General features: G+C 46.6%; 1 protein-coding gene and 1 long non-coding RNA gene across 2 annotated transcripts; one reads left to right on the top strand and one right to left on the bottom strand.

Moving 5' to 3' along the window:
• Positions 1-28,223: 28,223 nt before the first annotated feature.
• Positions 28,224-43,944, bottom strand: LOC123078734 (uncharacterized). Its single transcript, XM_044501330.1, has 10 exons — positions 43,497-43,944; positions 35,443-35,486; positions 34,999-35,122; positions 34,848-34,926; positions 34,116-34,756; positions 33,084-33,363; positions 32,739-33,009; positions 29,846-29,998; positions 28,916-29,395; positions 28,224-28,803 (listed from the first exon to the last, which is right to left on the bottom strand). The coding sequence occupies exons 1-10, from the start codon at positions 43,672-43,674 to the stop codon at positions 28,522-28,524; spliced, it is 2,532 nt and encodes an 843-aa protein (XP_044357265.1). The 5' UTR covers positions 43,675-43,944; the 3' UTR covers positions 28,224-28,521.
• Positions 30,824-31,574, top strand: LOC123078735 (uncharacterized). The gene is made up of 2 exons (XR_006437624.1): positions 30,824-31,189; positions 31,316-31,574. It is a non-coding gene; the product is annotated as an uncharacterized lncRNA (long non-coding RNA).
• Positions 43,945-72,089: the final 28,145 nt, after the last annotated feature.

Here is a 72,089-nt window from a genome sequence, read left to right on the forward strand (position 1 = left end):
GTGACCATCGATATGGCAGTTCACGATGCTGCTTATGCTGCTCTGACACATCTTCGTGGAGAGTATCGGGAGTTGGACACCTCCCCTTTCAGGCACATTGCTATTGCATCCGATGTTGGTGCGGAGGGATACTACACTGCTGCCTACTCCGCTGTCACCCGAGAGCCCTTCTACCATCAGAACTTGGTTCTGCATGCTGATGGGCTGGATCGAGCTAACCGAGCTCTTCGCCACGAGTTGTACACCACCCGTCAGCACCTTTACCGTGCTCTGACGCTGTTGCACCCCCTTGTTCGATCAGATGGTCTGCCGCGTTCTGCGATCTACCCAGCCAGGACCGTGATGCCCCAGGGTGTCGGTTGGCCAGATGTGGGAGGCTACTCTCCCGCACTTGGTCCTCTTCTGCCACTTGAGCGTCGGGTTCTGCACCAGAGTATCCGCGGACCCCAGGTTGCTGACGTGGAGTTCCCGATGCGACACTACCAGCTTTTAGGCTACACCTACCTCCACAGTTCCTCCTGGGACTGATGTAGGCTTGCTTGTTAGTATTAGGTGCCTTTGTCGCGAGCCTGCGTGCCGCCTATGATGTCTTTAGTCTATGTACTGAACTCTGTGTACCGAACTCTATGCATGATCCCTTTTGTAAGATATGCCGACTACTATGTAGTATCTATCGTGCTCCTTTTATTATGCATGTTTCATCATGAATTATTCTTGTCTTTGCAAATTTCCCAATGCTGAACTACCCCTGTTATATATTAGCAGGATGGTTAGACCAGGTGGTCGTGGTCATGGTGGCAACGCCCCACCACCGCCTGAGTACATGGCTGGTATGATCCAACAGCTTGAGATGAATCGCCAGTTCATGGAGAATATGATGGCTCAGTTCCCTCGCCCCAATATGAACCAGCAGCCAGCCCAAATGACTCTGCAGGATTTCATGCACCTCAACCCAACTGTGTACCGCAGCTCAACTCAGCCGTTGGATGCTGATGACTGGCTCCGTGACATCATCTATGAGATGGAGTCTGCTCATGTAGCCCCAGCCAGCTATGTCACCTTTGCTTCCTTCTTCCTGAAAGGACCCGCAGCTCAATGGTGGGATAGCCACAGTCGTACTCTGCCAGCTGGAACAATCATCACCTGGCCAGATTTCCAAGCCGCTTTCCGTGCCCGCTTCATTCCTCAGGGAGTCATGGACCAGAAGAAGCATGAGTTCCGCAACCTCACCCAAGGCAACAAAATTGTTGAAGCTTATCAGCGGGAGTTTCTGGACTTGTCTCGCTATGCTGAAGAGGACATTGCAACTGATGCACGCAGACAGGAGAAGTTCCGTGATGGCCTTCAAGCTGACATCAAGCTCGCACTTCTAGTGCATGACTTTACTGATTTCGCCACCTTGGTGAACAAGGCCACCAATGTCGAAATTGGTCTGCAGGAATACCAGAGCTCTCACAGGCGCAACCGTGAGACGGGCTCATCTTCGAGCCCGCCCTCGCAGAAGCGTAAGATATGGATTCCCAACAGCATGTACCAGCCAACTGCACCTGCCCCAAGGCAGACCTATGCTGCACCTCGTCTGCCTCCTCCTCCATCTAGGCAGCTAAGGCTTCCAGCACCACCACCCCGAGCTCCTGCTCCCGCTCCCAATAATGGTTTGTGCTTCAGGTGTGGTCAACCAGGACACCGTGCTAGAGAATGCAACTAGAACCAGAATAAACTGGCCCTTCCAGCAACTGGTCGTGGAAGCAACCAGCCCCGCAACTCCTCGTTAATTCTGTACCAGCATCCGTTTTATTTGATACAGGAGCATCGCATTCATTCATATCAGCAGAATTTGCATTCATGCATGGCATTAAATACGAAGAGATGAACACTCCGCTAGTGGTACACACCCCCTGCGGGCCAATGTCAAACCTCTATGGTTAGTCACGACGTTCCTGTTGAAATTGAAGGATTGGAATTCCTTGTCTCTCCCATCGTACTGAAGTCCTGTAGCATTGATCTCATTCTGGGAATGGATTGGTTGAAAGTGCATACTGCTTCTATAGTTTGCGCCACCAAGACCGTCCATCTGCTACACCCTTCCGATGAAATAATAAGCTACAATGCTCGTCTGGTTCAGAATGCCGAGGCAAGGCTTTATGCGTTGAATGCATTGAACGCTGCACCACTCGAGGGTATTTAAAACATTCCTGTCGTTCGCGAATTCCAGGACGTCTTTCCTGAAGAACTTCCAGGGATTCCCCCTGCTAGAGCTGTCGAATTCATCATCGACTTGAAACCAGGCACCACTCCTATAGCCAAGCGGCCCTACAAGATGCCGCCGCATGAACTCCTTGAGCTTAAGGAGGAAATCGACAAATCTCTTCGCAAAGGTTTCATTCGCCCAAGTTGCTCTCCTTGGGGAGCACCTTCTCTCTTTGTCAAGAAGAAGGATGGGACAAACCGATTAGTTCAAGACTACCGTCCTATAAACCAAGCTACCATTCAGAATAAATATCCTCTTCCTCGGATCAATGATCTGTATGATCAACTGGCTGGTTCATCAGTGTTCTCTAAACTCGACTTGAGGTTGGGTTACCACCAGATCCGTGTTCGTGAAGAGGATATCCCAAAGACCGCCTTCGTGACTCGATATGGTTCATACGAGTACACCATCATGCCTTTCGGCTTAACCAATGCTCCAGCCACCTTCTCTCCTCTAATGAACTATATATTCATGGATTACCTCGACAAGTTCGTCGTGGTTTATCTGGATGATATCCTGGTATTTTCCAAGAACGAAGAAGAGCATGCTGAGCATCTTCGTCTTGTGCTGGAAAAGCTACGAGAGCATCAACTATATGCCAAGTTCTCCAAATGTGAATTCTGGCTACCCGAAGTAACCTATCTTGGGCATGTCATCTCTAAGGATGGTATTGTCGTCAACCCTGAATGAGTCCAGGCTATTCTTGATTGGACTCCTCCAAGAACGTTAAGCAAGTCAGAAGTTTTCTCGGACTCGCCGGCTATTGCCGTCGATTCGTCGAGAACTTCTCCAAGATCGCCAGGCCTCTGACTAACCTGTTGCATAAGGGCGTCAAGTTCCAATGGACAGACAAATGTCAGGAAAGTTTCCAGGCACTCAAAGACAAGTTGACTTCTGCTCCAGTGCTTGCTCCACCTAATACTAAGGACTTCGTCATTTACTGCGACGCTTCCCGTCAAGGATTAGGCTGTGTCCTAATGCATGACCGCAAAGTGATTGCTTATGCCTCTCGCCAATTGCACCCTCACGAAGAGAACTACCCAATTCACGACCTCGAGCTTGCTGCTGTCATTCATGCACTAAAGCAGTGGCGACATTACCTTCTCGGTAATCGTTGTGAGATCTTCACTGACCACCAAAGTCTGAAGTATCTGTTTACTCAGCCAGACCTGAACCTCCGTCAGCAGAGATGGATGGAGATTGTTGCAGACTTTGACTTGGATATTTCCTATACACCAGGCAAGGCTAATGTAATGGCTGATGCCTTGAGCCACAAGTCTTACTGCAACCACCTCCAGGTTCACAAAGTTCAGCCCTCGCTTGTTGAAGAATTCAGAAAGCTGAACCTCCATATTGTTCCTCCGGGAGCACTCGCTCCCCCTCCCGAAGATTTCCCCAAACTGATCCTCCATGTTGTTCCTGAAGGTTCTCTCAATACCCTGGTTGCGAAACCAGATCTTGTGGACACCATCAAATGGACACAGAAATGTGACGATGAAGTGGAGAGGTGTAACATCCCAAATTTTCAATTTGGAATGTTATACATTAGATCATCATTGCGTATCATATTTTATTTGCATTTTGGTTTGATCCTACAAATTCTACGCAACTCGAGGACCCACGGAGAGAGTTGGGGATTTCATTATTTTCATATTCAAGTTTTTCTCAAAATTTTGAAAAGAGGATCGTTTGATTTTAATTATTTTCTCTTGAATATTTCTTTTATAAAAATAAAAAGAGAGAGAGGATAAAATGACTTCCTCAAAATAAAGAAATATCAAAGATTTAATATTAAAATCAAATAAGAGTTTTATTGGGAGTTTTATCGCTATTTATTTGAATTAGGAAAATATGCGTTTTCCAAAATTGCATTTTAGGCCCAAATAAATGTTCACCTTGTCCGGCCTATTTTTAGAGGACGGAGAAAATTTATTTCGGGATTTTTGGAGTCCGTTTAGTACTTCTTTTCTTTCTTTTTCTGCACGTCGGAATTATTTAAAAAAAGAGAAACCCACTCCGGGTCGTACCCGAGCGGGACTCCGCCCCGGGGGGGCTTTATAAGCCGCCGCCCGAGCTGCCCCAAGGCCCAGCCGCCAGCCCACCCGCGCCCGCGCCCAAACCCTAACCCTAGCCGCCGTCGCGCCACCACCGCCGATGCGCGCCGCCGTCGCCGTTGCCGCCGTCGGAGCCGCCCCGCCTCGCCGGACCGCCGTCGGAGGTAGCCGCCGCCGCCATTCGTCGCTGTTTTATTTTTGGGATTATCCCATCTGTGCCCCCAATTCCTTAGTTGTGCTTAGTTTTCCCCATTTGCGAAATTTGGGTCCTTTTTGAGCAATTTTTCGGGGGAAAAAAGTGAGGAAAATCTGAAAGCAGAAAACCCGACACATGGGGAAAAGTGAGGAAAAAGTTAACGAATGGGGAAAAGTGAGCACAACTAAGGAACCAGGGGCATAGAATTAATAATCCCTTTATTTTTTCCGGTTAACCGTTCGTTTTTTTAGAAACCTAGATTTGTTTTTTTTAGATTAGATCGGTTCGTTTTTTTCGGTTTAGTTATTTAGCGAACGCCCGTTCGTACGTTCGTTTTAACGAACGGTTTTCACCGTTTAGCCGCAGACAGCGAACGTTCGTTCGTTAGCCTGTTCGTCAGTTTTTCTTTTTCTCGGATTTTCCGTGATTATTTTTTATCGCGATTTCTGATCCGATTTTCGTTTTAGTTTAACTTTTCGCTCGTTTATCGGAATCAGGCGATTCAAGCGCCTAGAGTTTTGTCTCGAAGCCCTCTTTCTGTTTAACCAACTTGAACAAGATTTTGCTACTGTAAAATTTGACTTTAGTCCAGATTAGTAAACGAAGCTTGTTTCTTTCGCCGTTTGAGTTTTGTTGTTTCGTTTGATTTGATTCTTTTTGCAAACCGGAGTTCTTAAGTTGAACTTTCTGGTAGATCTCTTATTTGAGTTTTACCCGTGCCCTTGCTTGATTGCTTATTGTATGCTTGTTTGCTTGCGATAGAGTACCCGGAGTGTGAAGCGTGCTACTACGAGTCTAGGTTTCGCGGATCATCAGCAAGGCAAGTAACACTTTGATCATACCTCTTTACTACCCAGTTTTATTGCATTAGATCAATCCTCAAACAATTGCATGGTTAGGATCTGATTTAAATTGTGGGTTTGGGAAGTAGATGAGGTAGTACCTATTCACCTGTTTATTATCAAACCTTGGGAGTTACTTCTACATTGCTTATATTGCTATGCTATGCTCGTAGACGTGGATTGGGTTTTTGAGAGTATTTCATGACAGATGTGAGTATTGTTAATTAATGGTTAACTTAAGGTGGCAACTTTAACACACATCTGGGTGGATTGAGGCACCTGGGGAATTCCAGTGTTGCCTGTATTTTTGGAAATCCCGGGGTACCGTGTGATTCTCCTATGGACTGCCACCTAGGCTCAAAGGGATCATAAGATTATTCATGCTAGAAACTTCCGTGTGCAGCCGCATGCCAATATGGGCTCTGGCATAATTGAGTATGTTGTGGGAAACTTTTCCATGATGGGCTAGCAGATGCAGGGGATTGTAAGTGTACAGGCCTATCTATCGGTTAAAGGGACCTCTTCGGAAAGACCGTGTCTCGGTCATCCGTTTCTCAAACATCATGTAGTGCGAGAAATCAAATGGAGGAGATCGAGTCTTGTGGGGAAAAGTGCACAAACCTCTGCAGAGTGTACAAACTAATCATGATTAGCCGTGTCCCCGGTTATGGACGTCTTGGGTATCTAGTTCTTGGATTATCATGTGGATCTCATCACTCTATTACAAGACTAATTTTGATTGGGTTATTTAAATTACTTTTTAATTGGGATTGAGATGGGGTTTACCATTCTCAATGTTTAACAACCACCATGATAGTTAAATAAAATAAATTCCTTTGTTGTTGGGAAAAATTGGCTTTTCGCAAAACATATTAACCATACAGCCTCCACCAGCCATATATGCATATAGTGATAGCTTTATTCTGTTCATTACTCTCTTGTGTTACATTGCTAGCATATTCCATGTGCTGACCCATTTTCGGGCTGCAATGTATCATGTTGCAGACTTTTCAGACGACGAGTAAGGAGCCTTAGGTCGTGGTCTTTCACTCAGTGATGCCGTTGAAGTTGATGGACTCACTTTATCTTCCAAGCCTTCCGCTGTTATCGTATTAGATGGCCTTAAGCCATATTTATTGTAATAAGTTCTGTTTTGAGACATTCGATGTAATAAGTATGTGATTGCTACTCTATTATAAATCCTTCAAGTACTGTGCGTGTCAGCATTACCAATCCAGGGATGACACTGATGCACAGAGATCAGACTGTTTGAGGTCTGGTCGCTACAAGATGGTATCAGAGCACACGCTGACTGCAGGACACGACCACTAAGCTAAAGCCCTAGATCACTACTCTCTTCTTATTTCTGACTCCTCTCCATTTTCTACTCTTTAGGATGGCGGATGCAAGGATCAAGTTCACACAACCGGATGAAGACACCCCTTTTGGATGCCACTTGAAGGAAGTCACTAGATACCTGAACATCGGAATACCAAGCTTCACCGGGACTTACAACGCCACTTTACCAGAAGAGGAGCGCTGGATGATTCAAGTTCAAGTTCCAGGAAGGACATTCACGCCAGTCACTTAGCCCATAGAGTTTTCCTTTGATGCACCAACCTGGAGTCTAGGAAAGAGTATGGTAGCTCACATTACCATGGGACGCATTGGAGAAATTTACCACAAGGATCTCAAGGATACTATCTACCAGATTTGTGGGCGCCGAGATGAGCAATGGGAGATGATCAGCACCAGGAAGGATAGATCGATTGCCGCTTTCAACCAGGAGTTAAACCAACACATCCGACGCCAGGAGAACCAGATGTGCGCAGGCATGACGGATTTGAAGAAGGCGATGACAAGGATCACGGAACTGGAGGAAGAACTCAAGGCTACACGCGAAGATTATATGGAGGAAATCGTCGTATTAGTGGAGAAGAATGACGACCTGACAAGGAAGCTAGGAGTTTTCATGGGAGACCCCGCACCAGGAGGAGAAGATGACAGTTCCACTTGCCCGGAGAACTACATCATCATCGAAGACACTGACTCGGACCCTGACGATGGCGATGATGACTATGTTGATGAAGCTGGAGCACATATCATGGAGTCCTCGACCGATCAATTTTTCTAGTAGACCACCATATCAGTAGTAGTATTCCACCATGTATATAGTATAGTCCAAGCACTTTTGTAACGATAGTTCTAGACCAATTGTATGCCCTTGTTTGATTTGATTGAGTGATATGTTTGTGTTTGTCTCATGTGCATATGGGTAGTGTTTTCCCCCTAGACCTCATTCTACTTTGTTTTATCATCTTTTCTAAACCCAGCAGATGCCTCCGAGACGCGACAATGGATTTGCTTTCCCACCGGAGCTCACTCAGTTGATCCAGCAGCAGAATGCATTGATGCAGATACTTGTCCAGAATCAGAACCAGGGGAACAACAACAACAACAACAACCCACCACCACCAGGATCACTTAGCCCGTTTTCTTAGGCTGAATCCGTCGGTGTTCTCCAGTAGCACCGAGCTGATTGTTGCAGATGATTGGCTCCGCAATATTGAAAGGGACTTGACTACTGCAGGATGCACAGATGCGGAGAGAGTGCGTTTTGCCGCACATCAGCTTGATGGACCCGCAGCATCATGGTGGGAGAATTTCATAGTCACTTACCCCATTGACACTGTGACATGGGACCAGTTCCAGCAAGCTTTTCGCACTGCGCACTGTTGGCCAGTATGTGGATGACTTTAGTAAGCTAGCACGTTATGCCCCGGATGACGTCGCTACAGATGCTGCTAAGAAGGAGAAGTTTCTGGAAGGACTGAATGATGAGCTGAGCATGCAGTTGATGGTGGCAAATTTCAATAACTACCAGGAGTTGGTGGATAGAGCTCTCATGCTTGAAGGGAAGCAGCAGCAGATTGACAGCCGCAAGAGGAAGTATGGACAAGGGAAGTATAATTCTGGAGCTCAGCAGAGACCCCGTTTCACCCCGAATTCGGGAGGACTTGTTCATAACCATGGAGGCTACACTCATAATGGAGGAAGTTCGCACAATTATAGTGGCCCCAAGATTGGGAATGGTAATGGAGGAAGTAGCGGACAGAACCGTTCTAACCCGGCAACACCCGCCAAGAAAGACCTAAGCCACGTTACTTGCTACAAGTGCCAGAAGACCGGACATTACGCCAATGAATGTCCTGAAGCTAAGAATGGACGGCAATGCAAGCTCTGGGAAGAAGCCCAACCCTTTCAACAGGGGACAAGTGAACCACGATAACGTGGAGGAGGTTGAAGCCCAACCCGATGCAGTAATAGTAAGTTTTTGGTTAAGTCATTTACTGCAGTCGTACTTTTTGATACTGGTGCATCGCATTCATACATATCAAGGGAGTTTGTGGATAAGTATAAACTGCCCACCAAAGTTCTTAGTACACCTTTGTTAGTAAGCTCGCCAGGAGCAGAGTATATGGCAAGGCAAGGATGTTTTCAGATGCCATTGACCATAGGTAGGCATGTTTTCCCCTCAGATCTGATAATTTTGGAATCGCAAGGTTTGGATGTGATTTTGGGTATGGATTGGCTATCGATGTATGGAGGAAACATCGACTGTGCCAGTAAGTCGATCTTACTCACCACCCCAGAAGGAAGAAGGATCAAGTATGTATCCCGGCATGTGCCGAATAGGACTCAAGTAAATTCCTTATCAGGAGTTGTACAGGAGGAAGACCAGTGGTGAAGGATTTTCTGGATGTATTTCCAGAAGAGTTGCCAGGCATGCCACCGGATAGAGACATTGAGTTTTTAATTGAGCTTTTGCCAGGCACAGGGCCAATATCTAAGAGACCGTACAGAATGCCCGCAAAGGATTTGGAGGAAATTAAGAAGCAGATTAAGGAGTTACTGGATAAAGGTTATATTCACCCAAGTTCGTCACCTTGGGGATCCCCAGTACTTCTAGTGGAGAAGAAGGATGGATCGTTAAGGATGGTTGTTGATTATCGAGGATTGAATGAAGTAACGATCAAGAACAAGTACCCACTCCGATGATCAATGATTTGTTTGACCAGCTGCAAGGAGCTAAGGTGTTTTCCAAGATCGATCTGCGATCAGGGTATCACCAGCTGAAGATTCGAGAGTGGGATATACCTAAGACAGCTTTTACCACAAGGTACGGGCTATACGAGTATACCGTTATGTCATTTGGTCTGACTAACGCACCTGCCTATTTTATGAACATGATGAACAAGGTGTTTATGGAGTTTTTGGATAAGTTCGTCGTGGTGTTCATTAATGATATTTTGGTCTACTCGAAGAATGAAGAACATAAAGAGCACTTGCGTTTGGTACTTGGGAAGCTCAGAGAACATCAGTTATATGCCAAGTTCAGCAAGTGTGAGTTTTGGCTGAAGGAAGTTGGATTTCTTGGACATGTTATATCCAGAGAAGGAATAGCGGTAGACCCCACCAAGGTTGTCACTGTGACAAATTGGGAGTCACCTACGACAGTTGGAGAGATCCGGAGTTTCCTTGGACTCGCAGGATACTATCGGAGGTTCATTGAGAATTTCTCAAAGATTGCAAAGCCCATGATAGAGTTGTTGAAGAAGGACACCAAATTCAAATGGACTGAGGAATGTGAGGCCAGTTTTCATGTGTTGAAGAGATGCTTGGTTACATCACCAGTGTTGATTCTGCCAGATCAACGCAAGGATTATGAAGTGTATTGCGACGCTTCTCGTCGAGGACTTGGAGCCGTACTTATGCAGGAGGGAAGAGTTGTTTCATATGCCTCACGACAGCTTAAACCCCATGAGTTAAATTATGCTACGCATGATTTGGAGTTAGCAGCCGTAGTGCATGCGTTGAAGACATGGAGACATTTTCTCATCGGAAACCATTGTGAGGTATACACGGATCACAAGAGTTTGAAGTATATCTTCATGCAGAAGGAGTTGAATCTCAGGCAGAGGAGATGGTTGGAGCTCATTAAGGATTATGATATGAGATTACATTATCATCCCGGAAAGGCTAACGTAGTAGCCGATGCGTTGAGCCGAAAAAGTCATGTCAATACACTCATGACCGGAGAATTACCCAAGGAGTTAGCAGAAGACCTTCGTGAGCTATGTTTGGAGATAGTTCTGAGAGGCTATGTAGCAGCTTTGGAGATTCAATCTACATTGATGGATAAGATCAGAGAAGCTCAGAAGACGGACAAGGAGATAGCCAAAATAAAGGAACGAATGAGTAAAGGAAAGGCTAAAGGATTTCATGAGGATGAGCACGATACCTTATGGTTTGAGGACCGCGTATATGTGCCAAATGATCAGGAGATCAGGAAGTTGATTCTGCAAGAGGCCCATGATTCGCCATATTCGATTCACCCAGGAAATACCAAGATGTATCTGGATTTGAAGGATAGTTTCTGGTGGACCAGAATGAAGAAGGATATTGCAGAGTATGTAGCAGTTTGTGATGTATGTCAGAGAGTGAAGGCAGAACATCAGAAGCCAGCGGGATTGCTACAGCCATTGCCTATACCCGAATGGAAGTGGGATAAACTAGGCATGGACTTTATCACGGGATTACCCAGGACTCGTTCAGGCTATGACTCAATATGGGTTGTAGTCGATCGTTTGACGAAAGTAGCTCATTTCATCCCAGTAAAGACCACTTACACCAGTGCTAAGTTGGCAAAGATATACATGACCAGGATCGTATGTCTGCATGGAGTTCCGAGGACCATTGTATCAGATAGAGGAACCCAGTTTACTTCAAAGTTTTGGAATCAGTTGCATGAAACTTTGGGAACCAGGCTAGAGTTCAGTACAGCTTTTCACCCGCAGACAGATGGACAGACTGAAAGAGTCAATCAGATTCTGGAAGACATGTTGAGACGATAATTTGCCGTATGCAGAGTTCTCTTATAACAATAGTTATCAAGCCAGTTTGAAGATGGCTTCTTTCGAAGCACTGTACGGAACGAGGTGCAGAACACCATTGTTGTGGGACGAAGTTGGAGACCGACAGTTGTTTGGACCAGATTTGATTAAAGAGTCTGAAGAGAAGGTTAAGCTAATTCGCGATAGACTCAAGGTAGCCCAGTCCAGGCAGAAGAGTTATGCGGATTCTAAACGCAGGGAGACAGTTTACGAAGTTGGAGACAGAGTGTATCTTCGTGTATCCCCACTTCGAGGAGTGAAGCGCTTTGGAGTTAAGGGAAAATTCGCACCGCGTTTTGTGGGACCATACAAAGTTTTGGAACGTATGGGAGAAGTTGCTTACAAGTTGGAATTACCTGAAGGATTGTCAGGAGTTCACGATGTGTTCCACGTTTCTCAGTTGAAGAAGTGCCACGCAGAGATGGCTGATATTCCTCTGAGAGATGCAGTGCCGCTGGAGCGATACAATTGGATAGTGATTTTACATATGAGGAGAAACCAGTCAAGATACTCGAGTTTTCCAGCTGAGTTACGCGCAGCAAAGTAATCAAGTTCTGCAAAGTTCAGTGGAGTCACCATACTGAAGATGAAGCCACCTGGGAATGAGAGGAAGACCTACGGAAGGATCACTCTCACCTATTTTCTAGCCAACCCGAATCTCGAGGGCGAGATTCATCTTAAGGGGGGTAGGTTTGTAACATCCCAAATTTTTAATTTGGAATGTTATACATTAGGTCATCATTGCATATCATATTTTATTTGCATTTTGGTTTGATCCTAGAAATTCTATGCAACTCAAGGACCCACGGAGAGAGTTGGGGATTTCATTATTTTCATATTCAAGTTTTTCTCGAAATTTTGAAAAGAGGATCATTTGATTTTAATTATTTTCTCTTGAATATTTCTTTTATAAAAATAAAAAGAGAGAGGATAAAATGACTTCCTCAAAATAAAGAAATATCGGAGATTTAATATTAAAATCAAATAAGAGTTTTATTCGGAGTTTTATCGCTATTTTATTTGAATTAGAAAAAATATGCGTTTTTCAAAATTGCATTTTGGGCCCAAATAAATGTTCGCCTTGTCCGGCATATTTTTAGAGGACGGGGAAAATTTATTTCGGAATTTTTGGAGTCCGTTTAGTACTTCTTTTCTTTCTTTTTCTGCACGTCGGAATTATTTAAAAAAATGAGAAACCGACTCCGGGCCGTACCCGAGCGGGACTCCGCCGGGGGGGGGGGCTTTATAAGCCGCCCCAAGGCCCAGCCGCCAGCCCACCCGCGCCCACGCCCAAACCCTAACCCTAGCCGCTGTCGCGCCGCCGCCGCCGTTGCGGTCGCCCGCCGCCGGAGCCGCCCCGCCTCGCTGGACCGCCGCCGCCGCCGTTCGTCGCCCTTTTTTTTCGGTTAACCGTTCGTTTTTTTAGAAACCTAGATTTGTTTTGTTAGCTTAGATCGGTTCGGTTTTTTCGGTTTAGTTATTTAGCGAACACCCGTTCGTACGTTCGTTTTAACGAACGGTTTTCACCGTTTAGCCACAGACAGCGAATGTTCGTTCGTTAGCCTGTTCGTCAGTTTTTCTTTTTCTCGGATTTTCCGCGATTATTTTTTATCGCGATTTCTGATCCGATTTTCGTTTTAGTTTAACTTTTCGCTCGTTTATCGGAATCAGGCGATTCAAGCGCCTAGAGTTTTGTCTCGAAGCCCTCTTTCTGTTTAACCAACTTGAACAAGATTTTGCTACTGTAAAATTTGACTTTAGTCCAGATTAGTAAACGAAGCTTGTTTCTTTCGCCGTTTGAGTTTTGTTGCTTCGTTTGATTTGATTCTTTTTGCAAACCGGAGTTCTTAAGTTGAACTTTCTGGTAGATCTCTTATTTGAGTTTTACCCGTGCCCTTGCTTGATTGCTTATTGTATGCTTGTTTGCTTGCGATAGAGTACCCGGAGTGTGAAGCGTGCTACTACGAGTCTAGGTTTCGCGGATCATCAGCAAGGCAAGTAACACTTTGATCATACCTCTTTACTACCCAGTTTTATTGCATTAGATCAATCCTCAAACAATTGCATGGTTAGGATCTGATTTAAATTGTGGGTTTGGGAAGTAGATGAGGTAGTACCTATTCACCTGTTTATTATCAAACCTTGGGAGTTACTTCTACATTGCTTATATTGCTATGCTATGCTCGTAGACGTGGATTGGGTTTTGAGAGTATTTCATGACAGATGTGAGTATTGTTAATTAATGGTTAACTTAAGGTGGCAACTTTAACACACATCTGGGTGGATTGAGGCACCTGGGGAATTCCAGTGTTGCCTGTATTTTTGGAAATCCCGGGGTACCGTGTGATTCTCCTATGGACTGCCACCTAGGCTCAAAGGGATCATAAGATTATTCATGCTAGAAACTTCCGTGTGCAGCCACATGCCAATATGGGCTCTGGCATAATTGAGTATGTTGTGGGAAACTTTTCCATGATGGGCTAGCAGATGCAGGGGATTGTAAGTGTACAGGCCTATCTATCGGTTAAAGGGACCTCTTCGGAAAGACCGTGTCTCGGTCATCCGTTTCTCAAACATCATGTAGTGCGAGAAATCAAATGGAGGAGATCGAGTCTTGTGGGGAAAAGTGCACAAACCTCTGCAGAGTGTACAAACTAATCATGATTAGCCGTGTCCCCGGTTATGGACGTCTTGGGTATCTAGTTCTTGGATTATCATGTGGATCTCATCACTCTATTACAAGACTAATTTTGATTGGGTTATTTAATTACTTTTAATTGGGATTGAGATGGGGTTTACCATTCTCAATGTTTAACAACCACCATGATAGTTAAATAAAATAATTCCTTTGTTGTAGGGAAAAATTGGCTTTTCGCAAAACATATTAACCATACAGCCTCCACCAGCCATATATGCATATAGTGATAGCTTTATTCTGTTCATTACTCTCTTGTGTTACATTGCCAGCATATTCCATGTGCTGACCCGTTTTCGGGCTGCAACGTATCATGTTGCAGACTTTTCAGACGACGAGTAAGGAGCCTTAGGTCGTGATCTTTCACTCAGTGATGCCGTTGGAGTTGATGGACTCACTGTATCTTCCAAGCCTTCCGCTGTTATCGTATTAGATGGCCTTAAGCCATATTTATTGTAATAAGCTCTCTTTTGAGACATTCGATGTAATAAGTATGTGATTGCTACTCTGTTATAAATCCTTCAAGTACTGTGCGTGTCAGCATTACCGATCCAGGGATGACACTGATGCACAGAGATCAGACTGTTTGAGGTCTGGTCGCTACAAGAGGATTAAACGTTATCTCACAGAAGGAAAGCCCTCATTCTTCACTGTTGCTGATGATGGCACTTTATTCTTCAAAGGTCGCCTAGTGGTTCCGAGTAAGAAGGAAAACCTGGATATGACTCAGAAAGTTATGAAAGAAGCTCATGATACGCCTCTGTCTATCCATCCTGGTAGTACAAAGATGTACCAAGACATTCGTCAGAGATTCTGGTGGTCTAATATGAAGCAAGACATTGCTTGTTATGTTGCCGAGTGTGACGTTTGCCGTCGTATCAAAGCAGAACATCAAAGGCCTGCTGGAACTCTCCAACCTATCTCTATTCCTTAATGGAAATGGGACCATGTCGAGATGGACTTCGTCACTGGATTTCCCAAATCGCAGAAAGGTAATGATGCAATTCTTGTCGTCATTGACTGGCTTTCTAAAGTTGCACATTTTCTGGCGGTCAAAGAAACGATCACTGCTAGTCAGCTTGCAACTCTCTATATGTCCAGGATTGTTTCACTCCACGGTATTCCATTGGTTATCAACTCAGACCGTGGCAGCTTATTCACTTCAAGATTCTGGGCAAGTTTCCAAGAAGCTATGGGAACTCATCTGTCATTCAGTACTGCGTTTCATCCGCAATTGCAAGGGCAAGTTGAACGTGTCAACCAAGTTCTCGAAGACATGCTTCGAGCTTGTGTTATTTCCTTCGGCAAGAAATGGGAGGAATCTCTCCCGTATGCTGAGTTCTCTTATAATAATAGCTATCAAGCTAGTCTGAAGATGGCCCCCCTTCGAAGTGTTATATGGACGAAAGTGCCGAACCCCTCTGAACTGGTCAGAAACTGGGGAACGTCCACTCTTTGGTCCGGATATTATCCAACATGCCGAAGAACAAGTCCGCATTATTCGCGAGAATCTCACGACTGCTCAGTCGCGTCAGAAGAGTCAGTATGACTGTAAACATAAAGACATGGTCTATCAACCTGGTGAAAAGGCTTATCTTTGAGTTACACCAATGAAGGGTGCTCACCGCTTCGGGATCAAGGGCAAGCTAGCTCCTCGCTATATTGGCCCATTCACTATTTTGGAAAGGCGTGGAAAAGTGGCATATCAACAGGAACTTTCGCCGAACCTTTCTCAGGTTCACGATGTGTTCCACGTGTCACAGCTCCACCGTTGCTTCAAGGACCCAATCCGAGCAGTGGATCATGAAGTGCTCGAATTGCAACAGGACCTCTCCTATAAAGAGCATCCAGTCCGCATTCTCGAGCAAGCTGAACGCCGCACACGTCAGAAGGCGATCAAGTTCCTCAAAGTCCAGTGGTCGCACCATTCTGAAGATGAAGCCACTTGGGAACGCGAGGATCGCCTATGTGATGGATACCCCGCGCCATTTCCTTCTACCTCCTAAATCTCGGGACGAGATTTCTTGTAGTGGAGGAGATTTGTAACGCCCGGATAATTAAGCTACAGTGAAGCTCTGCTAATGATGCCACGTCACCTTCATTACTGTTGCTAATCTCTCGTTAGTTCAAAAACCGATTCAAAAATCAAATTCAAAATATGTCAAACAACAAAAGTTTTCAAACCTTGAAACAAAAATGTTCGGTGGGTGCCAAATATTGCATTGGTAATTATTGTGGAGAAAATATTTTTTTATAAAGTGCCTAAATATTTTAAAGGAAATACAGCAAATAAATGAAAGAATTAAATCAAAAAAAGGAAACAAACCCCCCGGGCCACGGCCTAGCAGGCCACTAGGCCGCCCGACCGGCCCACCTGGCCCAACCAACCGGCCGGCCCACTCCCTCTCCATAACCCCCCCCCCCCCGAAACCCTAGCCGTTCTCCCCCCGTCGCCCCACTCGCTCCCCCTCGATTGGATCTGGATCGGGAGGAGCCTGATACCCTCGCCCCTCCACCCCTGACGCCGACGCCGGCGCCCGGAGCTTCCCCGCCGGACTGCCTCCTCCTCACCGGCCTGCCTCCTCGTTGCCGGTCGTCTCCGTCCTCCTCCTCGCCTCCCGTTGCCACGAACCCTATGACCCCCGTGAGTGACCCTGATCCTCCTCTCTTCCTTCCCCGCGCACGCGCTCGAACCCGTGCCGTGCACCGCACCCCCGCGGTGAGTGCCTCGTGCCCCCCTCCTGCAGTCCTACCGCGCGACCGCCCACGCGGGGCCACGCCCGCTGCCGCTCGCGGCTCCGGCCGGCCTGTGCTGGCCTCACCCCGCCTCGTCTGCGCGCGCGCCTGCCGTGGCCGCGTTCGGCCACCGCCAACCCCGCGCTGCACCGCCACGGCCGCCGCTGCTCCCAGCCGTGCCCGTGCCCGCGTGCTTGCTGTTGCTGCTCCCGCACCGGATGCTGCTGCTCTGCATCACTGCACCCGCGACGCGCCCGCCTCGCCATGCCGCTGCGGCCCTCCAACCGCACGCACGCGCGCCCCCTCGTCACTGCTCGCCGGAGGCTACCCGCCGCGCCGCGCCATACATCCCGCCATCGGCGCGCCACCGCCCTGCTGCTCGCTGCCGCAGCCACCTCCGCCGCATCCCCTGGCTCTGGCCGACCCCGGCGTGCGTCGGGCCTGCTCAGTGCCCCTCGGGCACCCGTCCGTTTGGGCGTCCGCACCACCGCCCGTTTACATCGTGCCCGCTAAGGCCCGCTGGCCCTATGACAGCTGGGCCCCGCCCCCCCTGTGACAATGACTGGTGGGCCAAGCCCCAGAACGTTTTAAAATAAAAATGAAAATAAAAATGAATTAATAAAATTAATTAATTAATTAGTGAATTAATTAAGGTAATTAATCCTATTTAATTAATCTGATTAACTTGTTAGTTTAATTAAACGGTAATTAGTTTAACTAAACCCTAATTAACCTAAACAGAGTATGACAGGTGGGTCCCACTGGACCCACATGTCAGTTTGACCAGTCAACACCTCTGTTGACTACTGACGTCATGCTGAGGTCATGATGACGTCAGCATGCACTATTCTGGATAATGTTGAATTAAACTAAGGGAAATTTTTGTTTTTGCCACTCTAGATTTTGCCAATTTTCCTTATGCCACTCAAGATTTTGACAATTCACTTTTGCCACTCATAGTTTTTGATAATTATCACAATTGTCATTCAGTGGCAAAAGCAAAATAATTTTATTTTGTTTTTGCCACTCTTAGCTTTTGACAATTATCACAATTGCCACTCTAAATTTTTTGCTTTTGCCATGGGAATGGCAATTGTGATAATTGTCCAAAACTAAGAGTGGCAAAAATGAAATGTCAAAATCTAGAGTGGCATAAGGAAAATAGGCAAAATCTAGAATGGCAAAAACAAAATTTTCCCTTAAATTAATTAAATAAATTCTAAAAATGATTTAAAACTTTAGAAAATCATATAAAATAAACCGTAGCTCAGATGAAAATACTTTCTACATGAAAGTTGCTCAGAACGACGAGACGAATTCGGATACGCAGCCCGTTCGTCCGCCACACATCCCTAGCATAGCAAACTCGCAATTTTCACCCTCCGGTTCATTTGTCCGAAAGCGCGAAACACCGGGAATACTTTCCCGGATGTTTCCCCCCTTTGTTGGTATCACCTACTACCGCGTTAGGACACACCTAGCATCACGCTTTGTCATGTCATGCATCGTCATGCATTTGTTTGCATTGTATTTATTGTTTCTTCCCCCTCTCCTCTCTCTAGACACCGAGACCGACGCCGCTGCTACCCAGTACGACTACGGTGTTGACGACCCCTCCTTCTCGGCTGAGCTTCCAGGTAAGCCCCCCCCCCTTGATCACCAGATATCGCCTATTCTACTCTCTACTGCTTTCATTAGAGTAGTGTAGCATGTTACTGCTTTCCGTTAATACTATTCTGCTGCATAGCCTGACCTTGCTAGTACTGTTGTTACCTTTACCTGCAATCCTACATGCTTAGTATAGGATGCTAGTATTCCATCTGTGGCCCTACATTCTTGTCCGTCTGCCTTGCTATACTATCGGGCCATGATCACTCGGGAGGTGATCACGGGTATATACTTATATAATTTACATGATACCTGTGGTGACTAAAGTCGGGTCGGCTCGTAGAGTGCCCGTGAGTGGATCTTTGTGGCGGAGCGACAGGGGAGGTTGAGACCACCTAGGAGAGAGGTGGGCCTGGCCCTGGTCGGCGTCCGCGGTTACTTCATAATAACATGCTTAACAAGATCTTGGTATTTGATCTGAGTTGGGTCGTTGACCTTATACGCACTAACCGCCACGTGGGACAAGATATGGGCAATCGGCGTCGTGGTATCAGCCGAGGCCTTCGTGGCGTCAGCGACTGAGCGGCGCGTGCCGGATTGGACTGAAACGCCTACTCTTGTATAAGGTAGGCTAGGTCTGCTTCCGGCCGCGTTCGCAACATGCAGGTGTGCAATGGGCGATGGGCCCAGACCCCTGCGTGCATAGGATTTAGACCGGCGTGCTGATCTCTCTGTTGTGCCTAGGTAGGGCTGTGACGTGTTGATCTTCCGAGGCCGGGCATGACCCAGGAAAGTGTGTCCGGCCAAAGGGGATCGAGCGTGTCGGGTAATGTGGTGCACCCTTGCAAGGAAGTTTATCTATTCGAATAGCCGTGATCTTCGGTAACAGGACGACTTGGAGTTGTACCTTGACCTTATGACAACTAGAACCGGATACTTAATAAAACACACCCTTCCAAGTGCCAGATACAACCCGGTGGTCGCTCTCTAACAGGGCGACGAGGAGAGGATCGCCGAGTAGGAGTATGCTATACGATGCTACTTGGTGAACTTACCATCTACTCTCTTCTACATGCTGCAAGATGGAGGCTGCCAGAATCGTAGTCTTCGACATGATTAGCTATCCCCCTCTTATTCTGGCATTCTGCAGTTCAGTCCACCGATATAGCCCCTTTACACAGATACCCATGCATATGTAGTGTAGATCCTTGCTTGCGAGTACTTTGGATGAGTACTCATGGTTGCTTTGCTCCCCCTTTTCCCCCTTTTCCTTTCTTCCTGGTTGTCGCAGCCAGATGCTGGAGCCCAGGAGCCAGACGCCACCGTCGACGACGACTCCTGCTACACCGGAGGTGCCTACTACTAAGTGCAGGCCGCTGACGACGACCAGGAGTAGTTTAGGAGGATCCAAGGCAGGAGGCCTGCGCCTCTTTCGATCTGTATCCCAGTTTGTGCTAGCCATCTTATGGCACCTTGTTTAACTTATGTCTGTACTCAGATATTGTTGCTTCCGCTGACTCATCTATGATCGAGCACTTGTATTCGAGCCCTCGAGGCCCCTAGCTTGTATTATGATGCTTGTATGACTTATTTATGTTTTTAGAGTTGTGTTGTGATATCTTCCCGTGAGTCCCTCATCTTGATCCTACATGTTTGCGTGCATGATTAGTGTACGATTGAATCGAGGGCATCACAAAAACCACCATGGTCTTTCCTTGTTCAAGAACAGATCGGGTGGAATGGAATTGAGGTTGCCACCTTCGCTAATGTCGCCCGGGTCAGGTGGTGCAAGAAGAATTGGTGTGTAGTGTTACTGTGTTCACTGTCGCTGAAGGTGGTCGCATAACCATGGCTGCGACCTTCGCAAGTGGAGCTCTGTGCCAGGGGAGTTGGCCAGCCGTCATGGCCGCCACCACAAACATGCGCGGTGTTGTTGCTATCAGGGAATGATCCTATTTTGCCACTGATTGAGCTGAAACCATGGCCGGATCCATGGACGAGTGAAAGCAGTGGAGGTGTAATGAACAAACTAGAACATGATGGATTTTGGATGTCTAACCTGCTTCATGTGTTTGTTGGGAGGAGGAAGGATGGCACCAACAATCTCTTGAACAATTACACTGAAAAGCAATTGATGGTGGATGTCCTCGAGTTTCATAGAGTAGCAATTGAGTGTTATTTACATGGTGTAAACTTGGAACTGGAGAGCCTGAAGCTGTATAAAATGGTAAGTGTCAATCCGAACATGACACCAAGAACATGGGATCCAGGAATTCTACTTTTTAGTTCTGTGATTAGCATGCACCTACCCTTCCTGGGTGTGTGTGTTGACGGGCAGAATTTCTTATTTTTGGATCGAAGCTGCTTCCCTCACTTGTTGACTATCAGTTCCCGAGTGCCCTTCATGTGGTTTTGTACATGAGTGAGGTGATGCTTGATTTTGCACAAGGTTGGCCGTGTTTGCACTTCTTGGAGTCAAATACCAGATGGTTATCACTGGTTACAACCACTCTACCTCATGTTGACATAAAAGTTCAGCAAAGAGAAATACATTCAATTGTTGGAGTCAAATCGCTGGATATAAAAGGAAATGAATTTCTTACTGGGGGACCTCTAAACATTATCCACTTTCAGTGCCTTGTATTTCTTCGGACCTGCAAAATTGAGATATGTTCCCTTGGGATCCGATGCTCACTGTATAGGTGGTGGTTCCCATCTAATGCAAGGTCAATTCGTGAGTGGACACCTCGTATCACAATGTATAAGCATGTGCGGATGTTCAGAGGATGGCTTAATTATGAGATGAATCATCAAGACAGCATAGGAATTGCAGTCAGGCTGATGCAACATCTCCAACGTACTTACCAGCTGCTTATTTCTTGGTGGTCATGGCCGCAAGCAAGAAAAAAGGTGCGACACTGCAGAGTGTACTGGCCACCATGGGATAAGTCAATGTCAATGGATTTTGTTGAGACAAAGGGCAGTTTGAATTATTTCACGTACGCATATGATTCTTCAGTCAGCCATGTGCAGGAATTGTTTGACGCCGCTGAATCAGCCAATGACCTCAATGCTATTGCTATTATATTAGAGAAATATCCCTACCGTCCAGACTCACTATTAACATTTGCTGATAAGTTCAAATATTCTGGAGAACATCACTCGTCAGAGCAAATAGACACTTCTCAGCAGTACAAATGGATACTTCTTAGTGCAAATAGACACTTCTCAACAGTACAAATGGTTGGAAAAGTTTGCTGAAAAGCACCACTCTGATAACTCTCTTTGGCTGTTCCCCAATTTCTTATTTTCTCTAGCCATTGCATGGTTCTATCTTGAATCTGAGGTGGCATCTGAAGATGTTTTTGATCATGCTAACAAGTCAACAGTTGTTGAGCTCTTGAAGCAAGCATTGATGCTTCACCCTCTGGTGCTTTCTAAGATGGTTGACAACCCTCCTTTGAAGGACTCTTCATCGAACCAAATACTCAAGAATGTGTTCTGCTCTGGCCAACATGGTCGTTTCCCTGGTGGTGCGATAGAAAATAATTAGAAAATTGGCATTGAGTTGGGAGGACAGAACACAACCAAGCACACTTATGAAGAGCATTGCAATTTCCTTCATCAGCTTGTGATTAGCAATACGATCGTCACCAAGCACATACTTCGACCATATGATCCAGGTGGCTTAGTTCTTCGGTTAGGCGAGTGTGGCGGCATTCCTGATTCAAGGATTTTACTCATCGGCTTGAGGGCAAGCCGAATTTCAAGGGAGGAAGAGTGTAACACCCCACCCATGGGCTATCACCCTATACTTCGTAACCGGGCCTGGGCTAAGAGATGGGCCGTCCATTGGAGGTTTGTTCCCACACGGCATAGCCTACATATGCAACCGGGAGAGCACATGGAACGGCAGTGAATGAATGAATCGTCTTCAACCTTCTCTTCCTCTGCTCTCGTTCCTCTTCCCCTGCTGCTATTGTATCTCACCTCCTCTTTGCTAATTTCTCACCCCAAATTCCTCTGTATCCTTTGAATTTGTATCGAATATTGGTGTTGAATTATCTATCTGTTCGATCTCTGTACTTGGGTTGTGACAATTTGGTAATCAGAGCCGGTTGATCCAACCAAAATTTTCGCTGCCCCATGATTTGTTCGTCCCCTCGACAGTAACATCCATCAAGTTCGGTGCGACTTCTTCCGAGAGGCCGCCTGAAATCCGCCACGGGATTCGATCTTCGGCAACAGTCGCAACGACGCCATCCCAACCACTCGCTCACACTCATCACCTCCTATCCCCCATGGAAGAGAGCACGGGAAGCCTCACCAAGCTCATGGAACAGTTGCTGAACCGCTTCGATGACTAGCAGGCCGTCGCGGACAAGCTATTCGAGCTCGCGTTCAACAAGCAGGTGTCGCAGGATCTCAGGAGTTTGGGAAACCAGATCGGGCTCACCCAGGCTGATCTGGCCAACGCGCTCTGAGCTGCCTCACCGGGCGCGACCTCCGCCGCAGAGCCATGGAGTGCGGCTGCCACGGGCTTGGCCGCTTCTCTCACCATCGAGGTGCGGCCAACTCAAGACCAGCAAGTTCGCCCGCCTTTGCCGCCACCGGTTAGGCCATCACCGCCGGTGACCATGCCCACCCCGTTGGTGCGCCTCATCAACGACGGACCACCCCTGCTCACCAACCGCCCACCCCAACTGCAGCAACACCTGCCAATCACGCCATCGCTGCCACGGTCGACCACCAACAACTGGGCATAGCTCCGGGCGAGTTTGGAGGAGGCTCTCACAAGGATGGAGGCCTTGTCCACCACCGCTGCATCTACCGGAGCATCGCCACCGTCAGACTCCGCATCAGTGAGCACCGAGAATGTTGGCAAGAGGCAGCGGGCAGCCGTCGTAGCTCCACACACACAGGCCAACGACCACAAGGCCAACAACACCCGAATCACAAGCGAATTCCCACCTTCTACAGGCATGTTTCCGGATGTTGCAGCACCCGCGGAGACTATGCCAGTCTCTGAGATGGAAACACTGACGCCCAACAGGTGTTCGACGGAATGCCCCAGTGACGAGGCCAACAAGGGGACACATGTTGTCACGCTGGGTGCATCTACCTCAACCACCCCACTGCTCGGCAACATCCACTCTGTCCCTTCAACACTTTTGGTGCGTGTGGATGCCGATGAGGTCACTACAGATCATATTCATGATGAGAAGCCGCAGCATATTGATATTAGCTCCGAAGCCTGGCTGCAGCTCAATGGAGAGGGCTATGCATACCTGCACCCCCACGCCATGCTTTCACGACTGTTGTTCGGCGACCACCAAGGCAACGCCCCACCAAAACCACCATGGTCTTTCCTTGTTCGAGAACAGATCGACTGGAATGGAATTGAGGTTGCCACCTTCGTCAATGTCGCCCGGGTCAGGTGGTGCAAGAAGAATTGGTGTGCAGTGTTACTGGGTTCACTGTCGCTGAAGGTGGTCGCATCCCAACCATAGCTGCGACCTCCGCAAGTAGAGCTCTGTGCAAGGGGAGTTGGCCAGCCGTCATGGCCGCCACCACAAACATGCCGGTGTTGTTGCTATCAGGGAATGATCCTATTCTGCCACTGATTGAGCTAAAACCATGTTCGGATCCATGGACGAGTGAAAGCAGTGGAGGTGTGATGAACAAACTAGAACATGATGGATTCTGGATGTCTAACCTGCTTCATGTGTTTGTTGGGAGGAGGAAGGCTGGCACCAACAATCTCTTGAACAATTACACTGAAAAGCAATTGATGGTGGATGTCCTCGAGTTTCAGAGAGTAGCAGTTGAGTGTTATTTACATGGTGTAAACTTGGAACTGGAGAGCCTGAAGCTGTATAAAATGGTAAGTGTCAATCCGAACATGACACCAAGAACATGGGATTAAGGAATTCTACTTTTTAGTTCTCTGATTAGCATGCACCTACCCTTCCTGGGTGTGTGTGTTGACGGGACATAATTTCTTCTTTTTGGATCGAAGCTGCTTCCCTCACTTGTTGACTATCAGTTCCCGAGTGCCCTTCATGTGGTTCTGTACATGAGTGAGGTGATGCTTGATTTTGCACAAGGTTGGTCGTGCTTACACTTCTTGGAGTCAAATACAGGATGGTTATCACTGGTTACAACCACTCTACCTCATGTTGACATAAAAGTTTAGCAAAGAGAAATACATTCAATTGTTGGAGTCAAATCGCTGGATACAAAAGGAAATGAATTTCTTACTGGGGGACCTCTAAACATTATCCACTTTCAGTGCCTTGTATTTCTTCGGACCTGCAAAATTGAGATATGTTCCCTTGGGATCCGATGCTCACTTATAGGTGGTGGTTCCCATCTAATGCAAGGTAAATTCATGAGTGGACACCTCGTATCACAATGTATAAGCATGTGCGGATGTTCAGAGGATGGCTTAATTATGAGATGAATCATCAAGACAGCATAGGAACTGCAGTCAGGCTGATGCAACATCTCCAACGTACTTACCAGCTGCTTATTTCTTGGTGGTCATGGCCGCAAGGAAGAAAAAAGGTGCGACTGTAGAGTGTACTGGCCACCATGGGATAAGTCAATGTCAATGGATTTTGTTGAGACAAAGGGCAGTTTGAATTATTTCAGGTACGCATATGATTCTTCAGTCAGCCATGTGCAGGAATTGTTTGACGCCGCCGAATCAGCCAATGACCTCAATGCTATTGCTATTATATTAGAGAAATATCCCTACTGTCCAGACTCAGTATAAATATTTGCTGATAAGTTCAAATATTCTGGAGAATATCACTCGTCAGTGCAAATAGCACTTCTCAGCAGTACAAATGGACACTTCTCAGTGCAAATAGACACTTTCCAGTGCAAATAGACACTTCTCAGCAGTACAAATGGTTGGAGAAGTTTGTCGAAGAGTGCCAGTCTGATAACTCTCTTTGGCTGTTCCCCAATTTGTTATTTTCTCTAGCCATTGCATGGTTCTATCTTGAACGTGAGGTGGCATCTGAAGATGTTTTTGATCATGCTAACAAGTCAACAGTTGTTGAGCTCTTGAAGCAAGCATTGATGCTTCACCCTCTGGTGCTTTCTAAGATGGTTGACAATGCTCCTTTGAAGGACTCTTCGTCGAACCAAATACTCAAGACTGTGTTCTGCTCTGGCCAGCATGGTCGTTTCCCTGGTGGTGCGATAGAAAATAATCAGAAAATTGGCATTGAGTTGGGAGGACTGAACACTACCAAGCACACTTATGAAGAGCATTGCAATTTCCTTCATCAGCTTGTGATTCGCAGTACGATCGTCACCAAGCACATGCTTCGACCATATGATCCAGGTGGCTTAGTTCTTCGGTTAGGCGAGTGTGGCGGCATTCCTGATTCAAGGATGTTACTCATCGGCTTGAGGGCAAGCCGAATTTCAAGGGAGGAAGAGCGTAACACCCCACCCATGGGCTGTTACCCTATACTTCGTAACCGGGCCTGGGCTACGAGATGGGCCGTCCATTGGAGGTTTGTTCCCACACGGCATAGCCTACATATACAACCGGGAGAGCACATGGAACGGCAGCGAATGAATGAATCGTCTTTAACCTTCTCTTCCTCTGCTCTCGTTCCTCTTCCCCTGCTGCTACTGTATCTCACCCCCTCTTTGCTAATTTCTCACCCCAAATTCCTCTGTACCCTCTGAATTTGTATCGAATATTGGTGTTGAATTATCTATCTGTTCGATCTCTATACTTGGGTCGTGACACTCTGTTTTGCATTGTGGTAGCTTTTCATAAGTTTGGTGGAAGCACATTCTTTTGTGGTGTAACCCAAAAATATCACTAAAACTAGTAAAGATCCTCCTAATTAACTAAATTTCATAAATAAGCTAGGCCATCGTTGATCCATCCTATTACCAATGAAAGGGCTGCCCAATTTATTTATTTTTATTTTTTTATTTTTTGCAATTAAGGCAGCTGTTGGAGATGTTTTTTTTCGTCTAGAAGCCCTAGAAAGCGAAATCACTAATTGAGTAGTACTCCTTAGAAAGATCACTTCCATCTTCCCAGGTTGCGACATGTGGCGCCCTGCATGTGCATCACTTGTTGCAACGTTTTCTTTTCTTTTCGTAGATTTGTTTATTCAAAATATTTTATCTCTTAAATGGTGCGTTCAAATCTCGAACCGTTTTCACCGTTGTATTCCTCGCGTCGAGATCTTCAAACCTAGATTCAACCTAGATTCCATGTTGATAGGTTTTGACGAACTTTTTCTTTCACGAAAAAAATCGGACGAAAAAACCGAACCGAGCAATGTTTTTTCCCCTTTTCGAAAGCCGTTTCCAACAGGCACGATCGTGCCTCTCACAGAAGCAAAAAGAAAAAATAAAACATGTTTTTTTCGTTTTCGAGAGGCACGGCCATGCCTTTCGCGGAAGCAAAATTGTGCCCCCCACGGGAGCAAAACAAAAAAAATCTCGTTTCCGAGAGGCACGACCGTGCCTCTCACATAAGCAAATCCATGCCACTCGTAGAAACTAAACCATGCCTTTCGCAGAAGGAAAAAAAAAGCATGTTTTTTTCGTTTCCGAGAGGCACGGCCATGCTTCTCATGGAAGCAAACCCATGCCATTCGTGGAAGGTAAACCATGCTCTCCCGGAAAAAAACATATTTTTTCGCATAAAAAGAAATTTGACTTTTTTCTTGAAAAGCTAAGAAAGACCGGTGAAAAAACGAAAAGTCAAAAAAACCCAAAAAAACATCTAAAAAAAGCTAAAAACGCATGCGAAAAAATGAAATAAAAAATAAATTTCGGAGGAAATGCCCAAAGCTCAACACATGGTGGCGCGCTCTCAATCCGCATGAAGTGATTGTTAGGAGGCTCCCAAAGGAGCGCTCCTCAATTAGTAGCTCCACATAAAATGCAGTTAAGTCCTGTTATAGGGCTGCTGTTGGAGATGCTCCTGCCCGTGAAGAGGCTACAATAACAAATTTCTTTGTTGAGAAATAGGTTTTCGAGATGATTATTCTATTCCTTGGTTTTTCACCCCGACTACAAGTCAAGCAGCGACGTGACCCGGTACTGCTAAATTCTCACCACACCGCCGAGGCACGGGCATGTCCGACGAAAAACTACAACTGAACACAATTAGCCCGGCAACTGAAAAACTATAACTGAACACAAGTAGTCTGCCCGTGAAAAAACTACAGACAGTAAAGCAAACAACCCAGCAAGAATAAACAAGGTTTCAACAAATAAATTACTCCACCAGCACTGATCGGGACGCCAAAATTGTAGCCTATGCCATTGCGTTGTCTTGTGAACCAGTTAAGAGTAGCACTGTTGATTTGTTCAGCGCCATCCCGCGTGATGGAGCTGGCCACAAATGGTTCTAATACTCTGCTTTGATCTACTTATCTTTAGTGGGATGTTACAAAAAAAAAAGGGTCTACGAACTTGGCCTGTCATACCCTGCTGTAGATTAAGACGTCATCAACAAAAACAAGTACACGAACCCTAGTGAGCTCAGCCAGAATTGTGTTCATGGCACTGAAGATGAAAGAAAATATAGCAACGCAGGAAGGGTTCCAACTGCATCGGGAAGCGACCTGACACAACTCCACATAAATCTGGCAAAGAGCATCTCTAGTCTAGATAAAATGTGGTCAACTTCTTCAAACTCTGACAAAGAGGGCATTTCACGTCCGTCAGGCCATGACGTTAGAGGATTTAGTCAAAGAAAAAAAATGATCTTCAAAGCCGAAGCTGCCTTCCAGACATCCCTGAAATGCAAAAAGTTCACCAATAATCATCCCGACGCCTCCAGCGCCCAGGAGACGAGCTCAAGACTAGCAGGAGGCAGCAAAATGCAGAATGAGTGAGGCATCAACAGAAAGTGGTATAAGAAGCAGCTCCTGTTAGATGAGTTAGGTCTTACTGTTACAAGAAAGCAGCTCACTATCGAGTAGAACTCACGACGATCTGAAACTAGTCCCGACTCCCGAGACACACAACAAGTGAGGAAGAAGAGTGAGAGAAAAAAGGAAAACCAACATACTTCGAAACTATAGAAGCGCATCGACCTCCCCTTCTTGGCGCTCAAGAAGGCAGCTCAGCTGGTCTGTTTGCTTCACGGCGCATGCCAAGGTGCTTCTTCCACAGAAGCAGACCTACATCTTAGTAGCTGTGCTGCCACATCTGGTGTGATGGCTGAGACGGGGCAGTCTGGGAGCTGTTCAGGCTTCCCTCCGCAGGGTTCTGCGGGTGCTCCTGCTGCATACCATTCTGCGACTGGTAGAAGCTCGGGTGCCCAAGGCCACCATACTGAGAGGGCTGTTGCACCTCGCGGAAGCCACCCTGCGCGCTCTGGCCCTGGAAGCCGTAAAAGTTACCAGGTGGAACAGCTGAAACAGCTCTTGAACCAGCAGCTCCATGAAGCCACATCGCTGAGTTGTCGCTCTGAAAAGAGCCACAGATGAACACCCCAGAATGAAATGAGCAAATCCTCAGTAGTACAAAACAAGTATGCCAGAATTTCAAAAGCTAGACGAAAGAATGTAGCACCCTTTACCTGCTGTAGGGCCATATAGTGATTGGCCTCTTTGAACTGTGAACTTAAAGCTTCATCAATCCCCATAGTCGTGGCAGGGGAGGCACTCTGGTTTTGGCCAAAATTCGGTATATTACTTGAGCTTCCAAAGCCTCCATAACCAGAGACTGCTGATGAATGCTGTGGTGGGCTTGTGACAGGAAGGCCACTCTTGTACTGTGGCATCGAATATTTCATAGCAGATCCAGGCACAGCAGCACCACCAGATTGATGGAAAGGTCCATTACTTGAATACGCTTGCTGGAAGGCTGCTGGTGGTACATAGTAGTTTTGAGGCAAGTATGGATAGCCGACTAAACTGGCAAAAGACCCTAGGGGTAGAGTTGGCTGAGAGTACGGATGTAAAGATAATTGCTGAGGTTGAGGTAGCCCTGACGGAATGCTCGTACTGGGAGGATTTTGTGTAGATTGAGTGTTGGAGAAACCCCCTTGGTTTAAATTCTGCAAGAATATTCAGAAAAAACTGAAACTCAGAAGAACAGAAGTTCAAACAGCAGCACCTAAATGTTAATGACACACGCCATGATAGTGTTATTTCTCTTTTCTCTTCTTGACCACTTCTCTTCACTTCACACTGGAGTTGCTCCTTCATATTGCAGAAGATTAGAAGAACATCCAAAACAATATAGGAGAACCTTCCAGTTGGAAATTTGGTACCCACGAGATATTATGCTTATGCCTACCAAAATATTTTATGAAGTCGCTAGTACATTCACTGTCCAAAATAAGTTCCACACATAAAAGATGCATCTTGGCACACTACTACATTCATTGCCCAAAATAGAGGGTGTGACTTCTTTCTAAACTTCTGAACTAAAACTATTACATCTGACTTACTTCAGAACAAGCGCACCAACATAAAAGAGGAAACAATGCAAAGATTGTAATTACCTCTTGCATGGAGATTGGGTAACTGGTTGTTGGCACAGCTGGGTTATATTTCATTGCTGACTGTGCTGATAAAAACGGTGAGAAGTCAAAATCCCGGTGCTGGGTAAGATTTGACCCCAAGAAGTTGCTTTGCAGAGTGTTAGCTTGCTGTGCCTGTAAGTGTAAAACAGAAGGAAAATTAGGAGAAAGGCAATACAACAAAGAAGTACAATCCCATCCCACTCACTACTGTAAGAAATTCGTTGCTGAGTATGAGAGGATTGATTTAATTTCAGACACCTTCATATATTAACAGTCACATTGTCCAGGAACCAGCACAATTAAGGTAAAGAGAAGTAGTAGTGTAGTACATAAATATAACCAGAGCAGCATGCAACAAAAAAGAAACATTTTCGCCATTCACCAAGCAGACACAGATTCTACTCCATCCGTTCCAAAATAATTGAAGTTCTATGATCTTTCATTTTTCTAAGTCATTAAAGTTTGACTAAAGTCTAGAAAAATCCGCAACTATCTACAATATCACATATATATAATATGAAAATATATTTCATAACGAATTTAATGAAGTAAATTTGGTTTTGTAGATGTTGATGTATTTTTATATAGACTTGGTCAAACTTAATGAAATTTGACTTAGGACAATCCTAGAACTTCAATTATTTTGGAACGGAGGGAATACATCATTATATATCTTTTGCTAACTTATAAGTTGGAGTTGGTGGTTGCAGTGTCATAACTCCTACCTCTCCACTGTGCAACGCCCCTACTAACCTTACAAATCAAACTGGGCTCACATCTGATTGTGATTAACCAACAAATAAAGCTTCACAATATTCTCAACCTAAAAGACTAGCTCAAGTACGTATGTAGCACCATCCCCTCAGTTATCCATGCCAGAACACCGAAATCCTCTTCTTTGGTCCTTCACTGTGCAACGCCCCTACTAACCTCACAAATCAAACTGGGCTCACATCTGATTGTGATTAACCAACAAATAAAGCTTCACAATATTCTCAACCTAAAAGACTAGCTCGAGTACGTATGTAGCACCATCCCCTCAGTTATCCATGCCACAACACCGAAATCCTCTTCTTTGGTCCTTCACTGACCCCACAGAGTGCAATCAACAGCTCTCTCGGCCCTTTGTCGAGCACTAGAGCAGCATTGATCTGGGCGAGGATGCATGCCAGAGAGAAGGCAGATGAGACACTCCCCTACTTTGAGCCATCGCTACTAACAGATCTGCAAATGTATGTATATATCAATAGTGCAAGAACCTCCTGGCGGAGTGGAAGTGAAGGAAGAAGCCTGGGTATGTTGCTTGTTCCAAACATCAGCAAGGTATCTCAAATCACTAATTCGCATGGCCCTGCATTACTATTTCTTGCACAAGCATCGATCTCTAAAGAAGAGAATAACATATATCTCGAATTCTTGATAATTTGGTTGTCGATTGATGGATTTTAGGCCGATTGCAAACTGATTCTCAGGAGAGCGGCGGACTAGATTGCTGGTCTGCGGAACAAGGTGACCAAGCACTGCAGGATGATCTGCAGTAATCCCACCTTCTGGCGAGCCTGCACTCTAGTGATGATGTGGTTTCAGTCCCCTCGAAATGATCAGAGATAACCCCAGGAATTTTCTTTAATGATTTTCGGTGAGTTTTAAATTCAGTATGGATTTGACTTTCAATTTTGAGACAAATAAATTGGTATTCCTCGGATCATCAAAAGTTTGAACATCTCAGTTAGAATTTTGAAAAGAATGTAAACCCTGGCAATGTCCCCAAGGCAAGCCCCAGAGGCTCTCATCAAGCACTCGCATCTGTGTCTTCACAACAGCTAGTAGATCGCCGTTGTAAGAGGAGGGGCACCACATACAACATGGAGCACAGGTGGAGAGGGACAAGTTCATCCTATAGGAGCTGTGCTTGCCACAAACCTAACTGCATTGTTCATCTCATGGAAGAAGTGAACACACTCAAGTGATACGCTTAGTGTGCTGCCATATTGCTAGAGCAAAGAAAACTGCAGTACAGACTCACCAGAGCTAGGAACGTGCACATGTAACATCGAAGGTGTGTATAGCTAAAGCATGATGATGGCGCAGCCACGATAGAGCTGGAGCCAGAACCTAGAGGTAGCAAACAGGGAGGAAGGCAACAATTAATCGCCTTCTCACGATTTGGGGGTAAAGAAGAGGACGGGTGGCAGAGAGAATGGTTCCCAAGTGAGAAAAGGATGTTGTGCCTCTCGTGACCCTTCCCAGAACAGCATGATCTTCGTGCTTGCGGGCACGTACAAAATAGAACCACTCTTGCACAGGTATATTTCCCATTAGTGATCCAGCGGCTCTACCATTTCAGTACTAGATAAAGCTAACCTTACATCAATAAACGTGTAAAAACTTGAAACCAATCTAGCTTTTTTAGATTATATATTAGTATGGTCTACGATTTACATTGATTGTTATACCTATGCAGTTCTAAATGCACTGCATATTTTTCATGCATAAGCTACAGACCAACCTTATATGTAGCACATTTGTCTAGGAATAACAAAGACCCTTTTGTAACAGTTACAGCTTACATATGCACTCTAACAAAACTAAATAACAAGCTAAACATGCAGTTCTAAAGCTTCAGCAAGTCCCAACGTCATGAAAGTCTTATATTAGTCCCAGACTCCCACACGGTGCCTATGCTATCATCAAGGTGATAAATCAAAAGTTCAGGTGCTAAACATATGATGAAAAGATAAGTTTTATTGGTTCCCTTTAGAATGAAACTACCCACTATGTTCGTGATGGAAAGATAAGTTTATTGGTTTCCCTTTAGAATCAAACTACCCACTATATATGTGATCCCATATCTTGAAGAAGACAACTATACCAGCAAGCTTGAAAAATGAGAAAGATGTTGTGCTTGAGCGTTTCCTTGTTGGCTCTCCATTATACTTGGCTGTGTTGTGTTCGGATACACATGATCTGAAACTGATGGTGGGTTATACTGAAGACCAGACACATCTAGAGCACCTTGCATCAGTATATCAGGCTGCGAAACTGAAGGGGCATCAATATTCTCAATGTTGGTACCTATTCTGGTTTCAACATCCTCATTTGCTGATGACTGTAGAGCACCATTGTCATAGTAATCTTGATTCCTGTAAGAAATGTGCCATAAGACAAGATGCATTTTGTGTCATGAGTAGGAACATAGCAGGAAATTAGTTTGCACCTGATATCTATTTGATCAACTGCTGGAGTTTCATCTGAGTTGGGCACCTCTTCCATACTATATTTAGGGACCTTGGATGGAAGCAACCCAGAGAAGGCACCAGATTCAAAACTACCAAAGCTCAGATGCGCGCAGTCTGTATTTTCAAGTTGTAGATGATCGGGGATTATAACCGCTGGATTATCATCAGCAGAATTAGCTGCTGCTTGATCTTCCTTTTGCAAGCTTAGATGCTGAAAGTTCGTTGCAGCTGAGTCCACATCAACGTTGGAAACCTCAACTGCAAACGATTGCGTCATCAGATTCCTTATTAGTAATTATATATGTTATAAGTATAAAAGAACAGTGTTTAAGGCAATAAGGACATAGCATATACAAAGAAAAGTTTGTTAGTGAATGAACATAGAAAAAAGGACTAAACAATATTTTCACTTGTATCGGTAGCACATAAAGATGATGTGTAGAACAAATAATAAGCCAGTAAGGCAATCTCCATGCGTAGCAGTTTTGCAAAACTGCAACCACCACAGCCTCCATGAACATGTGTCACTTTACAGCATCAAAGGGCAAAACGGAAAGTGCAAAACTGAGCAATGAGCGGCTACTTGTTTTCGTTTTCGCAAAGGCAATGCCATTAAATATTGAAAGACATCCCTGGGAGCCACTAGACAGTATGCCTGATCCATGTTTATGTGATGTCGTACTACAACAGAAATATGCACTTGATGCTCAACGTACTTAAGGTGGTTGGCTGGTCAGGGGTGAGGGTGCCAAACGCCCAAACATCAGACTAGCCAGTTGGAGGAACGTTTCAACCTCCCCAAGGACAGCTATCACCTATCAGATAACAGAACAGTGTTTCCTCACAAAGAAATACAAAGATCATTCTATTCATTATCCAGCCTCCAAAAAGTATGAGCATCTACTTTGTGACAGAAAAAAATAACACATCGGTAATTGACTTTTAAGACGCATAACCAGAAAAGGAAGTTCCATTGGTCACAAGATTTGCGATTTGAGATCTATACTAACCTTCATCGGCAAATGAATGCATTTGAGATTGGTATGTACTTGAGTTCTGCAATAATTCATCACCGAATTGAACTTTGTCGTGAAGAACTTCCGAGTGTCTCTCAGAAGGTATTGATGTCTGCTTTACAATTGAGGCGTTATCTTCTGTGTGAGACTTCTCATGCAAGTTAACGGCATCAGCAACCAGCACTGATGACTCCAATGATGCCACAAATGATAATGGGCCGCCAGATGGCCCAGGGGCTGTGAATTGATTTTGTGATGGTGGTCCGTCCTGTGTAAACCAAACATTTTCATGTGTTTGGTGGCTGTCTGCCGAAGCGTGATTAGAATTTATAACTTGGGGAATGGGATCTGGAAGAGCTGGAAATCCTTGGTCAAATGTTGTCGGGGCGACTGTGCTTGCGGATTGTTTTGTGTTATGGTTCTTTTCATTTGACAAAGATGGGTTTTGGCCAGCAAATGCTTTGTCTGCCGTAGCCGCAGACTTGCTAGAAGACCTTCCTTGAGGTCTGCCCATTTTAACTATATCAGCCATTGACATCTGACCAGGCACCCCACACCAATTCTGCTGAAATCCTGACGATGATTGTGATGCTCCGCATAATCCATCAGGAACCACATCGTTGTTTGCAAAGGAACTGCAACATAGAAAGCAAAAAGGTCAGTTAATAATAATAAATAAAACACAAATAGACCAGCAGAAACTTCTACATCTTCAGCCTTCATTACCTCGGAACTGTTGGCTTCTGAGCGGAATTGGTTGATGGAACACCAGGTCCCAATATTGATGACCTTGAAGCCACGTTATCTAGTAGGATTGAAATGAACATGAGAAAAAGAAATGTGAAAACTCATGGATACAAACATTATTTTATCTTACCAACTCCGCCGGATACAGACCGAGCTGAACTGCTTCGGTTAGTACGATCTGTGCCAACTCTAGCAGCACGACTGTTTGAGTTATTTGTTCCTCGGGATCTTGGCTCAGGTGTACCTTTATTCACCTGTGTGAAATTTCAATACATGCTTGATGTAAGTTCTCAAGACTAAAGCATGGCATGGTAAATCAATAATTAGGAAATTAGTTGGATATTTAAACTTTCTAACACAAAAGTTTACCAACAGTGAACAAATTAAATGCCTGATATATTGACAAATTATTATTGCTTTCATTCATCCTAGTAACTAAATTTATATGGTCAATACTAGATTAGCTGCAAGCCTTCTTTTCATTTTGAAGAGCTGGAAGACCCTACTAAAAATAATATTAGCTACAAGTTTGCTAAGTGGCACAGATACAAGTTGAGTATCATATTCAACTGACCTCCTTTTTCTTATCGCGCTTGTTCTTTACCTCTTGAAAAGTATCTGGAAAAAGATAGGCAATGTGTGAGCTGCCTTACATAAGAAGACTACTGGGACTATGAAATAACATCAGATCAATCTCAAACTGCTGTTAGTATTAACTTCCTGTCATGCCAGGTAAATCAAAGAAAGACGGTCATGTAATTCAAATAGTAATATAGACGAGGCAATAATTCACTCAGTATATCCACAATGTTCAGTCATAATCTTTGGATTAATAAAAGGTTGATAATACAAATCAAAGAAACTCTGTGGTAGCAATTGGGCTGTTGTAACAAGAATGAAATGGGAGGCACCAAGCCACTAAGGAATTAGGCCCCAGTTCCTTGCATGAAAGTAAGAGACAAGTGGTAGCGATCTTAAGGTATGCAAATGGACAAAGTGCAAAGTCACATAGGCAACTACGAGCATTAAATTAAATAAGATTCCAGCTCCCACACACGCAAGTCTCATCTTTCCTCGCAAATTTAGGTATTTTACAACTTACAAACTCAAGGTACCTCTTACAACAAATGACAAGAGATGCAAATAAGGATCATGAGTGATAAACAATGAGCCAAAGAAAATGCACTACAGTCAATAGTAAACGGTAACCAATGGAAAAAAGAAAGCACTAACCAACAGGAGAAATCAAGTAACTATCTATACCAATATAAAAAGACCCAAAGGGGCAGATCCAATCAATCTGGGCCATTAAACCATGCTAATCCAGTGACCTAGATTGCTCCAATGGTGAGCGCTCAACATGTTTAGCGTGCAATTAATATCATACTAAATTTCAACGTATGTGCTAATCATATAATTAACACGTGATTGATATCCTACCTAATATGAACGTGTAATTAATTTCTTCCCAGATATCAATGTGCATTGCACGCACGCATTTACTAGTTCTGTTAAAGACAAATAAATGAAAAAACAGAGCATGTGAGTCTCAAACCATAAACATCACTTTCAGCCTCTCAGCGGCTACTGCGAAGACAGAAGACCAAACCAGGGAAGCAGCCAAGGCAGTACTATTTCACTGTTTCAGATCTGTCTTGGACAGTTTAAGCTTTTGTATAAGCTTCAATAGCACATATCCAGGGGAGACAGCTTGAACATCTCAACAGAAATCTGAACTTATACTTGTGGGTTATTCAAGAACAAGACTAGTCTCCTTCCAAACAGAAAGATCTGTCTTGGCCAGTTTAAGCTTTTGTATAAGCTTCAATAGCACATATCCAGGGGAGACAGCTTGAATATCTTAACAGAAATCTGAACTTATACTTGTGGGTTATTCAAGAACAAGACTAGTCTCCTTCCAAACAGACCCACAAAGCCCTAAACAAGTTAGGGTAAGCTAGAGCTGAAACCCATAAGATCTCGAAACCAACTCATGGTTCTAGCACGTGGATAGCTAACTTCCACACACCCCTGTCCATGGCTAGTTCTTTGGTGATATTCCAGTCCTTCAGATCTCTTTTTACGGATGCCTCCCATGTCAAGTTTGGTCTACGCTGACCTCTCTTGACATTCTCAGCACGCTTTAACCATCCACTATGCACTGGAGCTTCTGGAGGTCTGCATTGTATATGCCCAAACCATCTTGAACAATGTTGGACAAGCTTCTCTTCAATCGGCGTTGTCCCAACTCTACCACATATATCATCATTCCGGACCCGATCCTTTCTTGTGTGGCCACACATCCATCTAAACATGTCATTTCCGCTACACCCGAGTATTGAATTAAACCTGGGCATCCTCCAGGCCGGGCCTGGTTCGGGCCAGGCTTTGCAAAGCCCAACCTCAAAATCCCAAGCCCGGCCCAGCCTGAAACACATGAACAGTGCATTTTTTGAATTAAAATAATGAATTTTGGGATATTTAAATGATATATGATACCTATATTTCTAATAAATAGTGATTTATGCCATGTTCGGGCTTCTCTTCGGGCTTTCGGGCCAGGCTTTGGGCGGAAAAGCTGAGCCCGAGCCTGGCCCGTATGTCGGGCTTTCAGGCCAGGCTGGCCGGACAGGCTGTCCATGACCGGGTCTATGTTGAATATGTCGCCTTTTAATCAGCCAACACTTAGCACCATGAAACATTGCGGGTCGAATCCCCGTCCTACAGAACCTACCTTTTAGCTTTTGTGGCGCACTCTCTTGTCACAGAGAACGCTAGAAGCTAGGCACCACTTCATCCATCCGGCTTTGATTCCATGGCTCACATCTTTACTGATATCACCATCCTTTTGCAGCATTGACCTCAAATATAGAAAGGTGTCCTTCTAAGGTATCACCTGCCCATCAACACTAACCTCCTCCTCATGCCTAGTAGTACTGAAATTGCACCTCATGTAATCAGTTTTAGTTCTACTAAGCCTAAACCTTTCAATTCCAAAGTTTGTCTTCTAGCTCTAACTTTCTATTAACCCTTGTCTGACTACCATTGACTAGCACCACATCAACCACAAAGAGCATATACCATGGGATATCTCCTTGTATATCCCTTGTGACCTCATCCATCATCAAGGCAAAAGGATAAGGGCTCAAAGCTAACGCTTGGTGCAGTCCTATTTTAATCAGAAAGTCATCCGTGTCGTCATCACTTGTTTGAACACTTGTCAGAACATTATCGTAGATGCCCTTGATAAGGGAAATGTACTTTGTTGGAACTTTGTGTTTCTCCAAGGCCCACCACATGACATTCCACGGTATCTTATCGTAGGCCTTCTCCAAGTCAATGAACACCATATGCAGGTCCTTTTGCTCCCTATATCTCTCCATAAGTTGTCGTACCAAGAAAATGGCTTCTATTGTCGACCTCCCAGGCATGAAACCAAATTGATTGGTCACACTTGTCATTCCTCTTAAGTGGTGCTCAATGGCTCTCTCTCCCATAGCTTCATTGTATGGCTCATTAGCTTAATTCCATGGTAATTAGTACAACTTTAACATCCCACTTGTTCTTGAAGATTGGTACTAATATAGTACGCCTCCATTCTTCTAGCATCTTGTTTGCCCGAAAAATGAGTTGAAAAGCTTAGTCATACTATCATTATGCCTCTGATGCCTCTCCACACCTCAATGGGGATACAATCAAGGCCCATCGCCTTGCCTCCTTTCATCCTTTTTAAAACCTTTCTAACCTCAGACTCCTGGATTCGTTGCACAAAACGCCTTCTGGTATCATCAAAGGAGTCGTCCAGCTCAACGATAGAGCTCTCGTTCTCTCCATTGAACAGTTTGTCAAAGTACTCCTGTCGTCTATACTTGATATCCTCGTCCTTCACCGGGAGTTGAACTGCTTCGTCTTTGATGCATTTGACTTGGTTGACACCCGTCGTCTTCCTCTCCCGGATCTTGGCCATCTTATAGATGTCCCTTTCGCCTGCCTTCGTGTCTAAGCACTAGTAGAGGTCGTCATATGCCCGACCCCTAACTTCACTCACGGCTCGCTTTGCGGCCTTCTTTGCCACGTTGTACGTATGCACTCATATCCAGGTATAGGATATTCGCTTCTACTACCCCCACCCCACCCAGTCAGCCCAAACTCCTCTAAAGCCCCCTTACGAATGCAAGTCACCTCTTCATCCACATATTGTTTGCATCACCCTCTTCTCCCAGTCCCAAGGGCCCTCCTTAATAACCCTCACCTTGAAAGCCTTAGTTTCTCCCCCTTAAGCTTCCACCACTTCGTTCTAGCAATTTTGGCGCGCTTATCCCACTGGACACGAATCCGAAAGCAAAAGTCAACCACCCAGAAGCTTAGGTTGAGGGACAGGACAACTGTTATGACCGGCATAGGGGCTTAGCCAAGTGGGTTATGGCCCAAGTATCTTAATTAGGGGCTTAGCCCAATTATCTTATCGTATTAGGATCGTTTGCTTAGGAGTCAAGTAAACCTCTCTATATAAGGAGAGGAGATGTATCAATCTAATCAAGCAAGAAGCAATCAATATTTGCTCGGCTTCCCTTAGGGAGCCGGGAGACCTAAACCCTAGCCGCCTCCTGCCTTCGCCGCCGCTGCTCCTGTCGCAAGGACGGCGCCACGCCGCCGGCCGCCGCGCACCAGCCCTCGCCCTTCCCCCTCCTTTCCCTACAACCTACGCCCTAGATCCGGTAGGGCCCTAGCTCCTACCAATTTGGTATCCAGAGACTTGGGTCCGACCATGTCTTCATCAACACCCTCGCCGCCGCTGCCCGTCGTCACCTCCGCGCCGATGACCACCGCCCCGGTGACCACCGCCGGGACCCCCTTGCTGCTGGGCCCGGTCACCACCGTGGGATCCCCACCGCCGCCGGCCCCATCACTTCCGCGCCGCCAACGACCGCCATCTTCACGCCGGAACAGGTCACCAATACCTTGCGGGATCTCGTGACGGCCGTCCAGGGACTCATTCTGAACCAGTACCAACCGTACATGGCCGGGCCGTACGCACCTCCGCCGGCTGCGCCGATCGCCGCCTACGGCCACCCCACGCTGCCGTGGCCGTCCCAGGGCGCGCCTGCCTACACGGGCAGCCGCTGCTGCCGTTCCAGGCGCCCCCCTAGCGCTGCCGTGGCCGTCCCAAGGTGCGCCTGCCTACAGCGGGCAGCCGCTGCTGCCGTTCCAGGCGGGGCCCCCCGCACTGCCGTGGCCGGCCCAGGGCGCGCCGGCCTGCACCGGGCTGCCGCTGCTGCCGTTCCAGGCGGGGCACCCCGGCGGGACCACTCCGGCCGCGGCTCCTCTGTGGCATCTGCCGCTGCCGCCAGCTGCAGCTCCCCTCTGGCATCTGCAGCCGCCTTCCCCCGCGGCAACCGACGCACCCGCCCACCCTCCACAGCCGACGCTGCAACCACCGGCGCCACCTCTGCCCAGCTCAGGGGCGTCCTCGCCGGCCGGCCTTCCGATACATCAGGTCCGGTTTCCGGCCTCCCCGTCGCCACTACCAGCTTGGGCGGCTGGGTCTTCGCCATCGCCGGTCTACACCACGGCTCCGGAGCAGCCGACCCCGTTTCCGCAATTCAGCGGGCCATCCAAATTCAGCGGGCCATCCAGCTCCGCGGGTCCTTACCCGGAGTACTCCGACCAGGCGCCACCCGCCTCGCTGCTCCGCACCTCCGAGCCAGCTCGACACGGCGCTCCGACCCAGACACCGCCACGGTTCGCCAAGATCGACTTCGCCACCTATGACGGCACGGAGGACCCCCTCAACTGGCTCAACCAGTGCGACCAGTTCTTTCGCGGGCAGCGCACCCTCGCCTCGGAGCGCACCTGGCTCGCCTCTTACCACCTCCGCGGCGCGGCACAGACCTGGTACTACGCCCTCGAGCAGGACGAGGGCAGCATGCCCCCTTGGGAGCGCTTCCGCGAGCTCTGCCTCCTTCGTTTTGGGGCCCCCGATCCGCGGGAGCCGCCTTCCCTTCACCTCCACGGTTCAGGACTTCGCCGACCGTTTCCAGGCCCTGGCATGCCACGCGTCGGGCGTGACGGCGCAGCAGCGGGCCGACCTCTTTGTCGGTGGACTTCTGGTTCACATCCGCGTGGACGTGGAGCTTCGGGGACCCCAGGATATCCAGACAGCCATGTACTACGCCCGCGCGTTCGAGCGCCGCGCGGTGGCCGTCCAGCAGGAGTCACCGTCCCGGGCCACTGGGTCGCTACCCTGGCCAGATCCGCTCAGGGTCGGCCTGCTCAGGCTTCCGCGGCACCCCTCGCCGCGACCGCGGCGCGCCCGTTCCGCCGGCTCACCTCGGCCGAGCTACTCGAGCGTCGCCGCCAAGGGTTGTGCTTCAACTGCGACGAGCCCTACACGCCCAGCCACGCCTGCCCGCGACTCTTCTACCTGGAGGTTGCAGACTACATTCCGGAGGACGCCGTCGCCGCCGACCTTGCCGCCCCAGCTGTCGCGAAGGTGTTTGACGCTGGTTGATCACCTCGAGGAGTTCAGCAAGCGCTTCCCCACCTTACAGCTCGAGGACGAGCTGTTTGTGCAGGCGGGGAGAAGTGTTATGACCGGCATAGGGGCTTAGCCCAGTGGGTTATGGCCCAAGTATCTTAATTAGGGGCTTAGCCCAATTATCTTATCGTATTAGGATCGTTTGCTTAGGAGTCAAGTAAACCTCTCTATATAAGGAGAGGAGATGTATCAATCTAATCAAGCAAGAAGCAATCAATATTTGCTCGGCTTCCCTTAGGGAGCCGGGAGACCTAAACCCTAGCCGCCTCCTGCCTTCGTCGCCGCTGCTCCCGTCGCAAGGACAGCGCCACGCCGCCGGCCACCGCGCACCAGCCCTCGCCCTTCCCCCTCCTTTCCCTACAACCTACGCCCTAGATCCGGTAGGGCCCTAGCTCCTATCAACAACACTCTCCAAACATCACCTTACAATCTATGAAAGCACACATTTCTTCTCTTGAGAGGACAAAATCAATCTGGCTAGAGTGTTGACCACTACTAAAAGTCACTAGATGGGATTCCCTCTTTTAAAGAGGTGTTAGCTACGATCATGTCGTAGGCTAGAGCAAAGCTTAAGACATCATCTCCTTCTTGATTCTTGATGTCATAGACAAAGTCCCCATACAAACCTTCAAAACCTGTGTTAGATGTACCCACGTGGCCATTGAGATCTCCTCCGATGAAGAGCTTCTTGTGCTCTCATTGTGGCTTGCTTGCGGGGGATATGCGCTGATAACATTCAGAACCAAGTCCCCAACTACCAGCTTGACCAGGATAATCCGGTCCCCTTGCCTCTTGACGTCTACCACTCCATACTTGAGGCTCTTGTTGATCAAGATGTCTACTACATTTTTGTTTGTAGTTGTCCTGTGTACCACAACTTGAAGCCGGTATCCTCCACCTCCTTTGCCTTTTGTCCCCTCTGTTTCTGTTGTAGTAGTCCCATGTACCACAGCTTGAAGCCGGTATCCTCCATCTCCATCACCTTTTGTCCCCTCCATTTGGTTTTTGTCCCCCGTGAAACAGACCTACATTAAGCCTCGTTCCAAAATAAAACCGAGCCAAGTTCATCTAAATTCTGCTCCACACACAAGATATGGAAGGAATAAAAACTATCAAAGGGACAAAACCACATTGCTTTGATCATTTGCTAATTCAAATTGAAGAATGAAGAAACCAACTTTTTAGGACTATCGTCGTTGAAGAAGATCCCAGATGTTATTGACCCATTTTTTATACCACATATCCTCTTATCTTCAATTGCTAATAAAACACAGACTTAGATAGTTAGGCCCTAAATCCAGTTCAATAGAACTTGGATACGACGAAGGAACTTACGATCCAAAACCAACCTAGGTTTTGGGTCCTCCATGGCATTTGATCGAAGGCTTTGCTTTTTCATCTTCTCCTTCCCTTACCCTAAAGGGTCAACTACGATCTCCCCATCAAGGTAGGCTGTGCTTAGCTTTTCAAAAGCCCTTAATTGTTTCTCTTTGGGGGCATTATAGCTATTGACAGACTTCTACATTTGGATGCAACACCAAAATCTTGCTTGAATTAGTAAGCATCCCTTAACTAACTATATTCTACATTTCAGCATAGCATAGTTCAACAACCGCAGGCTAGTCCCAAGTTCAAAATATTATTTCATCCACCGTCAAACACAAAACGGAACATAGCCTTACGACAAGAAAAAAATTCCAAATTATTCCATCCATGTGCTACTGCTCCTCTCATCAAAACCAGAAGGTTAATGCTGACGTACTCGGAAATATAAAAACACCACTAAAAATAGCACAAAAAGAAAACGAGCAAATAACGTACAACCCCATCCTAAACAAGAGGCCTAATAAACGCAAAAAAGAAAAACTCTACAGAGGAACAAATCTTCGTAACAGCCCGGGACTGGGGAGTCCATCAGCACAGTACCAAATCAGCATAAATCCCTGAGGTGGAATGAAACGGGCACGTTTGTTCCAATCCATTGGCCACAAACACAGCCCAAAGGCTAACCAACGCAGCCAAAACTTGAGCAAAGACCTTAAGGGGTGCAGGGAAAGAGGGGGGGCGGGGTGCTGCAGAGTAGATGGGACCTTGGGAGAGGAGGCGGCTGACCGCCTCGTCAGGGTCCATGCCGCAGTCGCGCAGCGCCGCGTAGATCTCTGAGTCGGAGCGGCTCACGATCTCCTTGAGCCCCTGCACCAGCTTCCTCGCGGACGCCGGCACCGGTCCCGCGGCCGGCCCCCTCCCTCCCCCTCCTCCGCCGCTCATCCTCGCCGCCGGGAACCGCCGCCAAAACAGCTCCTCCTCCTCCGCTTCCGCTGTGTGTGTTAAGAGGGCCGGGCTCGCAGCAGCAGCAGCGTCTCCTCCGCTTCCGCTGGGTCTCGGTTCTCAGCTCACGCGCGGTTAACGGCGGCCAAATTCCAAAACCCTCCCTCCGCGCTTCCCTCTCGCCTACCTTTATATAGCTCGATGCGATGCGGAGGAAGAAATGGGGTTAAAATCTAATTTCCCACTTCTGTCCGCGCCTAACCTCTGCTCCCTCCTCCCTAATCTCTATCCGTCGCCGCGTACACTTGTCGCGGAGATGTGGATGATGGGAAGTGCGAACGAATATCTAAAGCTGACAGGCCGGGACACATCTCGAAGGGGCCCGCGTGCAGCCTCTGCGTCTAAGAGGGCGCGTCACGGTGTTACGTGGCTATGGTGTGCACGCCCCCGAGGCTAGCATGTGGGGCAACATTGTCGGTATCCCTACGTGTCGCCCAACCGTGTGACTAGCGTGGATGCAGGGTTATCCCTGAGCAGATGATGATCGGACCACATTGTCAGTGTCAGATATGCGTACGAAACTGACGGAACATTTGGGCTCTTTTCGGGTACAAGACGGGGGCACCTTTCGTTTTTGGGGCATTTTTACGAGAAAGAATTTTGCAGGGCAGTAAGCGTAGATCTGCACGCCCCCGTAGTGGAAGTTAGTTGGGTTCCTTTCCAAATTTGGTTAGATTCCTTCTCCCTCCTTTGGGCAGGCTACTTTCATGTTTTCCCCAGGAAAAAAAAGGTTTTCCGTACTTGCTGCCTTCTAATTGCAGCAACTTTTGAAATTTTGTGCACAAGGAAAAATACTGTTAGAAATTTTGCGTTGATCTTTTGATCTTTTGTGTGGTGCATTTTGATGGGGAAGCTATATGTGCAATAGTCTCTAGGCATGTCTTGCCAACAAAAATTAAAAAGTTCCATGTCTCTAAGGGCATGTACAATGATGACATATGGATACAGATGCCCCATGAGAAAAAGTAGCTTAAGGCAATTACATTGATTTTTTTCTCCCCAACGCAAGCTGCTACCTTTTACCTCGCGAATATGCAAAGCTTGCGTATCTTTTATTGATAGGTAGAAGAGAAATAACAGGGGCATACATGAGAAAATGAGAGGAGCACCACCCAAGGTGTGGGAAAAACAAAGAGATACACAAAGCACAAAGCTCTCCTAGCTCGAACTCCAGCCGACAGGGCAAAGAGACGAGATACAAGGCATCTAGACCGCGTCGCGACTGACGCCGAGCACCATCATCGCACGACCACAACTCCAGGCCGCACAGGGTCGACGTACCTCCCACCTATGCGCCTAGAGGATCGACAAGTGGGGTGCAAGACCAGGCCGGATTGGAAGGAGAAGCCATGGAAAGAGCGTCGTCGAGGCCGTACATTGCGCCCAGTGCCCACGCCGCGAGGAGCAACCCTGACAAACAAAGCGTCCACAATCTTCGAATCCAACACCGAACATATCACGAGCAACAAGACGACACCTTCAAGAAGGGTACAACGTCAAGCCGCCGCCGCCGTCCAATCTAGTGAACTAGATCTAGGGTTTCCCCTGATACTCAAGTAGGGGCACGGAGAAAAAGGCCATGGTTGCGCCTCCAAGAAGGAAACGGCACCCGCAGGTGTCGACGCCGCCAACATCGGCAAGCCGGTCAGGGCTTTCGCCCCGGCCAAAGTCCGCGCGGTCCCAAAGGTTGCGGATCAAGAATCGAAGATGTGGAAACCATGGCAGGCCAAGACCACAACTGTCGCAAGAAGAGCCGCACCCAGCACCGGGGTAGGTGACGAGGGGCGTCGCCGAACGCTCCACCACCACCGACAACCACGGCGGACCAGATCGAGCCAGGGGAGGCCCAAATCTGCCGCCATCAGCCCACTACGGCCAGCACGAGAAGAGGCATGCCCGGGATGAGGCTCCGCCGCCGGAAGGACGCTGGACGGCCGGATGTAGGAGGGCCCATAGCACCACCACGACCAGTCCGAGAGGAGGCTTGGCCGGGATGAGATCCTACCACTGAGAGGACACCGGAAAGCCAGGGCCCCGGGGGTGGGTGTCCGGGCAAGGTGGAGCGCAGGGGAGGGTGGAAGGAGGGGGCGCACCGCACCGGGCAGCGCCGGCGACGACGGCGAGGAGGAGACACGGAGACGATGCCAGATCCACCACCAGGAGGGGTTCCTGGGAGGAGCACCGCCAAGACGGCCACCAGGAGGCGCGGGAGGGAGCGGAGGCACCGGATCCACCTTCGGGAGGCGCGCCGTCGGCCGCCAGAACGCCGGGAGAGGCGCCAACGGACCAACACGACGCGGGCTGCCAACCGCGGGGAAGCCGCACGAGGAGAGCCACGCAAAGGGAGGAGGCCCCGCCACCGCTACCACAGTGCGAGCTTCACTCGGTGGTGGCTTCCGGCAACGGCGAGGGACTGGCCGGAGGAGGGGGCTGGTGGCAGCGCGGTCAGGGGGCTGCAGCCCGTGTCGCCTAGGCTAGGCGACGTGGGGGCCGTGTCGAAGGTCAGGGGCGTGTACTATTGTCTCGCAAGCTACTACTAGTGAGCCTCATAAGAAATAGAAGTGGATAATTTAATACATATGCATCTCTACTCCTCACTTTAACTTTTTCAGCTTTTTACATCGGACCACAGTTTTTCTTCCCAAGCACCTGCCTCTTGCAAAGGATCCCGCTTCTCTATCCGAACCTACTATTCATAACATCCGATCCTACATGGCACATGGGCATCACCATGAGGCTATGCATTGGCCATGCCCTAAAACCAAGGCGGGTACTTTGGTCTTGTCATTACTTTCCATGAGACCCAAAGCTAATTTGCGCTCTTCTTGCTTACACCCCCACCGAAACTTCCGAATAATCACTAGCGCAGCGGCGTGCTATACAAACGGTTTTTAACCCCTTTTCGTGATAGAGTTTTTAAACCGTCGCCTTGCATGTGTGTGCGATAAGGAGGGTCCATCCAAGATGACCCAGAAACTGACGGCGATAGGTCCTCCGGTCACACATGCGGGGCAAAAAGAGCTCATGTGCGATCGGGCGAGCCATCGTAGACAATTATACATGCACAACCGCTTCCGCTCGTATGTACATTCCAAATAGTGAATCCCAGACAAAAGTTTCTATTCGTATATACATCCCACACAGTGAATCCCGGGCAAATGTTTCCGTTCATATGTACATCCCACACAGAGAATCCCAAACAAACGTTTCCATTTGTATGTATATCACACACAATTTTCCACATCACATCATTTGTGATAGCGTTGCCATTGCAGACTATATTTATAATTTTATCATTTTGCATTATCGAATGCATCACGCACGGTGACTAGAAGAAACTGTGTGGCATAGGCTATCTGTCACACACACTTTTTATGTGGAAAACGTTTGTCCAAGGTGGCCTGACGCAAATAGTTGTCCAGAGAAAATTGTTGGGGAACGCAGCATGCAATTTCAAAAAAAAATCCTACGCTCACGCAAGATCTATCTAGGAGATGCATAGCAACGAGAGGGGGAGAGTGTGTCCACGTACCCTCGTAGACCGAAAGCGGAAGCGTTAGGTTAAAGCGGTTGATGTAGTCGAACGTCTTCACGATCCAACCGATCCAAGTACCGAACGTACGACACCTCCAAGTTCAGCACACGTTCAGCTCGATGGCGTCCCTCGAACTCTTGATCCAGCAGAGGGTCGAGGGAGACTTCCGTCAGCACGACGGCGTGGTGACGGTGACGGTGATGTGATCCGCGCAGGGCTTCGCCTAAGCACTACGACGCTATGACCGGAGGAGTAAACTATGGAGGGGGGCACCGCACACGGCTAAGAGAACAATTGATGTGCCTTTGGGGTGCCCCCGCCCCCGTCTATAAAGGAGGGGAGGAGGAGGTGGCCGACCCTAGGGGTGGCGCACCATGGGGGGGAGTCCTACTAGGACTCCACTCCTAGTAGGATTCGCCCCCCCTTCCTTCCAATGGAGAGGGGAAAGGGGAAAGAGAGGAGAGGGAGAAGGAAAGGGGGGCCGCGCCCCCACCCATTGTCCAATTCGGATTGGGCAGGGGGAGTGATAACCCACAGGTATAGGGGATCACAACAGTTTTTGAGGGTAGAGTATTCAACCCAAATTTATTGATTCGACACAAGGGGAGCCAAAGAATATTCTCAAGTATTAAAAGTTGAGTTGTCAGTTCAACCACACCTGAAAGACTTAATATCTGCAGCAAAATATTTAGTAGCAAAGTAGTATGGAAATAACGGTAACGGTGGCAGAAGTAACAGTAGCAGTTTTTGTAGTAATTGTAACAGTGGCAACGGAAAAGTAACTAAGCAAAGATCAATATGTGAAAAGCTCGTAGGCAATGGATCAGTGATGGATAATTATGTCGGATGCGATTCCTCATGCAACAGTTATAACATAGGGTGACATAGAACTAGCTCTAGTTCATCAATGTAATGTAGGCATGTATTCCGAATATAGTCATACGTGCTTATGGAAAAGAACTTGCATGCCATCTTTTGTAATACCCTCCCGTGGCAGCGGGGTCCTATTGGAAACTAAGGGATATTAAGGCCTCCTTTTAATAGAGTACCAGACCAAAGCATTAACACTTAGTGAATACATGAACTCCTCAAACTACGGTCATCACCGGGAGTGGTCCCGATTATTGTCTTCGGGGTTGCCGGATCATAACACATAGTAGGTGACTATTGACTTGCAAGATAGGATCAAGAACTCACATATATTCAAGAAAACATAATAGGTTCAGATCTGAAATCATGGCACTCGGGCCCTAGTGACAAGCATTAAGCATAGCAAAGTCATAGCAACACCAATCTCAGAACAAAATGGATACTAGGGATCAAACCCTAACAAAACTAACTCGATTACATGATAAATCTCATCCAACCCATCATCGTCGAGCAAGCCTACGATGGGATTACTCACGCACGACGGTGAGCATCATGAAATTGGTGATGGAGGATGGTTGATGATGACGACGGGGACGGATTCCCCTCTCTGGAACCCCGAACGGACTCCAGATCAGCCCTCCCGAGAGAGATTAGGGCTTGGCGGCGGCTCCGTATCGTAAAACACGATGAATCCTTCTCTCTGATTTTTTTCTCCCCGAAAGTGAATATATGGAGTTGGGGTTGAGGTCGGTGGAGTCCCAGGGGGCCCACGAGGCAGGGGCGCGCCCTGCACCCCCGTGGACAGGATGTGGGCCCCCTGATGCTGATTCTTTGCCAGTATTTTTTATTATTTCCAAAACGTGTCTCCGTGGATTTTCAGGTCATTCCGAGAACTTTAATTTCTGCACAAAAATAACACCATGGCAATTCTGCTGAAAACAGCGTCAGTCCGGGTTAGTTCCATTCAAATCATGCAAGTTATAGTCCAAAACAAAGGCAAAAGTGTTTGGAAAAGTATATACGTTGGAGACGTGTCAGGGAGGCACGCGCCACCTCTTGTGGCCTGCCTCCTTCTCTCCACCATGGCCCATGAGGCCTATTAACTTTCCCGGGGGGTTCCGGTAACCTCCCAGTACTCCGAAAAATCCCCGAACCTCTTCGGAGCCATTCCGGTGTCCGTATATAACCTTCCAATATATCAATCTTTACCTCTTGACCATTTCGAGACTCCTCGTCATGTCCGTGATCTCATATGGGACTCCGAACAAACTTCGGTCACCAAAACACATAACTCATAATACAAATCGTCATCGAACATTAAGCGTGCGGACCATACGGGTTCGAGAACTATGTAGACATGACCGAGACACATCTCCGGTCAATAACCAATAGCGGAACCTGGATGCTCATACTGATTAATGCATATTCTACGAAGATCTTTATGGGTCAAACCGCATAACAACATACATCATTCCCTTTGTCATCGGTATGTTACTTGCCCGAGATTCGATCGTCGGTATCATCGTACCTAGTTCAATCTTGTTACCGGCAAGTCCCTTTACTCGTTTTGTAATGCATCATCCAGTAACTACCTTATTAGTCACATTGCTTGCAAGGCTTATAGTGATGTGCATTACCGAGAGGGCCCAGAGATACCTCTCCAATACTCGGAGTGACAAATCCTAATCTTGATCTATGCCAACCCAACAAACACCTTCGGAGACACCTGTAGAGCATCTTTATAATCACCCAGTTACGTTGTGACGTTTGATAGCACACAAGGTGTTTCTCTGGTATTCGGGAGTTGCATAATCTCATAGTCAGAGGAATATGTATAAGTCATGAAGAAAGCAATAGCAATAAAACTTAATGATCATTATGCTAAGCTAATGGATGGGTCTTGCCCATCATATCATTCTCTAATGATGTGATCCCGTTCATTAAATGACAACACATGTCTATGGTCAGGAAACATAACCATCTTTGATCAACGAGCTAGTCAAGTAGAGGCATACTAGGGACACTCTGTTTTGTCTATGTATTCACACATGTACTAAGTTTCCGGTTAATACAATTCTAGCATGAATAATAAACATTTATCATGATATAAGGAAATATAAATAACAACTTTATTATTGCCTCTAGGGCATATTTCCTTCAGTCTCCCACTTGCACTAGAGTCAATAATCTAGTTCACATCGCCATGTGATTAAACATTAATAGTTCACATCATCATGTGATTAACACCCATAGTTCACATTGCCATGTGACAAACACCCAAAGGGTTTACTAGAGTCAATAATCTAGTTCACATCGCCATGTGATTAACACCCAAGAGTACTAAGGTGTGATCATGTTTTTCTTGTGAGAGAAGTTTAGTCAGCGGGTCTGCCACATTCAGATCCGTATGTATTTTGCAAATTTCTATGTCTACAATGCTCTGCATGTAGCTACTTTAGTTAATTGCTCCCACTTTCAATATGTATCCAGATTGAGACTCAGAGTCATCCGGATCAGTGTCAAAGCTTGCATCGACGTAACTCTTTACAGCGATCTCTTTATCACCTCCATAACCGATAAATATTTCCTTAGTCCTCTTAGGTAACTAAGGATAACTTTGACCGTTGTCAAGTGATCCACTCCTGGATCACTATTGTACCTCCTTGCCAAACTCATGGCAAGGCACACAATAGGTCTGGTACACAGCATATCATTCTCTTTCTATTTTCTGCCGTGGTCGGGTTTTGAGTCTTACTCAACTTCACACCTTGCAACACAGACAAGAACCCTTTCTTTGACTGATCTATTTTGAACTTCTTCAAAATTTTGCCAAGGTATATACTTTGTGAAAGTCCTATTAAGTGTCTCGATCTATCCCTATAGATCTTGATGCCCAATATATAAGCAGCTTCACCGAGGTCTTTCATTGAAAAACTCTTATTCAAGTATCCTTTTATGCTATCCAGAAATTCTATATCATTTTCAATCAACAATATGTCATCCACATATAATATTAGAAATGCTACAGAGCTCCCACTCACTTTCTTGTAAATACAGACTTCTCCAAAAGTCTGTATAAAACCTTATACTTTGATAACCTCATCAAAGCGTATATTCCAACTCTGAGATGCTTGCACCAGTCCATAAATGGATCGCTGGAGCTTGCACACTTTGTTAGCACCTTTAGGATCGACAAAACCTTCTGGTTGCATCATATACAACTCTTCTTTAATAAATCCATTAAGAAATGCAGTTTTGACATCCATTTGCCAGATTTCATAAAATGTGGCAATTGCAAACATGATTCGGACAGACTTTAAGCATTGATACGAGTGAGAAAATCTCGTCGTAGTCAACACCTTGAACTTGTCAAAAACCTTTTTCGACAAGTCGAGCTTTGTAGATAGTAACACTACTATCAGCGTTCGTCTTCCTCTTGAAGATCCATTTATTCTCAATGGCTTGCCGATCATCGGGCATGCCACCAAAGTCCACACTTTGTTCTTCTATATGGATCCTATCTCAGATTTCATGGCCTCAAGCCATTTATCAGAATCTGGGCTCATCATCGCTTCCTCATAGTCCGTAGGTTTGTCATGGTCTAGTAACATGACTTCCAGGACAGGATTACCGTACCACTTTGGTGCGGAACGTGCTCTGGTTGACCTACGAGGTTTGGTAGTAACTTGATCTGAAGTTTCATGATCATTATCATTAGCTTCCTCTCTAGGTTGTGTAGGCATCACGGGAACGGTTTTCTGTGATGAGCTACTTTCCAATTCGAGAGAAGGTACAATTACCTCATCAAGTTTTACTTTCCTCCCACTCACTTCTTTTGAGAGAAACTCCTTCTCTAGAAAGGATCCATTCTTAGCAACAAAGATCTTGCCCTCGGATCTGTGATAGAAGGTGTACCCAACAGTTTCTTTTGGGTATCCTATGAAGACACACTTCTTCGATTTGGGTTCGAGCTTATCAGGCTGAAGCTTTTTCACATAAGCATCACAAACCCAAACTTTAAGAAACGACAGCTTAGGTTTCTTGACAAACCATAGTTCATACAGTGTCGTCTCAACGGATTTAGATGGTGCCCTATTTAACGTGAATGCAGCTGTCTCTAATGCATAACCCCAAAATGATAGCGAAAAATCGGTAAGAGACATCATAGACCGCACCATATCTAATAAAGTACGGTTACGACATTCGTACACACCATTACATTGTGGTGTTCCAGGTGGCGTGAGTTGTGAAACTATTCCACATTGTTTTAAATGAAGGCCAAACTCGTAACTCAAATATTCGCCTCCGCGATCAAATCGTAGAAACTTTATTTTCTTGTTATGATGATTCTCCACTTCACTTTGAAATTCTTTGAACTTTTCAAATGTTTCAGACTTGTGTTTCATTAAGTAGATATACCCATATCTGCTCAAATCATCTGTGAAGGTCAGAAAATAATGATACCCGCCGCGAGCCTCAACACTCATCGGACCGCATACATCGGTATGTATTATTTCCAATAAGTCAGTAGCTTGCTCCATTGTTTCGGAGAACGGAGTTTTAGTCATCTTGCCCCTGAGGCATGGTTCGCAAGCATCAAATGATTCATAATCAAGTGATTCCAAAAATCCATCTGCATGGAGTTTCTCCATGCGCTTTACACCAATATGACCTAAACGGCAGTGCCACACGTATGTTGCACTATCATTATTAACTTTGCATATTTTGGCATCAATATTATGAATATGTGTATCACTATGATCGAGATTCAATAAACCATTCACCTTGGGTGTATGACCACAGAAGGTTTTATTCATGTAAACAAAACAAGAATTATTCTCTGACTTAAATGAATAACCATTTTGCAATAAACATGATCTAATTGTATTCATGCTTAACGCAAACACCCAATAACATTTATTTTAGGTTCAACACTAATCCCGAAGGTAGAGGGAGTGCGCGATGGTGATCGTATCAACCTTGGAATCACTTCCAACACATCGTCACCTCACCCTTAACTAGTCTCTGTTCATTCTGCAACTCCTGTTTCAAGTTACCAATCTTAGCAACTGAACCGGTATAAAATACCCAGGGGCTACTACGAACACTAGTAAGGTACACATCAATAATCTGTATATCAAATATACCTTTGTTCACTTTGCCATCCTTCTTATCCGCCATGTATTTGGGGTAGTTCCGCTTCCAGTGACCATTCCCTTTGCAGTCGACGCACTCAGTTTCAGGCTTAGGTCTAGCTTTGGGCTTCTTCATGGGAGTGGCAACTTGCTTGCCATTATTCTTGAAGTTCCCTTTCTTTCCCTTGCCCTTTTACTTGAAACTAGTGGTCTTGTCAACCATCAACACTTGATGCTCTTTCTTGATTTCTACCTTCGTCGATTTCAGCATCGCAAAGAGCTCGGGAATCATTTTCGTCATCTCTTGCATATTATAGTTCACCACGAAGTTCTAGTAGCTTGGTGATAGTGACTAGAGAACTCTGTCAATCACTAACTTATCTGGAAGATTAACTCCCACTTGATTCAAGCGATTGTAGTACTCAGACATTCTGAATACATGCTCACTGGTTGAGCTATTCTCCTCCATCCTGTAGGCAAAGTACTTGTCAGAGGTCTCATACCTCTCGACATGGGCATGAGTCTGAAATACCATTTTCAACTCTTGGAACATCTCATATGATCCGTTGTGTTCAAAACATTTTTGAAGTCCTAGTTCTAAGCCGTAAAGCATGGCGCACTAAACTATCAAGTAGTTATCATATCGAGCTTGCCAAACGTTCATAACGTCTGCATCTGCTCCTGCGATAGGTCTATCACCTAGCGGTGCATCGAGGACATAATTCTTTTGTGCAGCAATGAGGATAATCCTCAGATCACGGACCCAGTCCACATCATTGCTACTATCATCTTTCATCTTAGTTTTCTCTAGGAACATATCAAAAAACATAGGGAGCTATAACACGAGCTATTGATCTACAACATAATTTGCAAATACTATCAGGACTAAGTTCATGATAAATTAAAGTTCAGTTAATCAAATTACTTAAGAACTCCCACTTAGATAGACATCCCTCGAGTCATCTAAATGATCACGTGATCCAAATCAACTAAACCATGTCCGATCATCACGTGAGATGGAGTAGTTTTCAATGGTGAACATCTCTATGTTGATCATATCTACTATATGATTCACGCTCGACTTTTCGGTCTCCAGCGTTCTGAGGCCATGTCTGTGCATGCTAGGCTCGTCAAGTTTAACCCGATTATTCTGCATGCACAAAACTCTCTTCAACCCTTGTATGTGAACGTAGAGCTTATCACACCGGATCATCACGTGGTGTCTCGGCGCGAAGAACTTTCGCAACGGTGCATACTCAGGGAGAACACTTATACTGTCGTGGAATTGTCACGGCAGATGTCCTAGCAGAAGGACTTAGTCGTGGAGCCATCGCAACAGGGTTAGCTTAAAGGGGTTAAATGGGACAAAGGACAGAAGGAGTTTATACTGGTTCGGCTCCTTGCGGTGAAGGTAAAGGCCTAATCCAGTTTGAGGTGGTATTGCTTATGTTTTGATTACCAGGGAGCGAATACGCTTGACCTAGCTTTCAATCTGTTGTTTCTTGCCCTAAGCCGCCGCCGGGTCGTCCCTTTATATACACAGGTTGATGCCCCGCGGCTCACGGAGTCTCGGCCGGCTCATCCACAAACGTGTCCGGCTCGGTGACTAACTGTACATACCTTACAATACAAGTCATACATACATGGCGGATTACACTTATGGGCCTTAAGCCGCCTTTGGGCTTTGGGCCCTTAACAAGTCTGCTTCATGAACCGCCATCATCTATATCTTCATGGGCTTTGTTTTGATGAACCGCCATTGGGATAACCCGGCCTCTCCTGGGAGGGTCATACCCAATAGTTATATCCCCAACATTAGGCCCCAGGTTGATTTGAACTTGTTCATGTCAATCTTCAACACTTAGAAAAAAATCCTTCTTCACTTGTTCTTGCAAGATATTGTAACCCGCCATGACGTCATCTCCTGGAATTACGGAAACCTGCCATGATGTCATCTGTCATTAATTTCGCACAATACCCAGCATATCTTAATAGATCCTTATCTTTAATAACCATCTCGAAGATCGAGGCATCCGAGCGGCTAGATAATCATTCTTTGGCCTCCTCGATTTTCGCGCCCGCCTGTTACCCCTTTTCTTATAAATAGGGTCAGGTAACCTTTTCATTTCCCCCTTCTCCTTCTCATCTTCAACCTCTCTCTTCGCGACGCATCTGCACACCTGGGCACCGCCGCCGCCGAGCTCGTCAGCTTCCTCAACTTCGGCCGCTGCATCGACCTGAACGAATCCAGAGAACTGCGGCGCCTCTCCGTTGCTCAACAGACCTAGTAAAAACATCACTTTTCCCCACTGTCGATCTCCATTAGGGTTTCTGAAGTTCTTAGGAGTTCGTCGTCATTCTTCACCCTACCTCTGTTTAATCTTTATTTTGATCCAAAGATAACTCTTAAAACATGCGGAATCTGTTTCTGTACCTTCCCTTAATCACCAAATACGCTTCTTAGACGCGGAAATCTTGCCAATACGCTAGTTCCTTGGCCGCTGTGATATTAGACTTTGATTTTATCTTTCTTTTCCGAACAGCGTCAGATCCAAAATCGACTGCACCAATGTATAAAACCTGTTTATCCAACACTTAGCAGAATTTGCTCTTGATAGATCTTAAATATTCGTATTGTCATGGCGGCTTACATGACCAGTTATAACTAGTCATATGTCATTAGGCCCCATTTAATCCGCCAATCTAAATATATACTGCAACGTTCACCTCCGGCTTAACGAATCAACTTAAACCGGCCAATTTTCTTTCTTTTAGGCTTCTTCCTTCACAATGCCGAAGACAGTCACTTCATGTAATTGGGTTCCCTCCATTGTTACCGAAGACACGCTCAAAGATTTTGTCAAAATCGGCTATTTACCAGCAAAAAATATCATGCATTGGCGCGCTCCCAAACCAGGCGAAGAAAGACCTCAGCCAAAGGATGGTGAGGTCATTATTTTTACTGATCACATGAATCGGGGGTTCTCCCCACCTGGATCCAAAAATTTCTTAGACGTTCTGCACTTCTTTCAACTTCATCCTCAAGACATCGGACCCAATTCCGTGTCAAACATCTGCAATTTTCAAGTTTTCTGCGAAGTATACCTTCAAGAGGAACCCAGTGTTGAACTCTTCAGGGAATATTTTTATCTGAACCGGCAAAACGAGTTTACTAACGGACCCAGCTTAGAACTTGGTGGGGTCTCAATTCAACGAAGAAGAGATGTTATCTTCCCCTATGCTCGCCTGCCGAGTCACGCCAAAGATTGGAACCAAACATGGTTCTATTGTAAAGATACTTCTCCGGCTGATGAAAATCCACTGCCGGGTTATCGTCTCCAGCGGCTCGACCCAAAGCATCATCTTCCCGAAAAGCTTACCACTGCTGAATGTGCAAAGCTTGCACCCACTATTCCAAAGGTCAATGCCGTGCTGGGAAATGGGTTAACCGGTATTGACTTGGTTCGGTACTGGGTTTCTTGGCGAATCATACCCTTGAGCCGCCGATCCGACTTAATGTGCACTTACACGGGTGGTGCAAAAGATCCACTGCGCCACAACTCTGTGTGCTTAACTGATAATGCAGTCAATGAAATGAAAAGACCCTTCTGAATGAGAGCCTGGAAAGCTGCAGCAAAGTGGGACTGAACCCTTTCTGCAAACTTAACCTGCCACCAGATGTGAGTTTCTAAATCACTTACTTCACCTTATCATTCAAATGTTCTATTAACTCAACTTTGATGATTTTCACAGGCTGAATCCGATTTTTGGAATAAGGAATATGACCATGAAGCTGCCAAGAAAGCGAGGGCCAAATCGAAAGCCGCTAAAAGAGCCGCCAAGAAGAATAAGAAGAAATTAAGCGCTTCCGAGATGTTTGAACTGGACGACAGTTCTGAGTCTGAGGTAGCCCTTGATTCCCTTGGCTCCTTTTTCAACTATCTTATTGACACTGATTATCATCAGGATGACACAAGGGCCAGTCAAGCGGTCGAAGAAGAGGTAACTATTATTTCCTCCGACTCAGCACCTTTGCCAAGATAGAAAATTCGACGGGTAACCTGGAAAGTAAGCTTTTCACACCCCTTAGATCATTTGGATCCTCACTTTCTTTTGAAGCAACAGCAGCATGATAACCGACGACAAACTCGGACCAGCGGAGGTGAAGAGTTATCCTCCGGCTTACCATATACTCCAGCTCCGCGAAAATGTCGAAACGAGGTCCTTCCAAATTTAAACTCTTTTTATCCACTCGCGGGTCTCATTCTCCAGCCACTTAATTCTTCCGATTCAAACTATCAGGAGGCTTCTCACTCTTCTTCCGGCGACTCATCACAGACCCAGCTGCCGGCTTTCAAAACTGCCCCTGGGTAACAACAATTACTTTTTATTCTCTACCTCCTTATGCTCTTATACCGACCTCTCATAACCCATGTAGTGGAAAAGCAAAGCCTAGCAAGAAGGCAAAGGTGATCAAGCCGGCTGAAGACCCCAAAGTCCATGAACCGGAACAACAAATTCCAGCATCTGACACCTCCGTGCCACAACCCGAAGAGCCTGTCCATGATGTTCCACCAGAAATTCCTGAACTCTCCAGTGACCATACAAACCTCAATCCTTTGAGCACTGAATCATCAAGCCCAATTAAACCGTCAGGAACACATGCCGACGATGTTGTAATCACTGGCACCGGCTTCAAAGAACCAGGAAAACCTACTGTCTTGGCCAAGCACTCCGCCAAAGAGGAGTTCATTGAAAGGCGGAAAGTGAGATTTGATATTGCCAATTATTCTCAATTAAACATCAGTGAAGTACTCTCTAGTTATCTCAACCAAGTGCATACCAGCCGCGATCTTGAAATTGACATGGTGAAACAGATGCATCAGAAATATGAGGTATGAACTCTTGCTTGATACATTATGCATATCCTGTCAGCCCCCAAGTCTACTGTGTATGATAAGATTGAATATGTTGTAGACTTAGAATAGCCATGTGTATAAAAAGCATCTTTGGTAGAATCCTTCAAAGGCCAGCTTTCACCGTCAGAGTTAAACTGGGTCTTTAACAATTAACATTGCATCCGTAGCCCCCAAGGGCCGGTTTAATCAGCATGAATGAACCGATATTGTTCACCATTGTTTATAAATGAAAGCTTACTTGTGTAGCCCCCATGAGCCGGCTGTGGTTGTTTGCGGCACAACCGGGTCATCATAAAGTAGTAATGAAACGCGAGCAATATGCATTAGCCCCCAAGTGACGAGTGCTCTTGCTTGCAAGTGCTTGGGACTTATTCATATTTTGCCATTGTATGAAGAATTTTTCTGTACGCATTAGCCCCCAAGTGCCAAGCATTGTTGCTTGCAAAAGGCTTGGGACTTTATTCCTGTAACCAAAATATGAATATGTTTCTATCTGTGCATATACAGGACGCCACTGCTCAACTTCAATCGCCATTGGCTGATGTGAAAACCTGACTGGAGCATCAAGAATCTGAGACCCGGAAAGCCGACTCAAAATTCAAATTTAGTCTGGATGAAACAGAAAAACTGAAGACCAGTTTTGATGTTGAAAGAACCGCCTGGGCTGAAGAGAAAACTGCTCTGACGCAGCGGGCTGAAAAAGCGGAAGCTGCTCTTCAAGAGGTGACCACTGAGCTTATCGGTTTAAAACACCGTATATCCCAGATGGTTTCTACTATCTTTGGTGAGTAGGTTTGCCAGCATCAAAATTGAGTCTTATCTTTCATGGTACAAACCGTCTCTGATCAATCCATAATTATTACACAGGTCCCAGGAGTAGCAATCTTGGTCAAGAAATGCTTGTGAAGCTCAAGGCCGTATATACACTTGTTGAACAGCTATATACTGGAACTCAGTGCGCGCTGGCCATGATTTCTCCAACTAAACAAGCACCCACTCTTTTAAAGTGATGTCTTGAAAAAACTCTGTTCTGCCTTCTAGGATTGAAGAGATGAAGCGGTCATCTGCAAGAGCCGGTGCCGTTACGGCTTTAAGCGGGGCTAAGGCATGGCAAGCAGAGCTAGACCCGGCCGAGCTAGCTACTGCGTATCCAAGCTTGAAAGAAGATGGCACTCCTTTTGACAAGAAAGACTTCTCTGCCTGCGTGAAAGAAATACGTCCCCTGGCCAGTCTGATTACTGATTAAACGGATCTTTCAAGATATCAACCGGCTTATGATATGGAGAATCAGAAGATGCCCACGCCGGCTTATAAAGTGATGGACCTGATCCCCCCAATCCGTAAGCATACTTTCTCCCCTGAAGTTGATCCGTCCGAACTTATAGATGATGAAGCTAAATTCCAAGCCTTGTGTGGCATCGATTGGTCATCACCAAACTTCCAGACAACAGGGGAGGTCAAAGAATCGGAGAAGGATGATCCAGAAGCTTCAAGCCGTCAAGGCCAAGAAGATTGATCCGCTGGGCAGTTCATATATTGATCTTCTGAAAACACTTGATCACTTTGGCTCACTGAGTCATGTAATAGGCTAGTGAAACTTTGATCTGCCGTGCCATCGTGCATGTTTTGTTTTGTGCAACACTGCTGATCTGCCAGTTGAAAAGCTACCACTTTATGCTTATGATAGCGTCAATTTATGCAGATCAGATTTAGCATTACCCTGCACACAAACATATCACAAGTGCCCTGGCGGTTTACCGCAGGACGGGTCACAATACCCCGTATTAACCACTGGGGACGAATAGTCCATAACCAGGGCCGGTATAACCGCAATCTTTATACAATTGTTAATAAAATATCATTCCTGTGGTATTTGCTTAGACTGCCGGCTATCAGATCCATGCAGGAAGGGTTCCAACCCAAAGATTGAGAACGCATCGCCATATTCAATAGACTCATGCTATAGGCTTACAATGCCGTAAATAAGGGGTAACATCCCAAGCTTTAGAGCCATAACTCTAAACACAAGATTATTATTTTCTGGCGACTTAGAGTCCGCCATCATGGTGGGTTATAAAAAACCCAAAGATGCTCAAATATGAGACATAGACAAGGCTGCTTGGGCCGACTTGTGAAAACCTTATGTAAGAAAAAGAAATGATATAAATCCAAGATGAAGAAAAAATCCGAAAAATACGAGGCTTTCATAGGCCGCCGAGCCAAAATATCTTCTTCAATGAAACTAGCGTGATAGACGCTGGAGTATCCGCGCTTTCTGTGAGCCGGCTCTCACATGACCCAATCGACATTTTAACCTGGATAAGTTCAGGGTCTTTAAAAGATTGACTTATCGAGAGTATGGCGGGGTCGGAGTAGCATCATGCAAAATAGGCCGGTTTAACCAAGTTTCAAGGAAGGCAGCTTATCAGCCTGAGCTTCTCCTTGCGTTCTGTAAGCCGACTCTTTCATGACCCAATCAATGTCTTAACCTTAACAAGTTCATGGTCTCATTTAAGGGATTGACTTGTTAAGAACAAGGCAGGTCATCCAGGATTACCTGGTCGAAGAGCATCTTGGATACAGGCTGGATAACCCGGATTTTTGGTGAATACACCTGGCATCCATGCCAATCAAGAGGGTAGTTTTATCTATGCTCATTGAACAGGAAGCCCCCAAGTGATATATTTCTAAGTTGTGCTCAGCGGGTACCTATGTTTGAGCTGTGCTGTGCATCCAACTCTCTTTGGTCCCTGTTATTTGGGCGTCAAGCCTCTTAAGTGATCATGTGAAATGACAATAAAGACTTAGTATCAAAGAAGTGAAAACGACAGAGGCCCTAAATTATCAGGGGTGCCGGCTTTATTATACTTATTATAATATATACATCGTCAAACTATGTACATCATGAGAGCCGTGGCTCAAGTATAGTAAGGCCGAAGATGAGCAATATTCCACGGCCGCCGGGTCTCCTCCTCCGATTTGCGTGAGTCCTTGTGGTCTCGAACGTCAATAAGATAATATGACCCATTATTCAGATTCTTGCTGACCACAAAAGGCCCTTCCCAAGGTGGGGTTAGTTTATGCATATCAGTCTGATCCTGGATAAGCCGGAGCACCAAGTCGCCTTCTTGAAAGGTTCTGGTTTTAACCCGGAGGCTGTGATAACGACGCAGATCTTGCTGATAAATTGCCGAACGAGCTGCCGCGAGGTCACGCTCCTCATCCAACAGGTCAAGTGCATCCTGACATGCTTTTTCATTATCAGCTTCAACATAAGCCGCCACACGGGGCGAATCGTGATGGATGTCAGTAGGAAGAACCGCCTCCGCTCCATAAACCATGAAGAAAGGTGTGTAACCCGTAGATTTGTTGGGGGTAGTATTGATACTCCATAACACTGAGGGTAATTCCTCCACCCAACAACCCGGCGTCCTTTGCAAATGGACCATAAGTCGGGGCTTGATACCTTGTAGAATCTCTTGATTAGCTCGCTCAGCTTGACCATTGGACTGGGGGTGAGCAACTGAGGATACATCAAGTCGAATATGCTCTCGTTGACAAAATTCTTTCATAGCACCCTTGGACAGATTAGTGCCATTATCAGTTATAATGCTGTGTGGAAATCCAAAATGGAAAATCACCTTTTTGATGAATTGAACCACCCTTGCTGTGTCACACTTACTAACCGACTCTGCTTCAACCCACTTTGTAAATTTGTCAACCGTCACCAAAAGGTGGGTTTTTTATCCTTGGACCTTTTAAAAGGCCCAACCATATCAAGCCCCCATTTCGCAAATGGCCAAGTGATTGGAATCATCCTCAATTTTTGAGCCAGCACATGAGCTCGTCGTGAGAACTTCTGACAACCATCACATTTATTGACCAGATCCTCAGCATCAGCATGAGCCATCAGCTAATAAAACCCATGACGGAAAGCTTTGGCTACCAGAGATTTAGAGCCGGCATGATGACCGCAATCTCCTTCATGAATCTCCCATAGAATCTCACAGCCTTCTTCAGGAGAAACACAACGTTGAAACGCCCCTGTGACACTGTGATGATGCAACTCTCCATTGACAATAGTCATTGACTTAGACCGCCGGGTTATCTGCCTGGCCAAAGTTTCATCCTCAGGTAACTCACCCCGGGTCATATAAGCGAAATACGGAATTGTCCAATCAGGAATAGCATGAAGAGCCGCCACCAATTGTGCTTCCGGGCCAGGAATAGCAAGATCCTCCTCTGTAGGTAATTTGACAGAAGGGTTATGCAGAATATCCAGGAAAATGTTAGGTGGCACCGGCTTACGCTGAGATCCTAACCGGCTTAAAGCATCCGCCGCCTCATTTTTCCTGCGACAACATGTTCAACTTGATAACCCTTAAAGTGACCCGCAATAGCATCAATCTCTCGAGGATAAGCCGCCATGAGTGGATCCTTAGAATCCCAAGTGCCAGAAACTTGCTGAGCTACTAGATCTGAGTCGCTGAAACACCTCACCCAGCTTAAGTTCATCTCCTTAGCCATCCGAAGACCATGGAGCAATGCCTCATACTCAGTTGCATTGTCAGTACAAGGGAACATCAACCGGAGAACATAATAAAATTTATCACCTTGTGGGGAAGTCAAGACAACTCCAGCCCCCGAGCCTTCCAACTGCCTGGACCCATCAAAGTGAATAGTCCAATATGTGCTATCCGGCTTCTCCTCAGGCATCTGCAACTCTGTCCAATCATTGATAAAATCCACAAGTGCTTGAGACTTGATGGCTGTACGAGGCACATACTTTAAACCATGAGGTCCAAGCTCAATGGCCCATTTGGCTACCCGACCTGTGGCTTCTCTGTTTTGGATGATATCCCCTAAAGGGGTAGAACTAACCACAGTGATAGGATGACCCAGAAAATACTGCTTAAGCTTCTGGCTAGCCATGAAAACCCCATACACAAGCTTCTGCCAATGTGGATACCTCTGTTTGGACTCAATAAGCACCTCACTGATGTAGTAAACCGGCCGTTGAATCGGATGCTCCTTCCCTGACTCCTTTCTTTCCACCACAATGGCTACACTGACCGCTTGGCTATTGGTAGCCACATATAACAACAAAAGCTCTTTATCAATGGGAGCGGCAAGAACTGGCGGCTCAGCCAATTTTTTCTTCAAGGCCTCAAATGCCTGATCAGCAGCATCACTCCAGACAAAGTGATATGTCTTCTTCATCATCTGGTACAGAGGGATAGCCTTCTCACCCAACCGGCTTATGAACCGGCTTAAAGCCGCAATACGACCCGCCAAACGCTAAACATCATTGATACACGCCGGCTTAGCTAGAGAGGTGATAGCCTTTATCTTCTCCGGGTTAGCCTCAATACCCCATTCGGAAACCAGAAAACCCAAAAGCTTACCAGTTGGTACACCAAAAACACACTTGGTCGGGTTAAGCATCATCTTATAAATCCGAAGATTGTCAAAGGTCTCCTTCAAATCATCAATCAGGGTCTCCTTCTTCCTGGACTTCACCACAATATCATCCACATAAGCATGAACATTACGCCTGATTTGATTATGAAGGCAATTTTGCACACACCGTTGGTAGGTCGCCTGGGCACTCTTGAGCCCAAAAGGCATAGACACATAGCAGAAGGCTCCAAACGGAGTAATGAAAGTTGTCTTCTCCTGGTCCTTAACTGCCATCTTGATCTGATGATAACCAAAATAAGCATCCAAAAAGCTCAAACGCTCACAACCCGCCGTAGCATCGATAATCTGATCAATACGGGGGAGAGCAAAGGGATCAGCCGGACAAGCCTTGTTTAAGTCCATGTAATCCACACACATGCGCCAGGTGCTGTTTTTCTTAAGCACCAGCACCGGGTTAGCCAACCACTCAGGATGAAAAACTTCAACAATGAAACCAGCCGCCAAGAGCCGGGCGACCTCCTCACCAATAGCCTTACGCCTCTCTTCACTAAAATGGCGAAGGAATTGCTTGACCGGTTTAAACTTTGGATCAATATTGAGAGTGTGCTCAGCGAGTTCCCTCTATACACCTGGCATGTCTGAAGGCTTCCATGCAAAGATGTCCCGGTTCTCACGGATGAACTCGATGAGCACGCTTTCCTATTTCGGATGCAAATTAGCACTGATGCTGAACTGCTTGGATGAGTCGCCAGGAATGAAGTCAACTAATTTAGTGTCATCTACCGATTTAAACTTCAACAAAGGATCATGCTCTGTGGTTGGCTTCTTCAAAGATGTCATATCCGTCGGGTCAACATTATCCTTGTAAAACTTCAGCTCCTCTGTTGCACAAATAGACTCAGCATAAGCAGCATCACCTTCTTCACACTCCAAGGCTACCTTGCGACTCCCATGTACTCTGATGGTGCCTTTGTGACCCGGCATCTTAAGCTGTAAGTAAACATAACAAGGCCTCGCCATGAATTTAGCGTAAGCCGGCCGCCCGAACAGAGCATGATAAGGGCTCTTGATTTTAACCACTTCAAAGGTCAACGTCTCAGATCTAGAATCATACTCATCTCCAAAAGCAACCTCCAAAGATACTTTACCGACTGGATATGCCGACTTACCAGGCACCACACCGTAAAAAACAGTGTTCGACGGCTTAAGGTTTTTGTCGGTCAATCCCATGCGACGGAAAGTTTCATAGTAAAGGATATTGATGCTGCTGCCTCCATCCATGAGCACCTTAGTGAATTTGTATTCTCCAACCTGAGGCGCCACCACCAGCGCCAAGTGACCCGGATTCTCAACTCGGGGCGGGTGATCTTCACGACTCCAGAGAATGGGATGTTCAGACCACTGCAAATAACGGGGCACCGCCGGCTCAACCGCGTTTAATGCCCTTTTATGAAGCTTCTGATCCCGCTTAAATAAGCTAGTGGTGAAGACGTGGTACTGTCCACTATTCAACTGCTTCGGGTTACTCTGATAACCAGACTGCTGCTGCTGACTCCCCTGACTATTCTGTTGGTTGTAACCACCCTGATGGCCATCGCTTTGAAAACCGGAGCTTGAACCGCCACCTCCATGACCCGGACCATGAGGGCCGGACCCTGAACCGCCATTCGGGCCATGGTTGTGCTGGAAAAGACGAGACTCTCTGAATTGCTTCATGATAAAACAATCCTTCCACAAATGTTTAGATGGCCTCTCTTTTGTTCCGTGCCTTGGACACGGCTGGTTCATTACTACTTCGAGGTCGAGTTCTCCCCCTCCAGACTGAGCCGGCCTCCCCTTGCGACGCTGGTAATTATTCTGCGCACCAGTGTTAGCCACGAAGTCTAGATTCCCTTCAGCTCTGCGTTTACCATTGCCACCCTGACTGGCCGGGTTGTGTTGCTGCCCTTTCATGCCGCTACTCTTCTTTCCCTTGCCTGTCCTTTCATCATTAGACTCGGCGTCCTTGGTACCATCAGATTCGGCATACTTGACAAGGGCCACCATGAGCTCCCCCATGTCACTGCAATGGCGCTTAAGCCGTCCAAGTTTCTATTTGAGAGGGATGAATCGACAATTTTCTCCAACATTAAAACTGCTGAGCCGATGTTGATACTATCTGATGAGTGTATGATAGTTGAGACCCGTCGCACCCAACTGGTTTTCGACTCGCCCTCACCTTGAACACAAGAGACTAAATCCATGATTGACATAGGCTGCTTGCACGTATCTTTGAAATTTTGAATAAAACGGGCCTTCAGCTCCGCCCACAACCCAATGGAGTTGGCGGGTAGCCCCTTCAACCAAGTACGAGCCGGCCCTTCCAACATCATGGTGAAATACTTAGCGCATGCAGCTTCACTGACCACTAGCATCTCCATGGCCATCTCATAACTCTCCACCCAAGCTTAAGGGGGCTGATCTGCTGTGTAATTAGGCACCTTACGAGGACCCTTGAAATCCTTAGGCAGACTCTCGTTACGTAGAGCTGCCACCAAACACGGTACACCCAAGGTTCTGGAGGTCATGCCTGCCTCCACCGAATTCATCGGGTAAGCCGGGGCGTGTTGATGAGCCGCTAGCTGAGCCGCTAGCTCGGCCTCCCTTCGCGCTCTGCCCTGATCCACCAAAGTCTGGGCATTGGCTCCTCCATGTGCCGGGTCATGTCCACGGGGCTGGTTATGGCGCTGCTCCATACTTGAAACCGCTGGTGAATCAATGTGCCGGCTGTAACTCCGGCTTGGACGAGGGGTTGAGTGAATCCGCTCACGACTATAGGAATAAGCCGCTTGCTGCTCCAATGCTGTCTGAAGAAGTTCTCTGGCCCTTCGTGTTTCAACCGCTATTGGAGACTTGCCTTCAACTGGCAGAGCCGTCAATCGTGTTGCCGCAACAATCATATTGTCCATGGGGTTGGAATAATGACCCGGCGGCGTCAAAACATGCTGAGGCGGGGTATTGTTCATACGAGGAGAGCCTATGACTCGTGGCTGAACCGACGCTCCACTCCCAGGCGCTTCAACCATCCGGTTTACCACTGGCGGTCACTGGTCCCTGCACCAGGTGTGTTGAAGAGGTTCCTCGCCTCATAAACCGGAGGCAAACGACTCCGATGTCTCCTCCTCATGACTTCGTTTGAAGCATTCTGATCCAATGTGAGCCGGAAGGACTCTGCCTGAATTCGTTGCGCCTGAACCTCTAGAGCAGCCCGTTCCGCAGTCATCCTAGCGTTCTCAGCTGCCAGATCTTCCTTGGCTTGAGCTATCTCGTCTCGTAGCTTCGCAACTTCCGCGTTATGCTGAGCTTGATTTGCAGGGTTAACCTCTGTTGTTAACAATGTTGTCAAAGTGTCCAACAAGTCAGACAAGACCTGAGCCGGCGGGCGCACAGGGCCTCCTGCCCCGGCCACCGTTGTCGTTGCTGACCCGGAAATCATTGCTGCTGTAGTCATAGAATTCTGCCTTGGCTGTGTACCGGCCATGAAAATTGCAACCCGGTTCAGCAGCTCATAGGGGTTCGGAATACTATCGCCATCGGAATAGCCCCCAAGCCTGCCGTCTTGCAGTTGATATAATGAAGTAGTCTCGCCCGTGGGTGACTCACCATCAGAATAGATGGCCGTCTCATCGCCAGACACAAATCCTTCCTCAAATTCCGCCCCATGGATAAATCCGACGAAGGTAAGCTTCACGGCGGGTTGAACCCGGGCGGGTCGTGCACGCTGAGCCGTCTCGATGATGTCGGTGCAGATGTCCGGCTCGGGGCCCGGTTCGCCGATCTTGCCGATGAAGACGTGAATTCCGCCGAAGGGGACCCAGTACCCGTACTCGATTGAGCCGGCCTTGGGGCCCCAGCCTGCATCGTTGATGTAGAGCTTGCCGTGACGACTCTTGGTCATTCGGCCCATAGCATATCCCTTGATCCCTTCGAAGCTGCCCTGTAAGAACTTGAAACCACCATGCGCTGGCCCGGGCGCCAACTAGCAGAAGGACTTAGTCGTGGAGCCATCGCAACAGGGTTAGCTTAAAGGGGTTAAACGGGACAAAGGACACAAGGAGTTTATGCTGGTTCAGCCCCTTGCGGTGAAGGTAAAGGCCTAATCCAGTTTGAAGTGGTATTGCTTATGTTTTGATTACCAGGGAGCGAATACGCTTGACCTAGCTTTTGATCTATTGTTTCTTGCCATAAGCCACCGTCGGGTCGTCCCTTTATATACACAGGTTGACGCCCTGCGGCTCACGGAGTCCCAGCCGGCTCATCCAGAAACGTGTCCAGCTCGGTGACTAACTGTACATACCTTACAATACAAGTCATACATATATGGCGGTTTACACTTATGGGCCTTAAGCCGCCTTTGGGCTTTGGGCCCTTAACAAGTCTGCTTCATGAACCGCCATCATCTATATCTTCATGGGCTTTGTTTTGATGAACCGCCATTGGGATAACCCGGCCTCTCCTGGGCGGGTCATACCCAATAGTTATATCCCCAACATATACCTTGAAATTTAGTTAAGGGATCCTCTTATAATGCTACCGCCGTACTAAGCAAAATAAGATGCATAAAAGATAAACATCACATGCAATCAAAATATGTGACATGATATGGCTATCATCATCTTGTGCTTTTGATCTCCATCTCCAAAGCACCGTCATGATCTCCATCGTCACCGGCTTGACACCTTGATCTCCATCGTAGCATCGTGGTCGTCTCGCCAACTATTGCTTCTACAACTATCGCTAACGCATAGTGATAAAGAAAAGAAATTACATGGCGTTTGCATTTCATACAATAAAGCGACAACCATAAGGCTCCTGCCAGTTGCCGATAAATTTTACAAAACATGATAATCTCATACAATAACTTATATCACATCATGTCTTGACCATATCACATCACAACATGCCCTGCAAAAACAAGTTAGACGTCCTCTACTTTGTTGTTGTAAGTTTTATGTGGCTGCTACGGGCTTCTAGTAAGAACCGTTCTTACCTACGCATCAAAACCACAACAGTGATTTATCAAGTTTGCTGTTTTAACCTTCAACAAGGACCAGCCGCAGTCAAATTCGATTCAATTAAAGTTGGAGAAATAGACACCCGCTAGCCACCTTTATGCAAAACTAGTTGCATGTCTGTCGGTGGAACCGGTCTCATGAACGTGGTCATGTAAGGTTGGTCCGGGCCGCTTCATCCCACAATACTGTGTTGGAAATATGCCCTAGAGGCAATAATAAAACGGTTATTATTGTATTTCCTTGTTCATGATAATTGTCTGTTGTTCATGCTATAATTGTATTAACTGGAAACCATAATACATGTGTGAATACATAGACCACAACATGTCCCTAGTAAGCCTCTAGTTGACTAGCTCGTTGATCAATAGATGGTTATGGTTTCCTGACCATGGACATTGGATGCCATTGATAACGGGATCACATCGTTAGGAGAATGATGTGATGGACAAGACCCAATCCTAAGCATAGCACAAGATCGTGTAGTTCGTTTGCTAGAGCTTTTCTAATGTCAAGTATCATTTCCTTAGACCATGAGATTGTGCAACTCCCGGATACCGTAGGAATGCTTTGGGTGTACCAAACATCACAACGTAACTGGGTGGCTATAAAGGTGCACTACAGGTATCTCCGAAAGTGTCTGTTGGGTTGGCACGAATCGAGACTGGGATTTGTCACTCCGTATGACGGAGAGGTATCTTTGGGCCCACTCGGTAATGCATCATCATAATGAGCTCAATGTGACTAAGGAGTTAGCCACGAGATCATGCATTACGGTACGAGTAAAGTGACTTGCCGGTAACGAGATTGAACAAGGTATTGGGATACCGACGATCGAATCTCGGGCAAGTAACGTACCGATTGACAAAGGGAATTGTATACGGAATTGATTGAATCCTCGACATCGTGGTTCATCCGATGAGATCATCGTGGAACATGTGGGAGCCAACATGGGTATCCAGATCCCGCTGTTGGTTATTGACCGGAGAGTCGTCTCGGTCATGTCTGCATGTCTCCCGAACCCGTAGGGTCTACACACTTAAGGTTCGGTGACGCTAGGGTTGTAGAGATACTAGTATGCGGTTAACTGAAAGTTGTTCGGAGTCCCGGATGAGATCCCGGACGTCACGAGGAGTTCCGAAATGGTCCGGAGGTAAAGATTTATATATGGGAAGTCCTATTTTGGCCACCGGAAAATGTTCGGGATTTTTCGGTATTGTACCGGGAAGGTTCTAGAAGGTTCCGAAGTGGGGCCCACCTGCATGGGGGGACCCACATGAACATGGGTAGTGGGGGCAAGGCCCCACACCCCTGGTCAAGGCACACCAAGATCCCACCTTAGAAGGAATAAGATCATATCCCGAAGGGATAAGATCAAGATCCCTAAAAAAGAGGGATAACAATCGGTGGGGAAGGGAAATGATGGGATTTCTTTCCCCCACCTTTGCCAACGCCCCAATGGACTTGGAGGGCAAGAAACCAGCCCCCTCCACCCCTATATATAGTGGGGAGGCGCATGGGAGCATCAACCCCAAGCCCTGGCGCCTCCCTCCCTCCCGTGACACCTCTTCCTCCCCGCTTGCGCTTGGCGAAGCCCTGCCGGGATCCCGCTACTTCCACCACCACGCCGTCGTGCTGCTGGATCTCCATCAACTTCTCCTCCCCCTTGCTGGATCAAGAAGGAGGAGAGGTCCCCGCTCCGTACGTGTGTTGAACGCGGAGGTGCCGTCTGTTCGGCGCTAGGATCATCGGTGATTTGGATCACGACGAGTACGACTCCATCAACCCGGTTCTCTTGAACGCTTCCACTTAGCGATCTTCAAGGGTATGAAGATGCACTCCCTCTCTCTCGTTGCTAGCATCTCCTAGATTGATCTTGGTGACACGTAGGAAAATTTTGAATTATTGCTACGTTCCCCGACAGTGGTATCAGAGCCAGGTTTATGCGTAGATTCTATGCACGAGTAGAACACAAAGTAGTTGTGGGCGACGATTTGTTCAATTTGCTTACCGTTACTAGTCTTATCTTGATTCGGCGGCATTGTGGGATGAAGCGGCCCGGACCGACCTTACACGTACTCTTACGTGAGACAGGTTCCACCGACTGACATGCACTTGATGCATAAGGTGGCTAGCGGGTGTCTGTCTCTCCCACTTTAGTCGGATCGGATTCGATGAAAAGGGTCCTTATGAAGGGTAAATAGCAATTGGCATGTCACCATTGTGGCTTTTGCGTAGGTAAGAAACGTTCTTGCTAGAAACCCATAGCAGCCACGTAAAACATGCAACAACAATTAGAGGACGTCTAACTTGTTTTTGCAGGGTATGCTATGTGATGTGATATGGCCAAAAGGATGTGATGAATGATATATGTGATGTATGAGATTGATCATGTTCTTGTAATAGGAATCACGACTTGCATGTCGATGAGTATGACAACCGGCAGGAGCCATAGGAGTTGTCTTAATTTATTGTATGACCTGCATGTCAATGAAAACGCCATGTAATTACTTTACTTTATTGCTAACCGTTAGCCATAGTAGTAGAAGTAATAGTTGGCGAGACAACTTCATGAAGACACGATGATGGAGATCAACGAAGGTGATCATGCCGTGCCTCGAAGATGGAGATCAAAAGGCGCAAGATGATATTGGCCATATCATGTCACTTTATGATTTGCATGTGATGTTTGTCATGTTTACATCTTATTTGCTTAGAACGACGGTAGCATAAATAAGATGATCCCTCACTAAAATTTCAAGAGATGTGTTCCCCCTAACTGTGCACCATTGTAAAGGTTCGTTGTTTCGAAGCACCACGTGATGATCGGGTGTGATAGATTCTAACGTTCGCATACAACGGGTGTTGACGAGCCTAGCATGTACAGACATGGCCTCGGAGCACAAGCAAAACACTTAGGTTGACTTGACGAGCCTAGCATGTACAGACATGGCCTCGGAACACAAGAGACCGAAAGGTCGAACATGAGTCGTATAGTAGATACGATCAACATGGAGATGTTCACCGATGTTGACTAGTCCGTCTCACGTGATGATCGGACACGGCCTAGTCGATTCGGATCATGTATCACTTAGATGACTAGAGGGATGTCTATCTAAGTGGGAGTTCATTAAATAATCAGATGAACTTAATTATCATGAACATAGTCAAAAGGTCTTTGCAAATTATGTCGTAGCTTACGCTTTAGTTCTACTAAGATATGTTCCTAGAGAAAATTTAGTTGAAAGTTGACAGTAGCAATTATGCGGACTGGGTCCGTATACTGGGGATTGTCCTCATTGCTGCACAGAAGGCTTATGTCCTTAATGCACCGCTCGGTGTGTGAACCTCGAGCATCGTCTGTAGATGTTGCGAACATCTGACATACACGTTTTGATGACTACGTGATAGTTCAGTGTGTGAT

The sequence above is a fragment of the Triticum aestivum genome, chromosome 3D (genome assembly GCF_018294505.1).
Source record: "Triticum aestivum cultivar Chinese Spring chromosome 3D, IWGSC CS RefSeq v2.1, whole genome shotgun sequence".
NCBI lineage: Eukaryota > Viridiplantae > Streptophyta > Magnoliopsida > Poales > Poaceae > Triticum > Triticum aestivum.

Bases quoted from the DNA above. Each gene is read 5' to 3' on its own strand.
- LOC123078734 (XM_044501330.1), bottom strand. From the start codon at position 43,674: ATGAGCGGCGGAGGAGGGGGAGGGAGGGGGCCGGCCGCGGGACCGGTG. The intron at 35,487-43,496 runs GTCCCATCTACT...ATCTTTTTCCAG, and splicing joins CAGCCGCCTCCTCTCCCAAG to ATACTTTTCAAGAGGTAAAG. The intron at 34,927-34,998 runs GTAAGATAAAAT...CAATCCTACTAG, and splicing joins GTCTGTATCCGGCGGAGTTG to ATAACGTGGCTTCAAGGTCA.